Source organism: Peromyscus maniculatus, chromosome 7, assembly GCF_049852395.1.
Source record: "Peromyscus maniculatus bairdii isolate BWxNUB_F1_BW_parent chromosome 7, HU_Pman_BW_mat_3.1, whole genome shotgun sequence".
In the NCBI taxonomy this organism is placed as follows: domain Eukaryota; kingdom Metazoa; phylum Chordata; class Mammalia; order Rodentia; family Cricetidae; genus Peromyscus; species Peromyscus maniculatus.
In genome coordinates this window covers 89714938-89787026 of record NC_134858.1, presented here as the reverse complement: position 1 = coordinate 89787026, position 72089 = coordinate 89714938, and the positions used below count along the sequence as shown (strand labels likewise).

The 72089-nt window shown below is 37.8% G+C and overlaps 1 protein-coding gene across 1 annotated transcript; it reads right to left on the bottom strand.

Moving 5' to 3' along the window:
• Positions 1 to 24032: 24032 nt before the first annotated feature.
• On the bottom strand, positions 24033 to 45215 carry Plscr5 (phospholipid scramblase family member 5). Its single transcript, XM_042281430.2, has 8 exons — positions 45154 to 45215; positions 40060 to 40244; positions 33410 to 33452; positions 32317 to 32537; positions 30470 to 30631; positions 27918 to 28079; positions 25994 to 26076; positions 24033 to 25907 (listed from the first exon to the last, which is right to left on the bottom strand). The coding sequence occupies exons 1-7, from the start codon at positions 45164 to 45166 to the stop codon at positions 26038 to 26040; spliced, it is 825 nt and encodes a 274-aa protein (XP_042137364.1). The 5' UTR covers positions 45167 to 45215; the 3' UTR covers positions 24033 to 25907; positions 25994 to 26037.
• Positions 45216 to 72089: the final 26874 nt, after the last annotated feature.

Sequence of the window (72089 nt, the reverse complement as noted above, 5' to 3'; positions counted from 1 at the left end):
GCTGTGACACCTGTTTTTTTTTTTTTTTTATCGTGGATGCTAATGATTCAGACTTAAGTTTATATGCTTTCATAGGAAGTGCTTTTCTGATTGTGCCATCTCCCAAGCAACTGGGTAGTGATTTTAGTTAGATACATCCCTAGCCCCCAGCAGCCACCCCAGTTGGTGTCTGGGTGATTGAAGTCCTCTACACAGAGATTTACATGTTGGCATTTTTCTTAGTTAGGGTTTCTGCTGTCGTGATGAGACAGGAGGACCACAGCAAGCCTTATAAAGGAAAACATGTAGTGGGGTGGCTCACTTACAGTTCAGAGGTTCAGTTCATTATTGTCATGGCAGAAGCAAGGCACCATGCAGGTAAACATGGTGCTGGAGAGGTAGCTCAGAGTTCTTACATCTTACACAGGCAACAGGAAGTGGTTTCAGACACAGGGTGTGGCTTGAGCATATATGAGACCTCAAAGCCCCCTCCCACAGTGACACACTTCCTCGAATAAGGCCACACCCACTCCAGCACAGCCAGACCTCCTAATAGTGCCATTCCCTTTGGGAGCCATTTTCTTTCAAACCATCACATTCCACTACCTGACCCCCAAAGGCTTGTAGCCATATCATAATGGAAAAATGCATTCAATCGAACTTCAAAAGTCCCATAGTCTATCACAGCCTCAAACTTATTTAAAGTCCAAAGTCTCTTCTGAGATTCTTGCAATCTCTTAACTGTAATCCCCTATAAAATCAAAACTGAAAAACAGATCACATACTTCCAACATATAATGGCACAGGATACAAATTACCATTCCAAAACATAGGGAAGAGAGCATTGTGAGGAAATACTGGAACAAAGTATTTGTTCTTAAAAATCAGCTGGGCAAGCTCAAAACTCTGCATCACCTTGTCTGATGTCAAAATACTACAGATTTCTCCAACTTCTTTCAGCTTTGTTGACTGAAACACACTTTTTTTCTCTTGGTCTGGTATCACTCCTGGTTAGCAGCTGTCCTCACAGGTATGCCATGGCTCTGGGATCTCCAGCATCTTGGGGTCTCCAAGGTAATTCAGGCTTCAACTTCACAGCTTCATAAAATGGCCTCTTTAGACCTCTATTCAGGCACAGCGCTGACACTTGCCTGGCCTCAGCAGCTTTGTTTAGTTGTGAAGGAAGATTCCATAACACCTTTCTTCTATCATTGATTCTAAAGCCATATGACTGAAGTTCTGCTGCATGCTGGGGCTGGAACATGGGCCCCTCGTTCAATTACATCTTCACATGTCTTCCATTTTCCTAGTTTCCTTTTGATTTTTAAGGTTAGCTGTCCTTGAACTTACTTTGAGACCAGGCTGATCTTGAATTCAGAGATATTTCAATTACATCTTCACTGGCTTTCTATTTTCAATAATTTCTTTCACTGACAAAGCTTGGGTGTTCTGGAACTCATTCTGTAGTCTAGGCTGGCCACCAGCCTCTGCCTTCCAGGTGCAGGGATTAAAGGCATTCACCACCACACCAGGCTCTTAGCTTTTCTTGAATTCCTTTTAACAAGTTGGAAACTTACCTGGTTGGGATCTTGCCCTGAAGTCATCACTCATTTTATTCTATTTATTAATCGGTTTACCTCCTTGAATAGAGGATTTAGCACCATTTTACCTCTTGGTGCTCCGTTTCTCTTCAAATATTTTTCTGTGCTCAGCTCGATCCTTTTCATTATATATCTTCATTAGAGTTAACACTAGTAACCGCACAACAGAGTTTTGAGATGTCCTGTCAAGGAAACTAATCCAAATCTTTTCACTTTAGCATCAGACAAATCTTTCAGACAAGGGCAAATAGCAGCCAAATTCTTCAGCAAAATATCACAAGATTGGTCTCTAGGCCACAAACTAACATTCTTCTCCTCTGAAACCTCTTGAGCTCCCCCACCCCACAGTTCAAATCACCCTCATCACTACTGCCTTCCATGATTCTAAAGTATGACCCATTAAGCATGCTTAAAACTTGCCACTGCTTTTCTAACTCAAGGTACCAAAGTCCAAGTTCCTCCAAACAAAAACATGATCAGGCCTATCACAGCAATTCTCCAATCCCTGGTACCAACTTCTGTCCTAGTTAGGGTTTCTATTGCTGTGAAGAGACACCATGACCACAACAAGTTTATAAAGGAAAACATTTAGTGGGGTGGCTTACATTTTCAGAGGTTTAGTCCATGATCATCATGGTGGGACATGGCAGGGTTCAGGCAGACATGGTGTTGGAGAAGTAGCTGAGAGTCCTACTGTTGCAGGTAACAGGAAGTGAACTGAGACACTAGGCATGGCTTGAGCATATCTGAGACCTCAAAGCTCTTCTCCACAGTGACACACTTCCTCCAACAAAGCCACACCTCCCAGTAATGCCACTCCTTGTGAGTTTATGAGAGTCAATTATTTTCAAACTACCACAGCCTTCTTTGGAGGCTGCAACCAGTCATAGAACAGTGAGTAGTTTGCCCATGAAGGGGGTTTGTGTATTAGTAAATTCACATAGTGAGTCCCATTGTATGGAACAAAAGGATAGAATTATAAAATGCATATCACTTTGTTAACAGAAATATATTTTACTTCCCATGTAGCACAGTTTATTTGCAGAATATACCAAGTATATCTTTTTACAATTATTGCCTACATGTTTTTGTCTGTTACACTTTATTTTTGGTATTCACTCTGTAAAATATATTTTAATTGTATTACAAAGCAATAACATGCTTCGCATATTTGATTCTTGTATCCTTTCATTGTTTGTAAAGGTTCTTGACAAGGAATGAACCTTATATTCCGATAGACTAAATATTAATTTTTGAAAAAATGTCATTTATTTCAAAGTATAACACAAAGTTGTATTTGTTTAGAAATGCTTTGATCTTAAGACTTTGCTAGGTGTATTGCAGCTCACATTTAAAAATAAACCTGCTTATAAAAAATAATATATACTTCAGGTACAAAAGGCACAGCAAACACTCATTATCTTAACCGAATGTTTTTCTATTCACTGAATATTCTGAGGTCTATTAACTGTAGGAGAAAATTCAATCATAACCTGGCAGTCAGCCTACCTGGCATACTGTACTTCTAAATAAGAAGCATGGCACACCACGCTCCTGAGTATTACCAGAAGTCAGAACACTGAGTTCTGAAGTAACTTGAGTTGCTGGCAGCTGGCAGCTAGCCTGCTAAGGTATCTGCACTCCAGTCTCCTTTTATGTGCTTCTTCTGATAGAGACCCCTGGTGGTATGAGCGATCACTGTCCAATCTGAGGAAATGTGCTAAGCAGTCCTAGTGGACAGGCTTCCACTATCTAAGTGGTTGCTCATGTGCAATAAAACAGATGCTGTTCCATGACACTGTCTCTAGAGGGGCTCACCTCTGTACCCTTTACCAACCCACAGGCATTGTGGTCCTGTGAGGGGGACTCCCTGATAATGATGGCAGTTAATATTCCTGTGATCTGTTTAACATTCAATAATTTTACTTTTTAAAAATATCTATTGGGAGCATAAGGCCCTCAAAATATTTTTAAATTCTTAACAACAAAGCTTGGCAATTTAATAAAAATGTTACATGCCAAAAGTTCTGAATCAAAGCAAATTAATTTCTTAATTGTAATGGCAAATTTGTATACATACAGGAGAGGAGACATGGAAAAAGACACTTTGTGGCAATGTTAAACAATGTTTGGAAGTCAGACCAAACCAGAGTTTGTAGATGAGTTCAGATGCTTCTCTGAATGTATAGAATCAAATATAGTGTTATTATAGCTACAAAGAACATCTAAGAGAAATATTTTCAGATCTTCCCTTTGTGCCTCTGGTTTGCAAAGATAAGGCAGTTAGGGAACAGAAAGCAACACTGAAATATGTCTCAAGACTTCTCCGTATCCCCACTCCCCACTTTTTACTTTCATGAGGGAATTATGAAAGGGATGCATGCAAGGCTATTTTCTTCCAGTTGTGATGTTCCAAATCTACCAGGGGTTTCAGGTCTGCCCTATGTTGGCAGCTAGATCTCAGTGGAAGAAGAGTCAGATAACGGAGAAATTTCTGTGGCGTCAGGTCAATACTTTATGTCACATTTCCCGGGAGTGGTTGTGGACAAAACTGAGTCACTGAATGGAATGGTGGACTACAAAGTCCATAAGAGCCAAGAACTGGAGACAGCTTTGTTAGTTAGTTGGAGAGACTTGTCCAGTTTTGAAGGGCTAAGGTTTATCCCTGAAATGTCTCAGATGTAAAAGATCCCTATTTTCAGCCCCTCTGTGAAGGGTCATTACACGATTTAGATAACCCTACTGAAGCGTGATCCTAATTTGTCTTAATAATAAAAACCTGGACTCAGATATCGAGGGTGAAAGCTGAAAGATCAGAAAAGCAGAGCAGCAGCCACTTGAAACTTACCTCTGCCAATGCTCAGACCAAATGGGGGAGATCCTGTCTTTACAAATCCTCAGACTGAATGGGCAAGATCCTGTCTCCACTTGCCTTATATTCCTGTTTCCGCCTCCCTAGTGCTGGGAATAAAGGTGTGAGCCATCACTGCCTAGCCTCTGCAGTTAACTAGTGGCTAACTCTGTCCTCTGATCTCCAGGCAAGCTTTATTTGTCAGAACACACACAAAAAAGTTACACAACACCCTAGTTTGCTGAGAGCATTACCAACTAGACAGTAGAAATTCCAAAGGCCCAGAACAAACTGATGCGGGTAAAGTCAGTGTTGCTTGGGTTGGTGGGTCTAAATCATAAGCCGTCTGAGCCATGATAGTGGAAGGGAGTGTGAAAAATGATAGCTACCTGAATAGTCGATTTGTTAGTGAATTCAATCCTGCCAGGCTTCTGGGTAACCAACTCTGATTGTCGCCACGGTGGGATCACCACGCTTGCCAGGGAACCAGTCTGTGTTTTTCAATCTGGCCTTGATTTCTTGGATTTGTCTGAGCGTTACTCCCGGAGCTGCTATGGCTATCTATGTCGCCGATGCTACGGGACTGTCCAGGGACTCTGCAAGGGCAGAAGAGGGGCATGGATAATGAGAAGTCTGAAGTCCAGCATTGTACTAAGACAATACCTGCCTTGAAAGTTTACAGAGAAAGCTTTTAAACTTCAACAGTGAGTCGGAGGTCTGCAAAGTTGCAGTGCCCCACGAGTGTGGGGTTTCTTCCTCCTCTTACCTTCCAGTGTGATCTAGTTCTTGTTGGCTTTCCTGGAGTTTTTGATAGGACAGTGGACCTAGTTCCATTTGTGTGTGCATATAGTTTCACTTTTCTGGAACTTTGGGGTTGGGGATCCACTTAGCAATGGAGTTTAAGAGAACTTTTGGTTGGGAGAGGCCTATGGGGTTTGTTTTCTGTTGCAGGACGTGTGATGTTCTACAAGAATTGGTGTTCAATCCACTGATATCTCCCTTAACATTCATTTAAAAGTCTTTTGCTTTTTGCTTTACTTCAAAATTAGAAAGAAATGGGAATATTGTTAGAATCAAAATGCAATCAATGCTGTCAACCTCTTTAAAAAATGACCAGGTAAGAAAAGAATTGAAGGTTTGAAAAGAGAGTTCATAGTCACAACTGTCTGATGGCAGCTGCCACAAAGAGTGCTCGAATCACCGATTTGCAGAGAGGCTGCTTCAGCCTTATATAAAATCTTAGACAAGGGCACCTGCAGGAAACTGTCAGTTCAACCTTGGATTTATTCTACGTTTCCTAACCTCTGTGGCCAAGATATCGTTTCAAAATATCTGATGTTATCTTCTTCCTTTTTGTTTTCAGAACCTTCCTCAGGCTTGACTTCTTCAAACACACCACAGTTCACTAAGACACGCTTCTTCCCACTGTGATGCTATTCCCAAATACGGGAGACTCTGTATGTTTGTTCTGTAATGGTTTGACGAGATAGTTGCTTTATAAACTCTTAATCAAGATTGTTGCTCCTTTTGTATATCTGTGGCCTGGCAACGGAGTGGCCCTGTGCCTGTGTTCCTGGAGGTCCTGTGGTGTCACTGGAATACCATCTTCAGTCTCCGCATTTCATCTTAACTCCTGGGGTTTCCCTCTTCTCTTCTTGCTAAGCTTACGTTGAAAGAAGCTTCTCATTCCTGGTGAAGGCCTCATGGCAGAAGGTCACAAGGTGAGACAGGAAGCCAGCCCTCCAAGATAAATTATTATTTTTTGGCATCATTCTTACTGCTGGATTCCATATAGACAATTGTTTCCAGCATACCTTGACCATATGCTTCCTTTCTGTTTTCTGTCTTTACCATGCTTTTCTCTTTTCATTTTCCCACTGTCTCCCATTCCTTTTAGTCTCTCTTCTGCATTTATGTCAAATTGTGTGTGTGTGTGTGTGTGTGTCTTATGTATATAAAGAATTATAGGACCCACAAATAAGAGAAAACACGGAATATTTGCCTGTCTGTGTCTTACTCATTTTGATTGAATTACCCATTGCAGGGATGGAGTGATGACCCATAGTTCAGCATTCTTCTGTTTTCCCAATACCTCCCTTCCCAGAACACGTATAGTCCTCCTTGCCACAACACCTGTCACTGCAGCTCCAGGGAAGCCAAGGATGCCCTCTTCTGGCCTCTGTGGGGAACTACATACATGTGGCACACACACACACACACACACACACACACACACACACGTGCTGTGGGATGTTCTGTAGGTCCTGTGGGAGCCCTTCTTGGGTTCTTTGTGGCGTTACCCAGCAGGTCCGTATAGAGGATGATTAGGACCATGGGCCTGAGTGCAGGTGTTTGAGATGGTCTGCACTTGGCTGTGCTGGGGGATGGTCTGTATGTCAAGTTGCTTTGATTGGTTAATAAATAAAACCTGATCGGCCGTGGCTAGGCAGGATAAAAGGACAGAAAGGCAGAAGGAGACGCTGCAGCCGCCGCAATGACCAGAGAGGCTGCAGCAGCCGCAATGACCAGAGAGGCTGCAGCCGCTGCCATGACCAGAGACACTGCAGCCGCCGCCATGACCAGCAGCATGTGAAGACGCCAGTAAGCCACCAGCCACATGGCAAGGTATAGATGTATGGAAATGGATCAATTTAAGATAAAAGCACAGTTAGCAAGATAAGGACAGTTAGCAGGAAGCCTGCCACGGCCATGCGGTTTGCAAGCAATATAAGTGTCTGTGTTTACTTGGTTGGGTCTGAGCGGCTGTGGGACTGGCGGGTGACAGAGGTTTGTCCTGACACACACACACACACACACACACACACACACACACACACACACAAACACACACAAATTCCCCCTCCCTGTGTGCTACACACACACACACACACACACACACACACACACACACACACACAAACAAACACACATACCACAAACAAGAAAAAAAATATTTTGAATGTTTCCATTTGCATTAATTTCCTAGCAAGCAATAGCATTTTGGTTATATTTTTTGCCTCAGTAAAATTTTATTATGAAGGCTGGAGAGATGGTTCAGAGTTTAAGAGCACTGGCTGGTCTTCCAGAGGTCCTGAGTTCAATTCTCAGCAACCACATGGTGGCTCATGACCGTCTATAATGAGATCTGATGCCCTCTTCTGGCCTGTACACTGTATACATAAAAAATAAATAAATAAAACCATTTTTAAAAAAATCTATCATGAATATATACCATCTTTTCTTTATCCATTCTTCTGTTTATGACATTTTCAAAGAATATACATGTTACCATATTTTCATTTGTTTCAGATATAGTAAAATTGCTAATTAAAAGAATTAATAGTTTTTGTCAAATTTTCTGATACTTTTGAATTGTTTATATGGATTACACATTTAAAAGTTTTATAGTTTCATAAATAAAATGGGAAAAGCACAGCCTCTGACTTCTCTTTTTCTAGTATACAAATCTGGCTTGCTTTTGGCACATTTATTAAGCAAACACATCAGCAAGGAATAATGTAAAAGACGTCTAATCTACATACCTTCGCACAATCTCTCCTTTCTTTTTTTATTATTGTTATCTTTGTTGCTAATATTTACCTCTGTTTAAGAACTAGAAGATTGGAGATTGAGAGGGGTAAATAATACTTAGGATGTTTGTAAAAGAAAGAAGGACTCATTCTTTTATATTTACCTAAAATTATATGTATGTGTGTGTGTGTGTGTGTGTGTGTGTGTGTGTGTGTGTGTGTGTATGCACACAGGGAGGGGGAATGATAAAATGTACCCTGAGTGTCATATACTATCTAACAAAAATACCAATATTAGGCCTGAGAAACCTTCTTTTGAGGTTGTTCAAGGTAATCCAAGAGACTTACAAGACAATATAGGCTATTCCTGTTGCCCTTGCATGCCTCCCGGAAGATGAAGGCAAGTCTCCATGCACTTTAGACATGGGGCTTTGAACAATTCAGCTGAATCTGACCCCAATGTCTCCTCCATGAGGACTATCTTTAATAGTACTGGAAGGTTGCTATGTAAGTTGGCAAAGGAAGAAACCATTAAATAGTCCTACCCAGCTTTGATGCCTATAAACCACGGTTATGATCAGCATGGCAAGATATTCCTAAGGAATTCCAAGGAATTGTACTTAAAGTTTGCTTAACCGGAGGCAAATCATACCTGGTCCTGTAAACCTAATCAACTGTGTGTAGCTATTAAGGTCATGGAACTTAGAAGACAACCTCTTACTGACACTTTCCTTAATCATTGAAATTCCTAAGTATATTATAATCTTTATTCTTAGAGATAAGTGTAGGTCTTATTCTTCATCAACAAAGCTTCTTTCTATAGCAGAAGGAGAACATTACAGACAGCATAACTGGACAAATTACAGAGAAAAACTGACTGTGGGGTGCCCAGCCCCAACTGCTACGTCTACAACTCAAACTCTATTACCTAAGGCTCAGGGAACATTGCAAAAAAGAGGGCAGAAATGTAAGAGCCAGAGGATGGGAAGTCTGCTGTGAAATAGTCTTTGGTATATGACAGGAAGACACACCCATGAAATCTCAGCAATATGGCTGCCTGAGCAAGACCTGAACAAGGACAACACCAGCTGATGTGCCACTGTGGATGTGGGAAATCTCATGGGGTTCACCCCAAAACAATGAGCTACAAACATTTACAACTGCTGAGAGAGGGAAAAATTAGCCTTCCACAGGGATGAGCCCCCTACGTGGTTATCCATTACCAGGTGGTTAACCATAAAGACATATACATTTAAGCAACACTAAAAGGACTCAGAGGTTGTGCAGATATATGTATGTATGTATGTATGTATGTATATATGTATGTATGTATATATACATATGAAAATGCTATAATTTTGAGAGGGAGATGGAGAGGTATAGGAGAGGTTGGTGAGAGAAGAGGTAGGGAGAAAATTCTGTAGTTATTTTTAAGTAAATCCCACACAATTTGGAAAATTGTTCTGGAGAAACAGCTCAGCATAAAGACTATGTACTACTTTTTCAGAGAACCGGAGTTCAGTTTTCAGCATCCACTTTGGGTGGCTCACAACAGCCTGCTAACTGGGTTCTAGAGGATCCACATCTCTGGCTATCTCAAGGACTGTAATCATATGCACACACCCACAGACAGACAGATAGACAGACAGATACCCCCCAACACTAATTAAAAATAAACCTAATATTAGAAATATAATTGAAAGAGTAATATGTAGACTTTGCTCATTGTGTTACTTATTAGACCATTTCTTAGAAATTGAGCCCAAGCTATATATTAAAAACAAATATTTAAACTTCCTTTGAATTTTGATCCTAGATTATCAGTCATAGCTGTATATATAGTGTTTGTTTTCATGAGTTCTTCCTTTTCTTTCATTTTACAGCCTCCTGTTCTCCCTTAATGAATATAAAAATGTCTCCATTTTTTCATTGTTCAGCAGAATGTTGTTTTCAATGTTTTATTCTCTTCCTTTTCCCAGCTTATATTTGTTTCTTCTTTGGAACAACAACTGAGAGATAAAGATTTAGTTGTGCAAGATCTTGATCTCTGTTTTCTCTTTCATACATATATATGCATACACACACATATGTATACATATATATGTAATGTGTATGTCTCTGTGTGTGTGAATGTGTACATGTATGTATGGATACATGTGTGTATGTGTGTTTATATGTATGTATGTATGTGTATTAGTCAGTGTTCTCTAAAGGAGCAAAACTGATAGAATGAACTAATATACATATGTATATAAATGGCATATATATCTGTATATATATGCAGAAAAAGGATTTATTAGAGTGGATTGTAGGCTGTGGTCCAAGTGGGCCAACAATGGCTGTCTCCTGATGAATAGGCCAAGGGTCTTATGTCTCAGCAGCCACAGTCTGGCACTGATGTCCCAGGGAAGTCCTAGACAGCTACCTGTTTTCCATATATGGTGGAATCCCAAAGACATAGGTTCTAATACCAGCAAAGGGGAGTCTCAGGAACAGGATAGATGGACTTTCCAGCCAGAGTTGGGGCAAGCAGGCAAAAAACAAAGTCTTTCTTCTTTCATGTCCTTTGATGTGGGCTGCTACCCAGAGGGTGTGGCCCAGATTTAGGGTGGGTCTTCTGATCTCACATAATCTAGGTTTAGGGCAGATCTTATACTTCAAGTAATCCAAAGAAGAAAAGTCCCTCACAGGTGGGCCCAGATGTTTGAGTTTTTTTTTTTTTTTTTAAAGATTTATTTATTTATTATGTATACAGAAGAGGGCGCCAGATCTCATTACAGATGGTTGTGAGCCACCATGTGGGTGCTGGGAATTGAACTCAGGACCTCTGGAAGAGCAGTCGGTGCTCTTAACCTCTGAGCCATCTCTCCAGCCCCAGATGTTTGAGTTTTAATTAATTCCAGATACAGTCAGGTTGACAACAAAATTAGTCACCATCATAGGTATATAAGTGTTTTTTTTTTTTTGTGTGTGTGTGTGTGTGTGTGTGCATGTATGTACATGTACATGCATGTGAATGTATATATGTAAATGCGTATGTGTTTGTACAGGTGTATATGTGTATATATGTGTGTACATAGATATTATAATAGTACTTAGTATTTAAGAATAGAAGGCTGGCAGTGGTGGCCCATGCCTTTAATTCCAGAACTTAGGAGGCAGAGGCAGTATCTCTATTCATTCGAGGCCAGCCTGGACTACAGAGAGACTTCCAGGACAGCCAGAAACACAGAAAAACCCTGTCACAAAAACAAAACAAAACAAACAAACAAACAAAAAACCACCCAACAAACAAAAAGCAAGAAAAGAAGACTATTGATGTCATTTTCTATAATGCGTGTTTGTTTTTCTTTTTGATGGAGCTAAGCTGAAGTTGCAATTGTTTTAGAGTAGTTTTAGGCCTGGAGAGTAGAGGTATTTGGGCTGTCATCCTTTAATCACAGTACACACATTTTATGTGGCTTGCAGATGAATGTGTAGCTGTGTTTCTGCTATTGCAAACAGGAAATTTGACCTTTTCATGTTATTAATTCACTTCATTTCTCTCTGTATGTAATGTATACAAAGACTACAGCTAGCTTTTTTAGTTAATTTTGACAAGATGCAGTCTGAAAATGCATTAGCCAACCAAAATACACAACATTTGTTCTTAGCCAGAGGGCCAAGAAACAATTGCAAAGTTTGTGTTCTGAAATTGTCTAAATTCTCAGTTCTCCTACAAGTGTTCTGAGAGACTGTGAGGGCCATTAGCTCTCTTGTGGCATTGAGACTCATGCCAAGAATCCATCCCCAAGACATGTCTTCCTATCTGTGACCTGTGTCTATTTTTTCTTCCAAGTTTAGTGGACAAGACTCTCCCTGGGTAGAATGGGCTAGCTTTACTCTTTGGCCTCATTTTGCCAACTCAAATTCAGAAAGTTAGCTCCAGGAATTTCCCCCGAAAACAAACAAACAAACAAACACCCAAAACAACAAAACCCAAACTCCATAAACTTTTTTCTGAAATTAGAAATGGGATCTTAAAGCCGGGTGGTGGTGGTGCACCCCTTTAATGTAGCGCAAAGCTACACAGAGAAACCCTGTCTCGAAAAACAAAAACAAAAACAAAAAAAACAAACAAACAAAAAAAAATGGGATCTTAATATTTGTGTGAGATCTTTCCAGCCGCAGTGTTACAAGATCTAATCTATGCCTGCTCAAGTGTAAATTACACATTTAAATACTTTGTAGAAGCAGACCTGGGTCTTGCCTGTGGTTCTGGTAAATGTGTAGCTGAAGAAATTGAATATCTCCTTGATATGATTTACTTCTACAACAAGGAATTTAGATCCCATCCCCAGCACTTTTCTTTCTTTTTTTTTCTTAATTTAATTTTATTTTATTTTACAATACCATTCAGTTCTACATAACAGCCACAGATTCCCTTGTTCTCCCCCTTCCTGCCCCCCTCCCCTTCCCTCCAGCCCACTTCCCATTCCCACCTCCTCCAGGGCAAAACCTCCCCTGAGGACTGAGATCGACCTGGTAGACTCAGTCCAGGCAGGTCCAGTCCCCTCCTCCCAGATTGAGCCAAGCGTCCCTGCATAAGTCCCAGGTTTCAAACAGCTAACTCATGCAATGAGCCCAGGATCTGGTACCACTGCCTGGATGCCTCCCAAACAGATCAAGCCAATCGACTGTCTCACCTATTCAGAGGGCCTGATCCAGTTGGGGCCCCCTCAGTCTTTGGTTCATAGTTCATGTGTTTCCATTTGTTTGGCTATTTGTCCCTGTGCTTTATCCAACCTTGGTTTCAACAATTCTCGCTTATATAAACCCTCCTCTTTCTCGATAATTAGACTCCCGGTGCTCCACTCGGGCCTAGGCATGGATGTCTGCATCCAGATTCCTCAGTCCTTGGATGGGGTTTCTGGCACAACTATTAGGGTGTTTGGCCATCCCATCACCAGAGTAGGTCAGTCCCGGCTGTCTCTCGACCATTGCCAGCAGTCTTTTGTGGGGGTATCTTTGTGGATTTCTGTGGGCCTCTTTAGCACTTTGTTTCTTTCTTTTCTCTTGTGGTCTTCATTTACCATGGTCTCCTATTCCTTGTTCTCCCTCTCTGTTCTTGATCCAGCTGGGATCTCCCGCTCTCTTTCCCTCGACCCTCGCCCTTCATTGCTCCCACTCATGTCCAGGTTGTTCATGAAGATCTCAGCCATTTCTCTGTCATTGGGCGATCCTTGTGTCTTTCTTGGGGTCCTGTTTTCCAGTTTTGTATCTGTTGAGATTTGCTTTGTGGCCAAGTATGTGGATAATTTTAGAGAAAGTTCCATGGGGTGCTGAGAAGAAGGTATATTCTTTTTTGTTAGGATGGAATGTTCTGTAGATATCTATTGGGTCCAATTGGGTCATGACATCAGTTAAGTCCTTTATTTCTCTGTTAAGTTTCGATTTGGGAGATCTGTCCAGTGGTGAAAGTAGGGTGTTGAGATCTCCCACTATTAATGTGTGGGGTTTTATATGTGGTTTAAGCTTTAGTAATGTTTCTTTTACATATGTGGGTGCCCTTGTGTTTGGGGCATAAATGTTGAGAATTGAAACTTCATCTTGGTGGATCTTTCCTGTGATGAGTATGTAATGCCCTTCTTGATCTCTTTTGATTAATTTTAGTTTGATGTCTATTTTGTTGGATATCAGGATGGCTACACCCACTTGTTTCTTAAGACAATTTGATTGGAAAGTCTTTTCCCAGCCTTTTATTCTTAGGTAGTATCTGTCTTTGAATTTGAGATGTGTTTCTTGTATGCAGCAGAAGATGGGTCCTGCTTTCGTATCCACTCTGTAAGCCTATGTCTTTTTATAGGTGAATTAAGTCCATTGATATTAAGGGATATTAATGACCAGTGATTGTTCATCCCTGTTATTTTTGGTGGTAGTGTGTGTGTACTTCTCTTCTTTGGGGTTTACTGCTGTGGCTTTATCTATTGCCTGTGTTTTCGAGGGTGTACCTGACTTCCTTCTGTTGGAATTTTCCTTCTAGTGCTTTCTGTAGGGCTGGGTTTGTGGATAAGTATTGTTTAAATCTGGCTTTGTCTTGGAATGTCTTGTTCATTCCGTCTATGATGATTGAAAGTTTTGCTGGGTATATTAGTCTGGGCTGACATCCATGATCTCTTAGTGTCTGCATTACATCTGTCCAGGTCTTCCTGGCTTTCAAAGTCTCCATTGAGAAATCGGGTGTTATTCTGATGGGTTTGCCTTTTTTTATAGGTCACTTGGCCTTTTTCCATTGCTGCTCTTAATATTCTTTCTTTATTCTGTACGTTTAGTTGTTTATTATGTGGCTAGGGGACTTTTTGGGGGGGTCTAGTCTGTTTGGTGTTCTATAGGCTTCTTGTATCTTCATAGGCATTTCCTTCTTTAAGTTGGGAAAGTTTTCTTCTATGATTTTGTTGAATATATTTTCTGTGCCTTTGAGTTGGTATTCTTCACCTTCTTCTATCCCTATTATTCGTAGGTTTGGTCTTTTCATGGTGTTCCAAATTTCTTTGACATTTTGGTTCATGACTTTGTTGGCTTTAGTGTTTTCTTTGACTGATGAAACTATTTCTTCTACTGTATCTTCAATGCCAGAGATCCTCTCTTCCATCTCTTGCATTCTGTTGGTTATACTTGCATCTGAAGTTCCCGATCTTTTACTCAGATTTTCTATTTCCAGCATTCCCTCTGTTTGTGTCTTCTTCATTTTTTCTATTTCCCTTTTCAGGTCTTGGACTGTTTCTTTTATTTGTTCGATTGCTTTTTCATGATTTTCTTTCAGTACTTTATTGTTTTCTTCTAATTTGTTTGCCCTTTCCTCTAGTTGTTTATAGCGTTCTTCCCATTTTTTTTTGTCTTTTCTTCTACACAAGCCTCTACCTTCTTCATGATGTTATTCATAAGGCTGTTTTCTTCTGCTTCTTCCAATTTTTGATGTTCAGGTCTGGATGTTGGAGGCGGGCTAGGTTCTGGTGATGCTGTATTGCTCTTCATTTTATTGTATGTACTTCTGCCTTGATGTCTGCCCATCTCCTTGTGGTTCGTTCTTGGTCTTATCAGCGCACTTGGTTCAGACAGAGCTGACAGATTGAGGAAGTCTCTCTCTCTTGTCCAGATGGGAGCTCTCTTGTCCAAATGGGAACTCAGGGGCAGGATGGAAGCTCTTATCTAGACGGGAGGTCTGGGGCAGGATGGGAGCTTCTGTCCAGAAGGGAAGTCCGGGGCAGGATCCCCCAGCACTTTTTTACTCTATCTTCTCTCTGTTTCCACCTCTCCCTCCCTTCTTCTATGTAATTTTTTAAATATAGTTTTGCAAGCAAATCATGGTTCTGAACATTTATACAAATCAGTTTGCTTTAGTCTCTTATGTGTTGTAGATTCTTCCCATCCTTTATATTTATGTGTACGTTCATTTTTTTTCTTTTCTTTCTAGAAAGTTTGTGTCTGTGTAGCTCTGGCTGTCCTGGAACTTTCTCTGTAAACAAGGCTATCTTTGCACTCAGAGATCTGCTTGTTCTGCCTCCCAAGTGCTAGCAATAAATGTGCACATCACCACTATCTTTATGTTTTATCACTTTACAACCTAACATAAACCAGAATAAAATTGCTTAACTTCCTGTTAATTCTTAATTTCTAAGTTTTCTATGTATAAGGGAGGGCTCTACCTGTTCGCCTCCAGTGTCACAGGTGGCTGAAACCCTCTGAGTTCCTGTGAGATCCAGTTCAGGACATTAGTGTCTGCAGAAATGCTTTGAAATATAGGAAGGTTTCTAGGTCAAGAGATGATATCACTACTAGTATTATTAATTTGCAACTACTTGCTTATCTGAAATGCAAGTAAAGGAAATAAACCAGGAATCTTCACATGGATCCCAGTGTCATGAATCTACTAAAACCCTATTCACTGATGTTTTAGAAAGAAAAACGTGGAGTGTGGACTCAAACTAAATGTACATTTTTCTTAACATTGCATAGGTAGCTGCTATTGCTCATTATAGAATTTTCAAATGGACTTTTCTTTTAAAAGTATACAGTGACCAAGAAAACAGGTGCACAAATTGAAATTCAACTAGTCTGCACCAAGGCTTGGACACTGGTATTTAAGAAAACATTTAACCATGTGATTAAATACACTCTGGGTTGAAAATCACCTGTCCAGGATAGAGTGATTTCTGTCTACTTTAGTTCCCTTTTCCCTTCTGACACTACAGCCAGTTCTGCAAGGTGCATACATCATGGTTTGTGCTTATTTTAATATCTATTCACAGCAGACCTCCTAATGCTGGCTTGATGATTGAATCACAGTAGGGGAGAGATCTGACCTGATATAGGAGTCACCCCATTATGATGCCTAGCAATGGCCATTCTGCATAGGCTTCCTGCAAAATTTTCAGGCACTTTAGATTTTTGTTTGAGGCTGTTTAAGTCTTTGTGACAAACAGAAATCAGATTTTGGAACCTGCTTCTAGTTTTATGCTTGAATCTTTTTTATTTATTTATTTATTTTTTATTATTATTTTTTAACATAGAGTCTTGCTGCTGTGTTCAGGCTGCCTTGGTATTTATTCACTGTGTGTAAGAGGCTGGCCTTGAACTTGCTGCAGTTTTCCTGCCTCACCCTCTCTAGTCCTAGGATCACAGGAGTAAGTCATCACACCCAGCTCCTAAGCTTGATCTTTACGCTTGTTCTCACTTCACTTGTTGGACTAACGCTCGTCAGTTTTCAAGGCAGAATGAGGAATATATGCGGTTATGAAGTCGATTGAAATTGCATTCTGTCTAGTCCCTGAAAGCAGAAAGTATAAAACCTTTGTGGTATGCATCATGCAGCTAGAAACATAGTCTGGTTCTCTGTTGATAAGGAAATGAACATCAAAGTTCACCCTCTTCCAGGCGAAACCTGCATGCTTTCCCAGATTACAGAAAGCACAAAGTGAATTGCTAATAGAAATGTGCTTTTCCCAGATTCCTCTTGCTTTGCTACATTGTGTCCATGATAATGTGAACTGTTGCTGCCATCTGCAGCATGGAAGAATTATTAAAAACATTCCCTGTACCTACCTTACGTTATTGCATTTTAAATACATGGTGCTGTTTTAAAAGTAAGAACCTTCTAATTCGTTTTACTCTTTCTCTGTGTTTTCTATTGCTGCCATTCATGGTGTTTAAAGACAGCCTAAAATACACGAAGTACTTGAGAATGAGGCATTGGTAGTGAAATACTCAGCTTATATTTACTGATTATTTAGTTATGCTAAATTAATTTTGAAAGGCAATGAGCTCATAAACAAAAGGGGCAGTCATAACTTACTGACATCAGGAATGATTCTTCAAGTCTACCACCATCGGCTAAATATAAATATTAATCTTGTCTAAAGTTTTTCATCAGGAGGGCTTTTCCAGTTTATGCACAGGCTGCTTCCTCCAGTTTATGGGGGAGTCATGTCAAAGCCCACTGCTCGTGCAACACTGAGAGCGCACTGTTGGCAGAGGGGAACGTCTAAGTTCATTGTTCCTGTTGCTTTTCCAGATAAGAACGGACGCCGTGAGACACCGCGTATTTCAAGGAAATGAAGACGCTCTTTCCCTGCACGTCCGGATTCTCGTTCTGTGTGTTTAAAAGCCCCTCCCTCCTCCATTTTCCGTCCTCTCATAGTCTCATCCTGGAAAGCAGGCACAAGCTGATCAGGTCTGTAAAATCGAGCAGGTTACTTTACATCCACTTCTGAGACTCATTTCATCACTCAAACCTGTGAGCTTATAATAATTATTTTTTGTTTTAAATCAAAATTGGATGAGAAATGTGTAAAATCCCAGTCTTTTATTCTAAAATATTCATTAATGCAAGCTTTTATACATTAAAAAAATATTTGTTTATTATGTATACGGTGTTCTGCCTGCAAGGATCCCTGCAGGCCAGAAGAGGGCACCATATCTGGCCAGAAGAAGAGGACACCAGATCTTATTACAGATGGTTGTGGACCACCATGTGTTTGCTGGGAATTGAACTCAAGATCTCTGGGAGAGCAGCTAACGTTCTTAAGCTCTGAACTATCTCTCCAGCCCGCTTTTATACATTTATGAAACATTTTCATCATGCTTTAATTTTGTTTCAGGCAAGGTACCAAATTTTAAAGTTTTTAAATCTCTTATAATTCCAGTGTAGGTGATCTTTTAAAAGCAGATATTTATAAATAGAAACTATATTTATAAATAGAAGTGAATTTTGATATTATTATGGCACCACTAATAAAGGTCAGCTACAAAGCAATGGCTCAGTACACAAAACCCACTGTATTTTCCTCCTTTTCTTTAAAGGGATTTCAATCAATTTAATTTTTATTTATATCTGCAATATCTAGATGTCTAAATGCAACTTCTAGTGGGTTAAGGACTGACAACCTGTCAGAGGCAGTGACTCCCAGTGGTTTGTTCCCCTCATTTTGTTCCTCACACCTTGTCTTTGTGATGTGCTTTTGAGCTGAAGTGTAATTCCACACATCATCTGCAGTTAAAAGGAGCCATGATATACAATATACATGATTGAGTACAGTCTTGATTTGATTTCAGTGGAAAAAAATAAATGTCATATAATGAGAAACACACCAAATTTATGTATTTTTTAAGATAATTTTTATTTAAAAACATTATTTTTTTTTTCTTCCAAGAAATGCCATAGGTTCTGAAAACAAGTTGTGAAGCTCCTCGACCTTACCCTAGGACCTTGCACGCACACACACACACACACACACACACACACACACACACACACAGGTAAAATTATTGACCCTGCTCTGCTTAGCCACCTGCTTCCTGAACTTTGACTAAGCATCCACACAGACAACAACTCCTGATAAGAATAAGACCCTTTGTCTCTCCTTACACCCATACCACTGCCCTGGAGAGGAGCCAAGCAACCACAAATGTAGCTCCAAGTAGAAAGATGTCCTTGGACTCACCCAGCCCTATCCTTATTAAGACTTAGTCTAAGCACCTGCACACAAAGTCAATAGTGGTCAGATACCTCAGTCCTTCCAACTGCTTGTCCTAGGGCTTGTACAAGGAACTCTAATGTGTCCACCAATGATATCAAACAGAACCATACATTATCTGGCCCCAAGTTTTTGCCCAAACAGGTTTACATGAAGCCAGTGAGACCCCAGGGACTCTATTAGCCTCTGCAGTCAAATCACCCTAGCCTCTCCACTTACAAATAAAATTGAAGGACCAAAAGACTGAATTTCAAGCACCCCCTACATTCTCTAAAACAAGCCAAGTAAAGGTAACAGCAAAAAGAGAATGAACCCACCATCCAGCACAGGTAGGCAAGAAACTTATCAATAACCCAATTCTCATTTCCCAGGCCCCTCTATAAAGACACAAATAATATATCAGTGCTGTGGATATCCTTCTGTATATATAAAACACTGATTGGCCAGTGGCCAGGCAGGAAGTATAGGCAGGACAAGGAGAGAGGAGAATTCTGGGAAGTGGAAGGCTAAGAAAAGGAGACATTGCCAGTCACCTCCATGACAAGCAGCATGTGAAGATGCTGGTAAGCCACAAGCCACGTGGCTAGGTATAGATTTATAGAAATGTATTAATTTAAGATGTAAGAAATAGATAGCTAGAAGGCTGAGCCATTAGGCCAAACAGTTTAAATAATATAAGCGTCTGTGTGTTTATTTTATATGTGGGCTGTCGGACTGCTGGAGCTTGGCGGGACCCGGAGAAAAAACTCTCCAGCTACATATCAGTGGTTGAAAAACCAAGACAATATATCCCCTAAAAGATGATCAATCCCAGAGCAATATACCTCAACATGATAATGTAGATCAATCCCAAGATGCAGGTTTTAGAGAATAATTATAAACATGTTCAAAGAATTCAAGTTCAATGAGGACATAGGTAAACACCTGATTGAATCTAAAAAGACAGGATAAACTCTGATTAAGTCCAAAAAAAAAACACAAACAAATGGCTGGCTGTACAATAAAGACAATTCAGGATATGAAGAGTGAATCTAATTAACAGAAATACAGAAGAAAACCTAAATTGAAATGTACTTGATATGAAACATTCAGTAAGTTAATTAAAAAAAAATACCAGTGGAAAACCTCACCAACAGAATGGGTTATGTAGAATGCAAAAGAATATGATCATGCAATTAAAAGGGGATAATTTTTAAGAAGAACTTCACCAATGTAATATGCAGCATCATTCGGATGATACCAATTATAGGGTTAGAAGATGAGGGAAAAGTCCTGGTCAACACATACAACATATCTTCAAAAAGTTAATGGAATAAAATTCTCTAAATCTGGGGAAATAGATGCCCTTATAGGTAGAAGAAGCCCACAGAACACCAAATAGGACCAGGGAAAAAAAACTTCCTATACCATATTATAATGAAAACATTAAATATAGAGAACAAATGAAGAGTAGTGAAAGCTACAAGAGAGAAGAGGCAAGTCACATATAGGGGCAAATCTATCATAATAACAGGTATTTTTTTCCCAATGGAAACTTTAAAAGTCAGAAGAACTTATAGCAATGTCCTTCAAGTCTTAAGATCACATAAGTCAACTAGACTGTTACACTTGGCAAAACTATCTGTCATACTGAAGGGAAAAGAAGAACTTACTGAAATTAAAAAGCAGCCAAAGGAATTCAACTCTACAAAACATCCCTGTAGAGAATACTGAAAGGGATTCTTCAGACTGAAGGGAAGGGTAACCATATCCAAGAGGTTACAGGAAGAAAACTAAAAATGCTACAATATCAAGTGTGCAAATTAGGACTAAGGAAACTAACACCACAAAAGCAATAAAATGACAGCATTCAATGTCAAACTGTCAATAATAACTTTTAATATCAATGGCCTTAACTCCCCTATCAAAAGATATAGGCTAACCTATTGGATTTAAAAACATTAGCCACCTTTTTGTTGTCTACAGGAAACATATTTTACCTTGAAGTATAGACACTACTTTAGATAAAAAGGATGGGAAAAAATATTCCAAAACAAACAGAACAAAGAAACAAACAGGCATTACAATGCTAGAATCTTATAAAGTAGAGGTAAAACAAAAATTAATCAGTAGAGATAAAGAAGGTCATTTCACTCAGATCAAAGGAATAATCCACCAAGAGGACATTACATTCTTAAACATACATGCACCAAAATCAAGTGTAACCAGTTACATAAAATACTACTTACTAGGCAGAATGCTACATATTAATCTCAATACAGCATTAAATAACATCAGCACTTCTCACTAATTGATAGGTCATCCAGACAGATTTAAAAAGAGAAATCTTATAATAAATGACATCAGAAATTGAATGTATCCAATGAATACCTCTAGAATATTTTATCCAAATACTATAGAGTACACATTCTTCTAAGTAGTTCATGGAAATTTCTCTAAAATGGAACATACATTGGGACACAATGTAAATCTCAACAAATGGAGGAAAATTTTAATAATTCTTTGTATCCTATCTGTCCACAATGGAATACATTTTGAAGTCAACAGAAAAAATAAGCTTTAAAAAGACACAAGCTCATGGAGATTAAACAGTACCCTATTGAAAGAGGAATGAGTCATTAAAGAAATAAAGGCAAAGAGAAACTAATCTGGAACTGAGATGAAAGATTTCTCCCTGGTGGTTAAGTTTCATACATCTAGAAGTTGTCATGCAGGGGGTTGAAAAGACACGAGTAATTGTAAACTCTACAAATTAGTTGTAAACTTTACAAACTACAGTACCTGTCTGCCAGGCAAGATGTGCCTAATTATGCAATAGTGGCATGGCTCTTATGGGAGTAACCAACTGCTCTCTGATTGGAGTCCACTGAACAGACTCTGTCTTTGTTATTACAAATTCTAGTAAAAAATAAAAATTCCGTGCCTGAGAATAATTGACTAATGTTGCTTAGTTAAATAGACCATTGTCAAATTGCCTTCTAATTATTCATGTTTATAGACATAGATTAATGTTACTTTCAGCCTTAATCAGGGAAGCCTCTCTGTGGTGAAAGGCAGTGAATGCAAAGACACACATGACTGATCAAGAAGCTGAGAATGAGTGAAAGTTGAATGCTTAGCCATAAACAAGACATTTATATCACCTTCTCAGGAAGATATGGAAAGAATGTAGGAGCTGGAAGACAGTTCTGAAGGAAGACTAGAATGTGTCATGATGCAGCCCTTTTAATAAAGAACTCAATGTAACTGTGCTTGCTTATCTTATATCTGCCCAAAAGTGGACCTGTCAACAATCAATCATGGATGAAGGAGGGGCATAGGGTCCTATTCACTCTACTGAATTAGTGTTCATTGATAGATTGTAGTAGTAATTGCCATCAGTTGTGTAACTACAGTGATCCAAACAGGCTCTAATATACAGTGCCAAACACAGTCACACAGGGAATCCTGGTTATAAACACATCAGATCTCAAGACAAATCATAAACACAGAATATGGTAAAGGGATCTGTAAAGAGAAGATGAGATTGATGGGGGAGACAAGTGAGGGTAAGCCTAGAGAGTAATCAATGCATTGTGCCCATGTACAGAATGGTTGAAATATAAATTTAATAAATTAAAAGTGTAATAAGAAAGGATTAAAAATCAAATTTTAGGGGCTGAAGACAGCTCAGTTTTTGCTGTGCAAACATGAAGACCTGAATCCAATTTCTAGCATTCCACATTAAAAAAAAACAAACCTATACACAGTGGAAGGCAATTGTAAAGCTATCGCTAAGGGAGCTGAGAGAGCTGTGACCCGGGGCTCACGGGACAGCAAGCATAGTCTAATTCATGAGCTCCACGTTCACAATTGTGAGAGACCCTGTGTCAAAAACCAAGCTGGACAGCTTCTAAAAAAGCATCCCAAGGTTGGCCTTTGGCCTCCTTTATGCATACAGAAAAACAACAAAAACAAAACAAAAGAAAATCTCACAGAACCAAACAAAAATTCAAATTTTATGGAAAGGAAAAAAAAATATGTAACTTGAAAAGTTAAATACTATAAATAAAAATTCAAGACCCTCCAATTTTAACAGAGGCATAATGACATAGAACTCCTGAAATAGAAATGTCGATGGACTGGAGAGATGTCTCAGAGGTTAAGAGCATTTGCTGCTCTTCCGGAGGACCTGAGTTCAACTCCAAGCACCCACATGGTAACTTCACAACAATATGTAACTTCAATTCCATGGAATCTGATGCTCTCTTCTGGCCTCCACAGGCATCAGGCACTTAAGCGGTGCACAGATATACATACAGGAAAAAGACCAATACACAAAAAGTAATAAAGTAAATAAAAATAGTAATGCTGTCAAGTTATAAAAGCATTAAAAGTTTGTTATTTTGGTAGTAAAAATTACAAATATAAAAACCTGTATGTGTACTAACTGAGACTCAAGTGAGTCAGAATTTTAGTGAGCTGTTCATATGTCACCTGGATTTTCACATTGTTGAGCAAATACTCTCCCTTCTCTTTTTAGTTTTATTTTTCATCTTCAGTCCTCGTGATCAAACCCAGATCCCTGCATAAGCTAGCGGAGTGCTTTATCACCTTTAGTATCCTGTGACTGTATCTCCCTATCCATCATGGTAACTGTTTTGGTGATCGACCTGGCTCCTCTTGAGTGTTCTGTAATACACTGACTTCAAACTTCAGATTCTCTTCTTTTCCAAGTACCATGATAATAGGCACACATCACTGTACCAATTAAAACTTCTCTTTCATAGAGACATACTGGTGATTCATGGGAAGCTTTTAGTATTTTGTTTCAGGATTTTATGGTTCACAAAGAATGCTTTGTTAAAACCTATTGCCCTTGTATCTCCTCTTTATAATGACACTCCTGTCACAGTTTTCCTGTTTATCAAGCTTGCCCATTATGTTTGACTCAGAGACTTTGCATTTTTTTTCAATTGCCAAGAATTCTCTTTTCTGAATGCTCTTATCTCTCGCTGACTTCTTTTCCCTTTTATTCAAATTAACAGCTCTGTGTATGTCTGTTGATTTATCCTGAATAACTTTTCTTTCTGGGTCTAGAAATAACAAAACTCTTGTGCTTTTAAGAGAGAACTGATTAATAACTTATCATTGTGGTGATATTTCATTTGTGCTGTAACAAATAAAGCTTGCCTGGAGATCACAGGACAAAGCCAGCCACTATATTAAACATAGATGCCAGGCAGTGATAGCACATGCCTTTAATCCTAGCATTCGGGAGGCAGAGATTCATCAGGATCTCTGTGAGTTCAAGGCCACACTGGGAACAGAGCCAGGCATGGTGGCACAGGCCTTTAATCCCAGCACTAGTTAACCATAGAGGTCTGGAGGGCTGTATAGATAGAAAGTGATAGAGCTGGGCAGAAAGAGGAAGCGATAGAGTTGAGCAGAGAGAGGAAGTAAGATGGCAGGGCACAGAAAGGTGTATAAGGTGTGAGTAAACAGAAAGTAGCTCTCTTGAGGCTTAGGATTTCATAGAGGTAAGAACGTGGCTGGCTTGTTCTGTTTCTCTGATATTTCAGCTTTATTCCCAATAGCTGGCTCTGAGTTTTTTTTTTATTAATAAGACCGTTTATCAATTCCTGTTACATATCATCCCAATGGGTAACAATTAAAACTAGCATTAAACTTACTGAATCAAACAAAGACTGATTTTTGCAAAAGTATGTACATCTGCAAGACAATGTGAGATGTCTTTCATAAAACCACTGAGCATCAGATACTGCACACCAGCTTCAGTTCAATTAAGACGTTTCTTTTAATGTCTTTTGTTTTTATTTTGGGGTATGTGAGGTTGAGATGGGGCATGATTTTGCAGCCCAGGATGGCCTTGACCTCAGGTGGCGGTTTGGATGAGAATGTCTCCCACAGGCTCATGTATGCCAACGCTTGGTTCCCAACTGAGGCCCTGTTTGGTAATGTTCAGGAGGCGGAGGCTGGCTGGAGCACTTTGGAAACATATAGACAAGTAAGGGATAGGAATCAGAAGGGCTGCCCAGTATCATGTGAATTCTGAATCAGTGGCCAATGCCTTCTTCCCTCTGCACTGCTGCATGGATTTCAGGTCGGACTCTTTTGGTTTTGTGTGTTTGTTTTCAATTCCAGAGTTGTCCATTTTTCATTTTGAAGTCTCAGGTCTTTTAACTGGCAGAAACTTCATAGCAGTTAGATAAAATCCTGATTGATAAGACTGCTTTTGCTCATTTAGAGTCTATCTGTACAGCTATTTAAATCTTTGGAACAATTCTGCTCAGTGCTTTAGTTAATTGCCTTACAGAATATAACTGTGCCTCTGCTACTTTAAGAAATAGAAGCTATCTATCTTTCTCCAGATCTTTACACATATTATTTATCAATCTCCATCTTTCCCAATATAAATAAAATACGTTTACTACAATAAGAAAATTAACATAGTCTGGGATGCATGAGATTCTCTCCCAAAAATGTGAAAAATGCATTATAAAATAATGCTTATAATGTAATTTGTTAAGACTACATGAGAAAATTAAAAAAATAAAATTAAGAAAGTCAAAAGGAACTACTTTTGAAAAGATGTTTTAGAAATTCAAGCCTTTTGATTAGTAACCACCCTTAGTACCAGAAACACTTCAAAGTGTTCTCTAAACATTGAATTCCCATCAGTGATGCTGCAAGCCTTAGCTCTCATCTTTCATGCTTACCATTGCAGTAACTTCAAAAGGATGAAAAGAGAATGATAATCTCTCAAAGTAACCTTGTACTCACGCTTAGTAATTGCGTATTTAGCTTTCATGCATTCACAACCAGGTAATGGTCTCATTACACTGTGTTTTAATAAATATAATAATTAACATTTAGTTATAAAAATTCAAATACTCAAGCCATTCAGAAATTAAATTCAGAGCCCAAGGGACATCTAGAAGAAAATGAAAAAGAATTAGATAGTGTCAAACATAGATATCTTCAAAGGAAGGAGGCCATTTAAACTTGTCTTTTACTTACTGAAATGTGCTCTGCATATTTTATTGTTTTCGTCATCATGCTTGTTATAATCCAGCAAGTGAGTGTTCAAAGAACATAAAATCCTACAAATAAATAAACTGAATATGAATGTATGTATAAAAGAGGCAACAATTAGGATCAAGAGCTTGATGTGCCAGCTTTGATTATGTGAAGCAAAGATGTTCCTTAGTGGTGTTTCAGCAATGCATGATTTATTGGAAGATTAAAAACTACAATGTTTTAAGGTTCGTGATTCTTACATGTTGATTTTTCATCATGTAAGGAACTTAAACCCTTATCTAAGTAATCCCAATATCACCAATCAAAATTTTGGGGGCGATCAAGGTTGTAAAATTCAATTGTAAACATAAGGCAAAAGAAGAAATGATAGCAGGCATCACCTTTGAAGTGCTTGTAATCTATCTTAGAGACACACGTGAGAAACTGTCTCAAAACATATATTGGCAAACTTGCAAAGGTATCATAAGGTTATGATTTAACAAGAAGTGGATGAGAGTTCTTCCTGTTGTCACTTAAGTATATGTCTCTCTTAGTCACTGGAGTATTACCCACTCATATAACTGGGGGACTATCTAGATTAGTCTTCATTTGAGTTTATTGAGCACAGAGGACTCATTAGATGTCATGCTCAAGTGCTGGCCCTGATGCACCCAGGGGAAAGCTAAGTCTACAAGCTTTCACACCATGAAGAGATTGTACGATGTAGTACATATTGAACGGGATCTAAGCAGCCTGCCCATATCACATTAATCTCTAAAAGAATGTGAGCCAAGGACGGGAAATATACTTGCCAAGGCACAAATATTTAGAAGGCTTCAGGAAATGAACAAAAAGAAAAATCAGTGAGGTTTAAGATCCAGAAAACATCTCTTGTTTACCAGGACTATTTTGTCACCAGCCTGTCTGCAAAGTAGGTTAATAGAAAACATAACAGATGGACTGTGTTTAATATGAAAATTAACTAATCAGTTTTATCAGGAAGATCTAAGGAACAAGCAAGAGAAAGAGTATGTGAATGTGTGTTTGTATGAGAGTGTGTTTTTCTGTGAGAGTGTGTTTTTCTATGTGTGTAAATGTACATCTCTATATGTGCTTGTTTGTGTGTGTGTGTGTGTTGAAAAGTTAATGCTGAAGTGTAGAATGACCAAAAAAGGGAAGAGTAAACAGGAAGCAATGAGGTACTATGAATGAAAATTTGGGTGACAGGCAAAATTAACTAGAATTACTTTGATTTGTAAATAAAAATAGGGACTGACTACTAATGATAGGATGATAATAATAATCAGTTAAGCTGATTTCTCAAAAGATTTTGAAGACATAATTCTGATATACAACTCTCTCTATTTACCTATTTTATATGTAATTCTCTGTGTTCATCAAAGATATAACTATGGAATTACTTTAATGTAATTAATGTGGTCAATGTGTTTTATAAGTATCTTTAGCAGAGACACAATAAATGGGTTGAGTTTATTCAACAGCAGCATAGATCGATGTAATCATTAGATTTGAGATCTTAAATTCTAAGCAACAACAAAAGGAAAAGGAAAATGTTGGTTTATGAGAGAGAGAGAGAGAGAGAGAGAGAGAGAGAGAGAGAGAGAGAGAGAGAGAGAGAGAGACCCATAGGCTTCTGTGAGTTCAAAATGCTCATAATGGGGGAGACCTGAGGCAGGAGCTAGTCAAGCATTTTGGCAAAGGTGTTACTTGCCTACTGTGTTATCAGCCTTAGTGAAATGTAAACCTCTAAATTCCGATTTCCAAAGGACGATGATCCTATCTTAAACTGCCTTCTTTGTATAAAGCATGTTCTGTAGGTCAAGATTGTGTGGAGGAGGATTAGCGCTATACAGTTCTGGTATGTAAGGACAACATCCATCCATGCAGCTTAGACCAGACTTACAAAGAGAAAGCAAGCGCCAATCAATGCTGCTTTGAGTGTCACATCGAGATCTGCAGGAACATGTACCCCAAAGTTGTCAGCATTTGTGAACACATCATTGACAAATCCAGACCAGTACTTGGAAATCTTCCCAATCGTAAGCTTTTCGTCCACAGTTTTCACCTTTGAAAAGAAAAATAAGAGGTAGGAGCTTTGCAGATAAACAGAGATAGTTGACATTTCTCAGCATGTTTCTTTCAGGATGAATTTGAGCTGCTGTATTATTTGCCATATCCAAAAGGCAGCTCTATGGTGTTTGTTCCTGTGTGGACATTTACCTCCACGGTGCTCAAGAGTTTCAGACTGCCACAGTTTGTAGACCATTATAAATTGTTTTCCTTTTAGTTTTCTATGCAGATGGAGTAAATAATTAAGGCTAGACAACCACAAGATGGCAGCAGGTACATCTTTTAGTTATGTAGCTAAGCCTGAAGGTACCTGTTTTTTAAACCTGAATTTACTATCATAAAATATGTGGATGAACAACATATATACTCTGTGTGTGCATGTGTATGTACACACACATATTAAAAATATTATTTGGATGAATTAAAGCATTTTATAGGTATAGTTCATAAACTTTAAACATTTATTAACTATGTAATTATTAAAGCTTTTAAACATAATACATTGTCAAGCTACACTTCTATGTTACAATCAGTCAAATGTCAACACATTCCCTTCTAACTAACCATAAGCATTAGAAATCACTTTGAGCTAGTGTATAAACAGGAGATTGAGATGAGTCTGACCTTGAAGTCTACTAAGCCCATTGAGTGAAAGATCTACATCTGATTCCATCAACTATGTATTTATTTATCCTGTTTATCATTATAACACTTATTTAATATAGTTTCTTTTTCCATGTGGTGATAGAAAATAGAAAATAGAGAAGGTTTCTTAGGACATAGCTATAGCATGGAAACTAAACCCAGATGTTCAAATCTCATCAGTCATATTAAGAAGCCATGTAGCTAGGTGGTGGTGGCGCACCCCTTTGATCCTAGCACTCAGGAGTCAGAGGCACTAGGATCTGAGTTCGAGACCAAATCCAGCCTGGTCTATAGAGCAAGTTCCAGGACAGCCGGGGCTACACAGAGAAACCCTGTCTTGAAAAACTAAAAACAAAAATCAAAACCAAAAGAACCCAAAAAAAAAGGCTATGTCACACGCTTTCTCAATTCTAGGCCTAGGACAAATCACTTAACAAAGTCTGTGTTCTCAGTGTGTATAGGCTCCTCCAGAAGTCTGGAAAACATATCTGGGTGGGATGCATACAAATAAAAAAAAGCAGATGCTTTAAAAGCTAATGGTTTTATTAAACGCTGCCTATAATGTATGTTTACAATAATCTGTTCAGAGAGCATATTGTTGCTGCAGGTTAAATTTGCAATGGCCCATTTTAATATTCAGGTCCAGAAACCTAAGAGTACATGATTGTACAATCTTACAAATGCAGTTTTATATAGTGACACTCTAGTGGAGTATGTTCTGAAATGAGACCTGAATGGGGTTAAATGTCCATCAAGCAGATCCACAAGAAAGGGCATAGATAATTTTGGTGATCAAAAAACATATTCACTCTGTCCCATTTGTGCTTTTAATTTCCTATGAATCAACCTCATCAAACATAGGGTTACTATGATTTTTAATAATCACAACATATTGGTTATCTAAAAATCACAATTCTATCTCTCTCTTTCTATATATAAAGCTTGATGTTCAAAGGTTCAGAGGCTGAAGTTAAAAACAACAAGACATTCACTCCTTTAGGTAATGATGTATAATAGTTTATCTACTGTATTTAGCAAATATGTCAAGAAGTTTAATTGTATATCTCTCATTTTCATTTATTAAAGTTTCTTTGAAGAGCATGTGCGGTGATCTATGACAGATAAAATGGCTAAGGCCAGTACATTGTCAGAGCATTATTTTGGCTAGAAACCCAGGGATTTAGAATCTCTGGAGTAATGGCTATTATTATTGACATGGAAACAAGATTTATGAGAATATTACACTAACATGCAATTCTTTTCTTTTTTCTTTTTTGGTTTTTCGAGACAAAGTTTCTCTGTGTAGTTTTGGTGCCTGTCCTGGATCTCACTCTGTAGACCAAGCTGGCCTTGAACTCATAGAGATCCACCTGGCTCTGCCTCCTGATTTCTGGGATTAAAGGTGTGTGCCACCACTGCCCGGCCTAATATGCAATTCTTAAAATATATTTAAGGGATACATCATGATTTTTTTTAATTAAAGATTTTTTTAAAATGTACATTGGGGTTTTGCCTGCATGTATTTCTGGGTAAGGATGCCTGATCCCCTAGAAACATAGTTTCAGACAGTTGTGAACTGCCTTGTGGGTACTGGGAATTGAACCCCAGTCCTTTGGGAGAGCACCCAGTGCTTTTAATCACTGAGTCATCTCTCCAGCCCCATGATTTGGATATTTTATAAACTGAATTATGATTCAAGAAATCAGGACCTAAGCATAACTCTCTTTGTCATTTTCATACCTCGAAGTCCACATCACCGAAACAGCCACAGGTTGCACAAGGACCAACAATTTTCAAAACATCTTCTTTGTTTGCATTTTGGATTGTGAATCTGGGTTGAAAGGGGTCCCACTTCTGTGCAACGTAACCAACTGTAGTGCCAGGAGGGGCTTGGATTTCCAGCTGTAAGAGAAAACAGTAAAAAATGAGATTTTTCCAAGGTTATTGTGTATTAATCACATAAGAATGTCAACTTATATTTATACAATATTTTTTGTGAAATAACTGATATATTATAAGAGTCATTATAAATATATATTGTTTGGCTGGGCAGTGGTGGCACACGCCTTTAATCCCAGCAATCAGGAGGCAGAGCCAGGTGGATCTCTGTGAGTTCGAGGCCAGCCTGGTCTACAGAGCGAGTTTCAGGACAGGCACCAAAACTACACAGAGAAACCCTGTCTTGAAAAACCTATATAATATATATGTATGATTAAAATTGGTGTTTTCTTTTGACATTTTGTATTTTGTCATGGGAATGGTAAGAGTTCATTACACTGATCTGTTTAGCAATCTCCTCTAAACACCTTGGTTTCCTTGGCATGGTTACCATTTCATATTATCTGTAACAGTGAGGGAATTATAACTTTTTAGCATGGACAAACTCAGTAATCACTTCTCAGTAGTTATGTAGCCATAACACATAACTATTTTAGACATTATTTTAGCATTTGTGTGTAAGCCAAATAAAATCCTTTTGTAAGATATTTTGGGGAGGGGGCAAATAGAAAATGTTTCTTTTGAAGTAAACAAGTTTTCTACCTATTTATATCATTTTTTACCTCATACTAAATTTATCATCTTGTGTATATGTCTGCAATGTTCTTGGATAGACTATATATATATGTGTATATATATATATATATGAATATATAGTGTATTATATAAAGTGTATTTTGGATATATATGACTTATTTAAAATGAAAAGTGGTGTTTTCTTTTGACACTTTGTATTTTATCATGGAAATGATAAGGATTCATTGCACTGATATGCTTAGCACTTCCCCATATTTTTTATATATATGTATATATTCATATATATGTGACATACATATATAGTCATGTATGGCCTATGTCTACATATGGCATATGTAGTAAAAATACAGAAATTCACTCTTTCCCACATGTGCTTTTAACTCCATATGAATCAACGTTGTGAAATCTATATAATGATATAAATATATATAATGTCTTAGATATTAGAACACACACACACATATATGTATATACTTCTAATCCACAGAATAGAAAGTGAAACAATATTCTAGTTCACAGAGACATCATATCAAATTGAGTAGAAAATTATTATTATAGCTCTAATAACAATGATAACCAATTATGGTTTAAAATAAAATAGTTGCATAACATCACTCTTTTTCATACCATGAGTTTATTGAATGTGCAAATGGTGTTATTCTGAGCAGAATAACATCCAGGGAAGATAACACATTAGAAGAGGCTAAGTGTCATGGCACCTCCTGGGCATTGCTATTGTCAGAGAAGATGACAGTATTTGTGTAACAGGAACCTGTAGATATTACAATTACTTGGCTAATATACTGTTTCAGGAGGCTATATCTCATTTGTAGGATGCAACGGGTTCCCTTTACTATTTAATCCAAAGCAAGCTACCATAATTATGGGTTACAAATGGAAAAGGTGCCTAACCAAATCTTCATGTTTTCCTTATCCTGAAAGGGAAGATATAAATTCAAACAACCGTTAGGTTGACTCTCTCATAGCTCCAGATGAATGCCACTTAAAGGAATAATCTTAAAAAGGAAAGATGCTCAGAGGCAGTGACCAACCTCTTGTAGGTAGCAAGGGCACCAGCAGCTGTTACACCTTAGGGGCCTGTTCACTGTAATCACCTCTCGACCCGAGTTGTCTGTGATCCTCAGGGTGCAGGCTCTCAGCGTGGAACATACATTACGGTTAAAACAGATGCTTTCCTCCACTGCAAAGTAAATTCTTTGTCCCAAGCTGTTTTTGATCTCATATTTGTTGGAAGTCTCAGTGCCGAGTATCACTATCAGAAAACACATCTTATAAAGACATGGAATCACCACTTGTCAAAAGTAAAAGAGTATGAGGAGAACGTAGAGTTGCTGCAGATTTGCTGATAGTCTCATCTCCATACACATCTATTTCCAGGCTCTAAACTGAGAAGACTCAGCCTCAGAAGTCAAAGCAAGATCTGAGAACAAAACTAACAACTTAACTCGTTTTTATTCTAGAACTATGAACAAGTATGTTGTGACATCTTTCAACCAATGAACAGATTGTGTAAAGAAGAATTCATTACTCAAATAATAACCCTATTATTCTTCTGCAACTAATTGGGACAATTTACAGTGGTATTTTCCCCTGTATTTAAAATGTCCTTTAACATCCACAGTAGTGGTACAGGCCAACTTCTTCAGTTCTGACATATTTTGACATAACATAGGATCTTATAAACAGGAAACACTCAAGCAGTTTGAAATTATTAATCATGCTTACACACATTTATCTACTGATAAGTTGTGTGCCTATTTTATTGAGTCAGTTGTGAAGCAATAAAACAGTAGCATTTGTGTTGATGAAATTTTAATATGCTCTCAACTGTGATTCCTCTTCTCAGAATGTTAAGAAATTTCAATGATTAATATCCATGGGATATTAATTACTTTGTCACTTTCAGATTAATTTTATTGCAGTTTGGATGTCACTGTTATGAAAGACTTGCTTTTATACTTATAGTTGTGCTTAAACTAATAAATTTAATTTTGGTTTAAAAAATAGGTCAAGCAATCATTTGATCTTTCCATCCATTGTTTATAAGATTTTAAATGTAAAGAAACTTCTGAACAGTAAAGCCTTTTCAGTAGTTTTAATAAATGCAGAATCTGATGTACTTACTCCCGAGAAGTTCCACCTGCTGATGGATGATTATCAGGTCCAACTGCAATAGGATCATACAAAGGAAGTGAAAACCATTCTGCCACAGCCCTTGCTATTCAACAGGAAATCTGTCATTTTCATTAAAAAGTTTCGAACATTCACAATTTATAAGGCAAGACTTAGCCATAGGAATGAAAGCAAACTCTGAGAAGAAAATTATTTAATTTTTATTCAGGATCTATGAACAAACATGTACTGTATTTCAACTAGAGGACAAATTTGGTAAGGAAGAATTTATTACTCAAATAATTACCCTATAATTCCTCTCTGAGGCTATGTCTCGCTTACAGGATGCATGACCTCTCTTCACAAAATGTTATTGTTCAACTAATAATTTATAGAACTCTTAAAATTCCAAGTCAGAATTGCCAAGAACAAGAAAAGCAACAGTATTTACGCCAACTCTGTGATAATGAAAAAAATAGGTGATACGTCAAACAGTACATTTAGGATATTTTTAAATAACCTGTGAATAATAACATAGACGACATTTTAAAATGTCCCCAGATTTCTTGTGAGGAAATGAACCCAGATGAGCATTGGGCATCCAGCTTCTCCCAGTGCCTGTATATTCACGACTCTGTCAGTTGGCACCATGCTCCTCTCAGGGAGGAAATATCTGTAAGCTGGAAAATGACATTTTATAAATAGTTCTTATTCTTCTTCAGGCCAGGGAAAACAAAACTTTCAGACACCCACAGAACGTCAACTGAAGCAGAATAAGTGTTCCGTTACCAAATATCTGCCACAGCATTTGGGCTAGGTAATTAAAAAGAAATTATGCAAGTCAAATTGCAGTTTACAAATTTATTTGATACAGTGTGTGTTTGGGTGCATGATATATGCTGCACATACCACAGTGCCCATCTAATAGTGAGAGGATATATTTTAGCGTTGTTTCTCTTCTTCTCCCTTTATGTAGATGCTGGGAATGGAGCTCATGTTCCCAGGCTTGCAGAACCCTTACCCCCTAGCCATCTTAGCAGCCCATATATTACCTTTGCAAAGGAAATATAAAATACGAGATTTAGAACAGCTTCTTTTTTTTGTTGTTGTTGTTTAATCAGCACTCATAGACCTACTAAAGCTAAATCTTGAGCCTTGACTGAGCTGCTGATCACCGCATTTCTAATGCTTCATTTTTAAACCCGTCTTGACGTTGTTTTCACTGTATTCTCTATTCATATATGCAAACAACGCAGGAATCTTTAAACCAAGGCAATTTTTCATAAACTTTGGTATTGATTGTAAATCTACAACTCCAGGAAATTTGAAGCTGTATTCTTTCATTTTCCTTGTATATCCTCAGGTGAGGTAAACCTTTTCTCTTATTGTCTTAACACTGATAGAGAACTACAATGTGGCCTCTTTTTAAAATCGCCAATACTTTTTACAGAAGTCATTTTATGACTCGAGATATTCTAAAATCATATTAGCACTCAAAGCAAAGCATCTTGAAGTGGAGTAAGTTTTTGAGGGTATCACATTACTTCTGTCATCTTGCAGAAAATGGAGGTTTTCTTTGTGGGCAAAGAAGTGGGAAACTTCAGAAAGAATGTGGTTATTAGCTCTGAGAAGAGTTAAATTAGAGATGAGCACTGAGGTCAGGGATAAGGTGTCTGATGGAGCTGATTTTTTTTTTCTGTGTCCCACCTGGCCCGTGGTCAGGACAAATCTTTTTCACTTGCGTCCCCCAAGTAAACACACAAAGGCTTATATTAATTAAACCTGTATGGCCTAATGGCTCAGGCTTCTTGCTAGCTAGATCTTACATTTTAAATTAACCATTTCTATAAATCTATACTTTGCCATATGGCTCGTGGCTTACCAGTAGCTTTACATCTTGCTTCCTCTGTGTCAGGCTCATGACTTGTGACTCAGCCTTCCTGTTCCCAGAATACTCCTCTCTCTTTGTCTCGCCTATACTTCCTGCCTGGCTACTGGCCAATTAGCACTGTATTTATTAACCAATCAGAGCAATACATTCACAGCATACAGAGTGATATCCACAGCAGTCTGAGTTTAAGGTCTTTGAACATTGGTGTCATGGATCCAGTTTTAGTCCTAAAATTTGAAGCTATATAGATCTACTCCACAGAGAAAAGGGAAGCTGTGTCTCTAATTTCCAACAACAACAGATATTAGCTGAATGATGCCCATAAAGTATTTGTTGTTCTATAGATTTTAGTATATTGTCTTACTGTATAGTCAAAAAAATAAATAAAACCCCCAACTATATCTAGATGGATACCCCAGGAAATTAGGGACCTGCACTAGTCACAGAGCATGCAGATGGCCACCCATCCTATTCCACTGGTGTGGCTAACCTAACTTTAGGAACAAGGGAAGCAATTCCCAAATGACACCATGACTTACAACACCTGTGCTCCCTGCTTTCCTCTCTCTCACACTTTTGTCATCCTCTGTAAGAAAAAGTGTGTGGTGGTATTGTGTTCCCCAAAACATTGTGCACCCTAATAAACTTTTCTGGGGTCAGAGACAGGACAGCCACTAGATACAAAGGCCAGAAAATAGTGGCACACACACCTTTAATCCTAGCATTCTAGAGGCAGAAATCCATGTGTTCAAGGATACAGCCAAGCATGGTGACTCACGCCTTTAATCCCAGGGAGTGATGGTAGAAAGGAAAGATATATAAGGCATGAAGACCAGAAACTAGAAGCATTTGGCTGGTTAAGCATTTGGCTGGTTAAGCTTTTAGGTTTGAGCAGCACAGTTCAGCTGACAGCCATTTGGATATGAGGACACAGAGGCTTCCAGTCTGAGGAAACAAGATCAGCTGAGAAGTTGGCCAGGTGAGGTTAGCTGTGGCTTGTTCTGTCTCTCTGATATTCCAGTGTACACCCCAATACCTGGCTTAGGTTTGATTTATTAATAAGAACTTTTAAGATTCCTGCTACAAAAGTGAACTGATCTCTGTCTGTGGGCAAGTCCCCTGCTTTTGACAGTGCTGATTTGACTACTGCAATTTCCTTTCCTTAGTCCCGAGCCCACTAATAACCTGTCTTAAATGGACCCTTTCCATTGTTTCCTGCTGGCTGATGGACTAGGAGTCAGTAGAAATTTTAAATAGACTAAAATATACATTCAGATTTCAGGACAAATAAAGTGATTTCCAAATACTGGGACAATGAAAACATTGTGGCAGTTTTGAATATATAACTTCAAAATAAATTAAAAAAGAAGATTACAAGTATTGATTTCATTGAATGCATTTAAAAACAAATGGAATGTTTATATGTGATTTTATCACCGTGTTGATAACTAAGTTTTAATATTTATACTCTGATGCTACAGGATTAAATATTAGTCACTATTGTGAATGTGTAAATTTAATCTAGAAGGTATCTACTAGCTTCCCCTTAGATTTATCCTACTATATATACATATGTTTATTTTCAAATTGTTTGACATAGTTTTCTTGAGAGTGAGTGGATAGAATTTATTTACAAATAATATTGTACGAGTTTATATAACCATCTCATTTTTAACATAGAAATATTTTTCTTATATTTTCTGATTTATTTCTTGAATTATGCAGTATTTCCAAATATTCATAGTTTTAACTAGTTCTTATGTCTTTCAGTTGAAAAGTTATCACACACAAAGTCTTTTAACAGAAATTCTCTTACAGACTTAAGTGAAATACATAGAGCCTTCACATCTACATGCTAGTGTCTTTGATACAGAAGGGTACTCTGCACTCTATCAAAGGGGAAATATAAACACCAGTCCAACCACAAACCCTTTGATCTACAAAGGTGTCCTGCCTTTAAAATATGCTAGTAATGGTGGCACATAGCCTGTGGAAGTAACCAGCCAATATGTGATTTGACTTAAGGCTCATTCCATGAGTTGGACTGAACCTGACACTACCTGGGTGACCAAAAACCTGAGACTAGATATCCCAGGGATCTACAGTAAAAATAAATACTATTGTTCTTAAAAAAAAAGTGTAGCAATAAAGTGACTCATAAAGGCATTCAACTATACTCATAGATCAGTTCCTTACTCAATCATTAGAAGATCTTCCTCCTGCAGCAGATGGGAACAAATACAGAAAAGACCCACAGCCAGACATGCAGAGAGGGAGAGATCTTGGAACACTCAACCCTAAATGGATGTCTCCATCAAATCCCTCCCTTCAGGCCTCAGGGAACCCTCCTGAAGAGGAGGCAGAAAGAGTTTAAGAGCAAAAGGGGATGGAGGACACCAAGAAAACAAGGCCCTCTAAACCAACATGCTTAAAATCATATGAACTCACAGAGACTAAGGCGGCATACACAGGGCCTGCATGGGTCTGCACCAGATGGTGCCCTAGAGCTGAAAAGAGAGCTAGACACATGTCTCCATCCCTAACCCAGAAGCAATCACCAACTGATAATCACTTGCAAATGAAAATCTAATTTTGTCCAAGGGAGTCTCACTGGGGAAACAAACTACTCTTAAAGGTAGGCTGCATGCCCAGCAGTAGACGGCCAACAGAAAATGAATTCAATGGCATCTTCGGAGGTTACTTGACACACAATGTAGTGTCAGGGCTTTTCCTTTAAAAAAAAGTTATATATTTTTAATTTATGTGTGTGTGTGTGTGTGTGTGTGTGTGTGTGTGTGTGTGTGTGTGTGTGATTTTCCTTCTCTCTTTTTAACCTTACAAGTCCTTGGCATACGTATTATGGCTTCCACTTTAATGTTTTTATGAAATTCCTGAGTGTGTGAATGAGTGGATCTTTGTTTCTTGTGCCATCTCTTGGGCTCTTTTCCTTTTGTTTGTTTGTTTTGTCCAATTCCTATGTGATAGTTTTGTTTTATCTTATGATATTATATTTATTTTATTGTTATCCCTTAGAATCCTGTTTATTTTCTAATGAAAGACAGAAAGAAGTGGATTGAGAATAGAGGGGAAGGGGAGTGGGATTTGGAGGAGAAGAAGATGGGGAAACTGTTTTCAGGATATATCATTTGAAGAAAAAGTATATTTTCAATAAAAGAAAAAACAGTTAACACATACAAAGTCATTTAACAGACGTGCTCTTACAGACTTACATGAAATACTTTTGAAATCCCTGCTTATCTTTCTATATGTATACAGCCTAAAGTAAACCCATAGTCTTTTGATACAAAATGAGTAAGTTATTGCCTTTAGAAGTAAAATGTAAACAATTTATGGCATATTTTGTTTTCTGGAAAAATATTAGCAAAGATGTGTTTTTAGAATATGTACTGCATTTAAAACTGAAGCTCATGAGTCCTTCTGTCTATTTATTGAAGGTTAGAACATGCATTCACGTCAAGCATCTGGCCACGGTGTGTCATCATTCATGGGTGGAAGAAGAATATGTGATGACCATATGTGATCATCAAACCTCAGCCCTCTGGCGCTGGTATATCACTTTTATATTTGGCAAAACCTTGTCTGACAACGCTCCCAAACAGCTTGCAGCAGTTAATCAACTCTAGCCAGCTATTACAGCTGATCCTTTTTGCAGATGGAAGATGGGAGGTTAGCTTCTCCAGCTCCTTTTCGTAGCTCCCTGAGCCCGCCGGTCTCTATAGAACATTTGTCTGCCAGTGGGCTTCTGGGGAAGGCATCTGCAATTATAAACATTTTCCCAGGAACATATGCTACAGGCAGCTTAGGCCCTATCAGGCATAGCAGAAATCTCTTGTACCTTAAGGGAATTAACACAGAGATTTGATTTTGATAAAAGAGATAGACTTTATGTTTGAAGGAATGCCAAACAAGTGAGCATGGCAGCAGATGTGCTGACATCTCAATATTAGTGTTAGAGTCTTTCTAATCTTGGGTAGGATAATGTGCTAAAATAACAGTAATACATCCACATCTGAAGAGCGATTTCTATTTGTTTGCCACTGGACAAAGTTATTACAAGGCTTGAAGTGCTGTCCGTCCTGCCATGAACAGCAATGGTACCTAATAGTATGCTATGATCATCCAAGCAGGTTGGCCTGGGGACCCAGGAACATCGGAAGACAGTACTGTGGCCTTGGTAACTTGTTTTCCCTTGGTCTTTCACGTTGCTTTTGAGATCTGTTGAAAAGTCTCAACACCTTGCAGAAGTCTCCATGACTGCCTTCTCCCTTAAAGATGAGTGTTTTCTTGGCTTTTGGGCCATGCTTTGCACTTTTTAGTCAACATTTTTTTTGTTTGACCATTAACTAATAAAATGTTTGAGTGACAGGGCTAGGTTTTATGCTTCTTCTGCACCTTGAATATACAAGTGCTCAATAAATGTTTAATTAATAGCTATAGGTGGCCTGGTCTGATAATTCCTGGAGAATTTCTGTCTCCCCACCTTGAGCAATGAGCAGAAGGTAGAATAACATGCTAAATGGCAAAGTCAAAACTATTTAGTCTCATTACTCTGTCAAGTAAATAAGGACAGATAGCAATAGCATAGAATAAAATTCTATCTAAATAACAAAAGTAAATAAAGTCAGTACCTTATAACTTCACGATTTGTAATGCATTCTGTACTGCATTAAATTATTGGTTTAAAGACAAGAAACTGAGTTTAATTGTTTTTAAAGGGAACACACTAGTGGAAATGGAAAGACGTGCAAACCTGGCTTAAATATTCTAGCCCAGGGGGAAGACTGGTTGTTGGCAGGAAACTGCTTGGCTGAGGGGCATCCGACTGCTGCCTTGCTTGTTTCCTGGGATGGGAAGAAGCTGCTCGAGAGTGTTGATCTGGATTTGTGACTTCAGGAAGAAAACCAGGCAGACCTCCAGGCTTTTGATTCTGTGAATCTGCAAGACAATGGATATCTTATTTTTTTTTAATGAAATGTAATTTATTTTTTTTATTTCTGAAGGAATGCAGCATTCTCTCTCCCCCCCCTCTCTTTTTTTTTTTTAGATTTATTTATTTATTTTATGTACAAGTGCTCTACTTGCAATGTACACCTTTATGCCAGAAGAGGGCATCCGATCCCACTAGAGATGGTTGTGAGCCACCATGTGGTTGCTGGGAATTGAACTCAGAACCTCTGAAAGAGGAGCCAGTGCTCTAAACTGCTGAGCCATTCCTCCAGCCCAAGAATGGATATCTTTATGTGTGTTACAATTTAGGTTTTGTTTACTTTTATTTAATCTTTCTTTTTTTTTCTTTTTGATTTAGATGGAAGTTTGTTCCTTGATTGATGCGTCTCTCATTTTAGTGCATTTCCTTTGTTTTCACTACTCCGTATCACCACTACTTGACTTCTCAGCCAGAGAAAAAGGAATGTAGAAGAATGCTGGTAGTTGTGAGAAAAAGTTGAATAACTTGGCTTAAATAATTGGCCTGGAGATACATTTCGTGTGTAAATATGTTTGTGTATAAGTGCAATGAACACCTGTTCAAAAAGATGAGAAAGCATAGATCACAAAAGCAAAATAAATGGTAATAGACCTTAGATAGTCTGTACTCATAAAAGGATAGCCTTAGACTTGAATTTTTTCCTTGGGATTTTGACCACCTTTTAAGTCATGGTCTCCTTTCTTTGAATATTATGGGGCTACCTTGTACTTTACGAAGACGCTTTGTCTAATTTATTAGTCATAGTATTATAGCCCAGTTTAATTGAATGGATCTCATATTTCAGCCTTCATCAGAACCACCTGGGGTGGGGACCTATCAAAATGGGTGTTGGGCCTCTATCCAGTGACTGATTCAGAAACTGGGATGGGAGGCTTGCAAATTTGCATTTGATAAGATCTCAGGTAAAGCTAATAGTCCTAGTGGTATGAGGATATGCTCTGCAAACTCACTGTTAAACTGAGTAAGCTTAAAGAAGCTCACAATTTATCTGTGAGTGTCGTAGCATAATTTTGGAACTGTATAAAGGTCACTCTGTTAGTTTAGAGATATCAACTAATATCAATATTACTGCCAAGTAAATACGCTTCTATTTCAGTCATCTCACACTGAACTCTGGAGGCTTCCTATTTATTGTGTATTAGTCTATGGATGTTATGCATAAGCCCCAAGCAGGAATATCTTTAAAATTATAAATGATAGCTTTCTACTAGTTTCCCCATTCCATTCTCAGAAATATCCTGTGTTGTTTCCTTCATTAGATGCTAAATTTTTCCCATAGACTATCAGTGTTCATGCTTTTCATCCTCATAGAGTACCAAGGTTCTTTTTTTTAATGTGAATAAATTTACGTGGTTTATCAAAGTTGTGTTGCTTTAGCTTAGCTGTTGATTCACAAGAAAGTGAATGACCAAGTTTTTTTTTTTCTTTTTAAAACTATAGCAGGGTTCATTATGAAAGCAAGCACAGTTAAGCATCACATTGTTTAACAACATTAGTATTTTCTGAGAATATGTCAATCATTAGGTGATTCACTGATGTGTAAAGGTCATGGAGTATGTTTAAAAGCTAAACAGACTCTAGCATTATTAGGAAACAGCATTTTATAGACCATGGTCTTTTTGGCTCATCACAGACTGAAATGTTGTTAAATAACATGTACATGAATGAAACAAAAGAATTGGTTCTGGATTGATACAAAGAATAAATTTATAACAGCTGCATAAGATTTGAGCAATTGCTCTCACTGATCATATAGTAAAATTGGGATGCTATATAAATACTTAATATAAATTACAGTCATCTTATTTCTACAAGAATAGCCAGATTTATGAAAGTTTTTGTGTGTTTGAGGTATTTTTCTGTATCTTGAAATCACAAATACAGTTTAAAAATGTACTGGGATTCTTTCTAAGATAATAAACTCCCATCATTAAGAAAACCCAAGCACAGTCGAACAGGGATGAAGGAACACAGATGAATGGCCCTTCGGACAAAGGAATAAATTGATTCTAGTAATGACAAGCTTGTTAAGCTTGTGCATACAGTAAGTGTTAATGAGGGGCAATTGCCAGATGACTCATTTATTTATTTACCCCTAAGGTTGTAGGAACTGGCTGGGTTTATATTAATATTGATGTCAGTTACTAAGTTTGCATTTGTCTGTGGCATTTGAGATCTGTCCAGGACTTGCTTGAGGATTAAACGAATGAAGAAACGTGTCCTTTGGCCCCTCTGTAAGAGAACTTGTAAGTGATAAGGCTACAGCAGTTGCCTTCCCACAAAGACTCCCCCAGAACTGCTGTGACCTCGGGAGCAGACCCAAAAAAGGGAAAGGGATAACTCCTTTTCTTCTTAGGAAAAGACACTGGAAGGGAATTCCAAGAGGGAGCCCCAAGATCAGGAAGACAAAGTAAAACTGTCTTAAAATCAGAGGGGCGCTACCACCAGAGAAACAGCTGGAAAACAGTTAATGCAACAAACACCTCTTCCAAACTCAGTGCCCAAAACAGCTGTCATCCTCATTTTTCAGAAAACAAAACCAAAAGCAAAGTAGTGGCAAAATCATGATCTAGAAAATATTACGTCATAAACAAAGTGTGTGATGGTAGCTCATGTCACCATAGAGAGGTATGGTTATTGGCCAGAAAGGGAACATTGTCAGCTGCTGGAAGCATTCCATATCTTGCTCTTGGTGGTGGTTACATGAGTATATCTTTGTTTAAGAAAATCATGAGACCTGTGTTTGGTGTTTGTTATGAACATGCAAAATTCCACAATAAAAGTGTGGTTAATTAATAACAAAGGTTGTTAGACTATTACATTATCTCTATTGTCATTTTCTTTTTTAAAACATTGGTAAATTACTCCAAGTTTATCTTGTAAACTACGCTGCATTAACACACCACAATAGGTTATTAAACGTCTGGAAAGGGGCTACATATATCCCTGACCAGGGCTACTAGGTTTCTGACCTAACAGCAGGTCCAGAGAATGCCTTTCCATGCATTTATTTTTACCAAGTGAAGAGGTTCCAGATGATATCCATTTCTTTGATCTATAGCATCCAGTTCAGGCTGTCTTGGACTTGTCTATAAAATGCCCCATTAACCTGGCGTCTCTGAGGAGATAGTATCTGACAACACAGTTTCATAGGCCAAAGACCACTATGAAGTTATGGTCATATCTTTAAATATTTCTGAAAAATGTATCCTCAAACATATTTTAGGCAAAAATGAGATAAGGCGATTGCTCAAACAAGATTTCCTATTTAAATGATACCTTCCTGTCACTTTGATTTTATAATAAATGTTCTATCTGAGCCATAGGCTTAATGCTTTTAGCTGGTCATAGGGATGCCCGTTTTTATCTTAAAGTTTGTCTCTAGGTTTCATGTATGTTTAAGTCACAAATACAGTCCTTTTCATTACTGAACATTATATCTTTTTGGAAGATTAATCATAATATTGCTTTCCAGTCACATTTTCTTCAAAGACCCATACCACCAGATGAATAAGAAACTCCTTTGAATTGCTATCTGGCTTTGAATTTCTATCTACTCTTTTAAAAATGTATAACTAAACCATCAATATTTTACACACTCTGCAACTCTTCCCCTTCCAGGCCACTCTGTTGCTGCTCTTAATTTACAAAACGAGAGGCATTTGGACCGTGGTTGTGCCAGTCTTCCAGAAACATTTCTCAAGGTTTGTGTTTGTTTGTCTTCAAGTAGAGACTGTTACGCACACATACAGTAAAATTCAATAGTTTTCTCTTCCTGATGTATTTTATAATCTGTCTCTAAGCTTTCCCAAGGATTCTCAGACCTATACTAAATAAGAATGAGAAACACAAAGACTGCTTAATTTGTTTAATAGGTGTCAAAGATGTGTTTATGAAGCAAACAAGATTATATTCACAGTATTTGTATTAAATCATCTATTTAGATAATTTAGGAGAGTTTACATTTGTAGAGTCATCTCATTTGTGAAGAGTTTTAAATGCTTCCCTAAATTCCACAAATCAAACTTCTTCATTTTGAAACTTTTCATTATAGTGTAGAGTTTAATAGTGTTTTATTTTGATAATTGAATAAAATGGATTATAATTTGATTTTTAGAAATATTTTTTCTGTGATTGTGTCTTATTATCCCTGACAAGACCTTATCCTTCATCTTTTGACATCTGTCTTAATTAAAACAGATGATTCAACAGTTTTAGGGTTCTGAGTGAAACTGTATACCCTTTTCTCCTACTGTTCCTAATAGATCTGCTTGCTTAAATTGGACGATTTGATCCCTTTGATTGATTTTTTATGAGGAATTTACTACCAAAGTATTCTTAAAATATTTTAAGCTTATAAAGTAAAATATTTAGTTTGACTGCATCAAGTTGAGGCTTCACTGACTTTCCGTTCTTCACTGGGTTGTATGCCACATGGCTTTGAACAACAGATGAGCAATTACAAATGTTGGAATAACATTTTTAGCTGTCTATGTAGAATCTTTCCTTTGGATTCATTTAAATTTGGAATTTCATTCCATTACTGGGTTTAAATTAAATATTTCCATTCTCAATTTTGCTTTACAGCGTCTCTAATTTGCTAAGTTTGCATTCACAGCAGTGAAAACACATTTTTACATCAGAACTTTTTACATTCTTTTGACTAAAATGTGTGTGTATTTTAAGTTAGAACAAAGTAAACCTTGGAGTAAAATACTTCAAATTCCAGTGCTTAAGAGCAATAAATAACAGCATTTAAAGTAACGACCTCACTGGTTATAATACTTCAAGAGCCATGCACGTGTAGTTATAATGTGTATAAGGGCCTATTTAGTTGCTGACTAGGTTTTCTCTTACCTTTAGAGGCCATGGCAGTCTGAGTACTTCTTCAAAGGCAGCCAGGTGAAAAGGCTTTTCCTGTTTCAACACGCAGAGAACAGAATGAATAAAACTCCTGACACTCGCTGTCTGCCTCATGTCAGCTTACAGACAACAGAAACACAGTGCCTCGCTGGTTCTAGAGTGTTTGATTTTATCTTTTGGACAATAGGGGGAGATGAAGCCATTACCCAAGGTGAAAAAAAGGCCTACTTGGAAAAAGTCATATAACTCGGTGGCTAAAAGAGCTACTTAAAAATAACAAAGAGAAAGGAAAACACATTCATGTCATTGTGCTGCCGCTTAGGTGTGTGGTATGTTTTGAAATCGGATGTGGTCTGTTACGTTCTCAGAGTCAGAGGCTGTGTAACTCATCCTATCACCTGGGAGGCTGTCACAGATGGAAGCACAATTCTTTTTATGTTCAAATGTTTGAGCCACATTCTTTCTTATTTTGTTGTGTGATTTCTGTCCAACTCACACCCCACAAACAAACAAAACAAACACAAAAGGATGCATTTCCCACCTCTCATGCAGATACATAATTTTTTTATTTTCAGGTGTAAATTAAATGTGATTAATCATGAGGATCAGGAAACACGATGTTTCAGTAGCTTCACACAGCTAAGCAAAGCCTACACATAGTTCACTCATCATGTACTGAAAATGAAATTTCGACCCTAAAGAGTCAGCTTGTGGTTGTGAGTGCCGCTTCCTAGGAGGATACCGGGCTTTGCTCACCCAGCCAGCCTGGATGCTATAGCACAGGATACAACACAGCAGTGTCGACTCTAAAATTAGTGCAGTTGCCTCAGGAGGAAGAGGGGCAAAAACCTGACACTTTAATAGGATACATATTAAAAGTCTGGATTTCTTCCTTGATAGGTAACTTTTTGTTGTTGTCTTATTTTGCTTATTATGTCTGGGGCTGAACATAAATATCTTATTTAAGTTTTTGTTCCAAAGAAAAGCTATATTTACATTAAAAAAATAAACTTCATACATTTTATTGGCATTTGCAAAAAAAAAAAAGATAATCTAAAGAAGATAAGTTACACTATCTAACAAAGTGTTTTAAATTGTGATCATAATTGGACAATAATTTTGACTCTTCTACCGAGCACCAACTTTGAAATTAAAAGAGCATGATTAAACATTTGACCTGTAGAGGGCACACCACCCCTGCAATTGCATATGGTCATGTGACAGACGGCTGCGCTCTTTATACCATGTTCTGCAACCTGGCATTTCTGCATGCTCTAATGTGGTGTGGCTACCTTTGAAGTGTGTCACTGCTTGTTTCTTCTCTTGTGCGTTCTCTCTGCATGGCCAATCACAGGGCCAATGCTGTTTTTCTCTTTTCAGGTGCCTCTCACCTGCCTCAGGGCTCCCTTCTCTGTTCTTCCTGTTTCATATTCTTTCTCAAGGAGAGGCACTGGCTCCTCTTTCGTGAAATTCAGCTGTTTCAATCATGTGAACGGTTCCAGGTATCCCAATAAATAACTGTTGCTTTGAGCTTTGCAGCTAGTCTCTTTCTGTAGAAACTGCTGTCCAACGTCACCTTCAATGCTATCTGTCCTAACAGTGCTGTGTTCATAGTAGAACCAAGGTCCCCAATATTGTTCAAGATAGCCACACCCTCCCCAGGGACAGCGGCTTCTCTTGCTATGGAGATGTTTTTTTCCTCTCCAATTTTGATTCCATTAAGCAGAGATATTACAAGGTGAGCCTACAACAACAAAAAACCCAATAATATTAAAAAAAAATAGTTCCAAATAGGAAAATCAAATAATGATCTTGCAGGAAAACAAGCAAACAAAACAATAACAACAGCAACAATACCCAAACAACCTTGAAAACAAATACCAGAAAGCATAGGGTTGTGGTCTTGCCCGTTCCTTGTTAACTCTTGACTGGCTATTTTGAGGCAAGCAAGTGTACAGAATAGCTTAGCCATCTTAAACTCCACTTGGCTTAGACTGTACTCATACCCTCTAATCATAATGTACTTACCTGCACAGACTATGAACACGATTCCCATTCCTGTATACCTGTTAGAAACAAAAGATTCCCACTTGCATTAAGACACACACACACACACACACACACACACACACACACACACACACACACACACACACCACTATAAAAAATGGAGTCAGTTTCTCTTTCTCTCAGTGACCACCACACTTGGACAGTTTCCCTTCAAAGGTTATTTCCAATACTTCCTAGAAGGGCCAGTCCTGCCTGAACAGGTTTTTGATGTAGACAATGAGGCAAAACTATGAGTCTTCGGGTGTCTATTTGGTGAGAATCCTCTACCATGTTATGCATAATTGAATGTGAATATGATTAAAATCAGATTCATTATGGGAAAAGACACATACAATGGGCAAAGGCTTACATAATTTCCTATCAGTAAAAATGAGGACCCACACAAACTATACTGCTTAGTAACCAGCCATTCTTTCTCTCAAATCCCCAAAAAGGAAGCTCTAAACAATAACTGGGCCCCTTATATACCCTCACTGTCAATAGCCTGCTGTCAATCATTAGATTTATTCATTTTATTGACTTGTTTATTTATAGTGTGTGTGTGTGTGTGTGTGTGTGTGTGTGTGTGTGTGTGTGTATACTATGTCACAAATAAAGGTTAAAGGGCAACTTGTGGGAGGGGTGGCAAGCACCTTTATCTACTGAGCCATCTTCCCAGGCCTATCATTTTGTCTTTGAATAGTTTTCTTGCTACCTACTTATGGAAATCTGTGTGAATGCTTATTTCATTTATTTAAATAAGAATCCCAGACCAGGAAACAGGTAGCCCAGACTCTGACTGCCCACTAGGGTTTCTCCCTTGAGCTTTTGGTTTGCAATTTCCTTGTGTGAAATTGTTCTCCATTCATGACACCCAGCCTTGTTTGTTCTTTGTCTGTTCCCATGTCCTCTGTTCCAGCCACAAGAAAACAAGACAAATTTACAGTATATCCCCAGCACCATTATGTTCTGCCCATGGCCTTTTCACAGAAAATATCATGGATGTTTTGTTATGCTATCCATCAAAAATAAATCCCTGTTTAAAACATTGCATGTTATTTAATGGTCAGATATTTGAAATCTATTTCCAGTGGAAAGACTCATCAAAATAGTCTCTTCTGATACCAAGGGAGAGAATTTATTTAAATCTACATAGTAACAGAGAAAAATACTATGCATTACAGCACAAAACAGCATGAAAAATGCCACTAATGTTCTCCAAATCACATAGTGGCAAGAAGATGGGGAGAAGAGTTATCCATAAGATGACAGATTTGCCAGAAACTGAGAGAAGACTGGGAGGAGCTCGCCTTTGTAATTCTTCACTAGGTTGGCTTTCTGTCTCTGGTTTTACTATGAAATGCACAAGCATTTAAAAATCATGTTTATACACTTAAACACATGTATATTTGTATACATCTATTCAACATACGTGTATAAACACAAACACATACTACAATCTAAGTTTATATAAAGGTCACTTATTTTTCTTGACTTAAAAATATTATTTTCTATGTAATTATTTGACTTATTAAGTTTTGGCTATTGTCCTTTTCATAGGCAGTGATGTCTCCATTGTGCAAGCAGTGGTTCTATACACCTGTCATTCTTCTGTACTATACTATGCATAAATGAAATTTCTTGTATGGGATATGAAAATACGGATTTTTTTCCTAAGTACTAAGTACAAATTGCCATCCCCAAAATAGTGACTAAGAGTTCTTATTTCCACACATTCTTTCAATACATGCTTGGTCAGTGTAATGGGGGATTAACTAGGGACTTATAAATGTTAATCTATGAGCAGGTAGCACTCAAAAGACTTAATTATATAATCTAATGTAGCACAAGTCTTAAAAGGTCTTATTAATAAAAATAAACCTGAAGCCAGGTATGAGGGTGAATGCTGGAAGATCAGAGAAGCAGAACAAGCCACAGCCTCGCCAATTCCTCAGCTGATTCTGTTTCCTCAGACTAGAAGCCTCTGAGTCCTCAGATGGAGTGAATCTCAGCTGAACTGCTACTCAAAAGCCTAAAAGCTTAACCAGGCTCTAGTTCCTGGTCCTTACACCTTAAATACCTTTCTGCCTCCTGCTATCTCTTCCTGGGATTAAAGGCATGTGTCACCATGTCTGGCTGTTTTCAGTGTGGCTTTGAACTCACAGAGATCCAGATGGATCTCTGCCTCCGGAATGCTAGGATTAAAGGCGTGTGTGCTACCATTTCCTAACCTCTATGTTTAATATTGTGGCTGTTCTGTTCTCTGACCCCAGATAAGTTTATTAAGGTGCACAATTTATTGGGGGACACAATATCATCACAATCTAAGAAAAGTAAATAACTTCATGTGCATTTCTTTTTTCATCTGCTCTGACTTCATTGTCATGAAATAATAGTGACAAGTTTTATGACTTTCTGATTATAAAATTGATGACTAGACATAGAAATCTAGGTGTAAAAGGACTGTGAGTTAGCAGTATAAAGATTCCTTTCAATTTTGCTTATAGCAATATTTCCTATAATATGAAGCCATGTGAGCATCCCATCAACAGCACCTGCATCATGCATTTCTACTCATAAGTCTAATCTTCAATTTTTCCCCTATCAACAAATACATTATGGAACCAAGCAGGATATAAGTAAATAAATGAGTAAGAGAAAGAAAAAAAAAACAAATATGAGGAAATATTGTTGGTATTATCCAGAACATAGCTATCCATGAAATGTGAAAAAAAAACCCAACCTTTTAACGTGAACTGATATTCCTTATTGTTAACACTACTATTTATTTACACAATTGTGAATAAACATCACACCTGAGTGCATTTACTTACTGTTTACTCAAACCTGCTCTTTTAACACAGCATTTTATTAACGTACACATTTAAAAACACTTATTAGCTTTTCACTGTGTTCATGGCATCATGAAGAATCTAATGACATGGCTCCACCCTGGGGAATGTGTACCTTAGTGCGATATCACAACAGAATTCAATAATCTACCAATTTCTGACAATTAAAAGTCAATTTCTACCTTCTTAAAATAAAATGACAGAACTCATTCTCTTTCTGAAAAACCATTTAATTAGTATCAATAGCATCTTCAAATGAGATCGACAATTAATTGTTTCACACATGCATGTTAAATTCCCTCCTTTTCTGTTACTTTCCGACACGAGAGTAATAGTTATTGCAATATTCATTTGTGAGTAATGAGAGTAATAAATTGCATCATGCTTCTTTTCTGGCAGTAAGAAATGTTTCAATCTGCTTTTTTTCTAACAGAAGAAGAAACGATAACATTTTAAAGGACCAGAAAGGAAAGAAAAGAATCCTAGGCATTCAAAAGAACAGATCTGACTTGATTTCTCACACATTGATCTAGATCCCCCATTGACTTGGGTAGAGTAGAAATGACAGAATTGGAAGACCTTTGACTCCATTTGTCCACATGTATAAATGGTCTCTGGTCAATAGATTGCAAATCCTACGCAAGAAGCAGATGTTAGCTTATTGCTCTTTACATTGTTTCAGCCTTGTATATTTAGCTCAAAGACTCAGGTGGGATGGTGTTTGGACAGAAATCTGTCTGCATGGCCACTTACCTGTTAAGGCACAATGAAAATTCAATAATCTCTGATGCTATCCTGACAGTGTAAGAGGGAAGAGAACATTTTGAGACCTTCTGGCTTATATGAATTTTTCAGAGAGAGAGAGAGGGAGAGAGAGACAGAGACAGAGAGAGAGAAGGGGGGAGGGCTGGAGATACGAAACAAATGGAAAGATGAACAGATATTACCAATCTTCAGAGACCTCAAAGTACCCCAACAAGAACTCTTCTGCCATTTCTTTTTTTTAGTCATTATTTGAGTTACAGTTACCTTGTGGCTACTTTTTTTTTTCTCTCAACGTCTGTCCGCATCTTCACAAATACCACCAAAATACTGCAACGAGCCCTTCAGTTACTGCAGCCTCCAGCCCAGCATCTCTGTATACCACTGCCTTCACTGGCTGAAGCTGTACCACACAGAGCCAGGGCAGCTGCAGTTCAGAGGCAGCCAGCTAGACCAGTTGTTTTGTGCAGAATATTTTCTTCCCTTTTCTAGCATTAAAAAAAAAAAAAACTTCCCCGAGTTTCAATCCCCCAGGAGCAAACCTCCCATGAAAATGAGGTAATTGTTGTAATAAATATACATTAAATATATAGGCAAAACATGTCAGAATCAATTTATGCTTAACAGTGCATGTTTATTCTTTACTTCTTGTGCTATTTATGGGCTAAGTCATTGAGAAAATAGCACATTTGAAAGGATGCTTTGCTAAGCAATAGCTAAGAGTGAGATGAGACCCTACAAACCACAGTGCTGGGTAGCTTTTATCAACTTGACACAAAACCTAGGCATGACTGTGAAGAGGAACTCTCTGTTCAACTTCCTTCTTCAAACTGTCCTATGAGCATGTCTCTGTGTGTGTGGGGATATCCTTGCTGGCTAATTGATGTAGGAGGGTCCAGTCTACTGCGGGTGGTCCCATCCCTGGGTAGATGGGTGTGGTTTCTATGAGAAAGGTGTCTGAGCAAGCCTGGGAGAGCAAGCCAGTGAGCTGCGCTCCACTCTGGTCTCTACTTCAATTCCAGGTTCTTGCCTTGAATTTCTGTGTTGACTTTCCTAGGTGATGTAGCCAGCCAGCCAAGTAAACTGTTTCCTTACCAAATGGCTTTTGGTGTTTACCACAGTAACAGAAAGCAAACTGGGACAGCCATGCAGAAGGATGCCTCATTAAATAGAAGGCAAAAGTTTTGTAGGAAAACCAAGGTCTATGTTTGCTCTTTGTTTATTTCACTTCTTTTTACCTAATTGATAAAATGCTGATACCTTTATTGGCTTCTCCTTGGCTTTCACAAAGTGTTCACCAAAAACAATGGAGTAATTTCCACAATAATTTTGTTTATAGTTTGGGTCTTCCTTCTTAATCATGAGCAAATTCATGAACCACGAAAATGAATGAGAACTGCAATATTTATCCTTCCTTTAAATCATAATCAGCTATGATCTAAACCAGCTGCAAATGACTGCTACTGTGGGTTTGGTTTTTCTAAAAATATAGGTTACTGTGATTTTTGTAAAATACATTATTGAGGTATTCTTTAAAAAATTAAGAAATTCTTTTAAAATTTTAAAAAATTTAGGCATGGAGGCTTCTAGTTAACTATGTTTTGATTATACTTGCTAACATATCCAATACATATGAATTTTGTGACATGTCACCTTGATCCATAGGCTCTGAAGGAGTAGTCATAGGATGTCAATTCAGATAAAGTTACTGAGTCTCATGTGCACCAATAATAGCCCATGGTCTAAGGCTAAAAGAATGTGGAACCCAAAAATCAGTGTAGTAGAGAAACTGCATGTGCAAAACTCTACAGTATGATATGTGTGAAAAGCAACAAGGAAATGATAGCTCCTTCACGGGTTGTACTCCTACAACTATGCCCTGCTGAACCTTATTTCTTCTAAGACTGTTTTTGTAAGGTGGAATAAGAGGCAATGTATTCTTGATGAATGAGGATATTGCTAAGTGACCATGAAATTGTGGTGGCCTTGGTGTATGAAGTAAACATATCCATAAAGAATGCATCTAAGTTAATTTAAAACAAACTATTATTGACTTTTATTTAAGAAATGATTTACAAATCCTTTCTTCTGTTTCTATGAGTACTGTGTTCAAATTCTGTATTGAAAAGGGTGAATCATATTTCTATTCTCTATAATGTTATTTTTTTCTTTTGAAGGTCCTTAGTTGGTTTTCTCATACAAATTGTAAGCTATATATGTAAATGTAATTAAAAGCCTTCTGGAAAGTTATTTAAAATATTTGTTAAACAGTTGAAATTAATTTAACATGTTTCATCTGTTTTTGTTATAGTACCATGCTATTTATATTACTATAGCTTTGTAATATACCTTGAACTCAGGTATGGTGATTATCTCAAGCAGTGTTTTATTGTTCAGAACAGTTTGTACTTGCCTGGATACTTTGTGCTTTCATGTGAAATTTGAGATGATCTTTTTTCAATTTCATTAGAATTTTTAGGAGAATCAGTAGTGTGCCTTTGATAGAACAGCCACTTGTTTTTACAATATTAATCCTACCAATCCATGATCAAGGGAGGACTTTCATCTAGTACCTTCCTCAATTTCTTTCTTCAGTGTCTCAAGATTTTTATAGTACAAACCTTTTACTTTCTTGGTTTGGTTATTCTAATATTTTATTGAGGCTAATGTGAATTGAATTGCTTTCATGACTTTGTGCTCAATATGTTTTTTGCTGTTGTATAGGAAGCTATTTGATTTGTGTGTATTGATTTTGTATCCTGTTACTTTGATGCAGGGGATTATCAACTTCATATGTGTTTAAACTGGAATATCCATTGGAGGTAGGAAATGAGTAAGGAACTATAGGGTGGGAGCTTCAGTGGAATGGAATAGAATGCAGGTGGTATAAAGGGGAATAGGTAAATAATGGAACAGAAGAGGTTAAATGAAGTAGGGGATGGGAGGGCAGAATAGAGGAGGAAGTATGGAGAGGTATAAACAACACAAAGGACCATTTGAAAGTGTTATATGAAAATCTAGTACTGTAGAAGCTTCATAAAATGTATACATATGTATCTATAAAAGGAATTCAGTTATCCTATAGCAGGAACAATACCTCACCTGAACACCATAGGCTATCACATAAGACCTCCAGTGTCAGGTATGGCTTACCTTTTCTTGAGTAGTGGTCAATGGGGGCAATAGACTCCACAAACACTAAAAGCTACTCCAATTGCCCTAGATTTTCATCCATAACTTGACCACAAGACCATCTTGCAGAAGATATCACATACTTGAACCATAGAACATGGAAAAACCAAGCCAATACCATCCTGGAATCTTCATTTCTACTGGCTAGCTTCATGGTTCTAAAAAGTGTTCTGCATGGTGCTGAGGGACAATAAATAATAGTCTTACTCAGATGTGAACCCTGCAAGTTACAATTACAAGCAACTTGAAAAGATAAATGTGTTTGCTGTGGACATCACTCTGTATGCTGTTAATGTGTTGCTCTGATTGGTTAATAAATAAAATGCTGATTGTCCAGTAGTCAGGCAGGAAGTATAGACAGGATAAGCAGAGAGGAGAATTCTGGGAACAGGAAGGCTGAGTCAGGAGTCACCAGCCAGGCACAGAGGAAGCAAGTTGTAAAGGCAGAACTGGGAAAAGGTACCAAGCCATGTGGCTAAACATAAATAAGAATTATGGGTTAGTTTAAATGTCTGGTATTGCTAACTAGGCCAAAAAATTCATGGTTGGTGTTGTGGTTTGAATGAGAACGGTCCCCACAGTTCACATATTTGAATGCTTGATCTCACAGCTGTGAGATCATAAATATAAAAATGAGGTCAGTAAGTAATACCTCATTGTGCATGCATTGTACATGTTTCTATGCAGACTTGGATGATTAAAAAAAGTCAGTATTAACCTGCTTTTTCTCTTTACTTTCTATTTCATCAAATACTGAAATAATAGGAAATAGGAAATTTGTATACAGAAGAATACTTTATAGCAATCATTCCATAAAATTTAGGGTGGGGGAATATGGTGGTATTCTATTTGTACTGAAATGTGATTTTATTTGTATGTTAATAAATAAAGTTGCTTGGGGGTCAGAGCTAATAGCAAGCCATAGCAGAGCTGGGCATTCATGGCGCACGCCTTTAATCCCAGCACTTGGTAGAAGAGCTAGGTAGATTTCTGTGTGGTCAAGGATACAGCCAGCATTGAAGACACACACCTTAAATCTCAATACCATAGAAGACCTGGAGAGCTGTACAAACAGGCAGTGACGAGGCAGTCATGTGTTTGGTTTACAACCAATGAGAAGGCAGAACAGAAAGACTATATAAAGATAAGCACACAGGAAGTAGGTCTCTTTCGGAGAGGTCTCTTGGCTGAATAGGCTAGCTGCAGCAGGCGCTAAGGCTCTTAGCTCTGATCTCTTGGCTTTCTTCTTTGCATTGGTTCTGTGTTTCTTATTTAATAAGACGGTTGGTTACATCTACAGGGGAATAAGAGACTGAGTGCATTGTGGTGGGATTGAAGGGCTTTGCACATCAGACACCAGATGTGTATCATCAGATGTCTGGAGACACCAGAGAGAGTGATATGGAAATGGAGAAATGGAGAGAGAAGGGAGGGACATGACAAACCTGAAATGACAGGACTGTATAAACTAATCACAAAGGCATCTAAGATATAGACTAACAGATGCAGCTAAGGTATGAAAAAATAGAGAACTGATGTTCTTTTAAAAGTCAGACCAAATTAGAATAGGAAACATGATTGCTGGAAACAAATTAGGGAGTCTGGGATTATTTTGATCATTTTTGGAGTTTTGATTTTCCAGAAACTAAGGTTATATTAGATTTTGTTAAATTTATTTATCTTTTTAAATTTTAATTGAAAAAAAGTACAATATTGCAATCACACTTTTCCCCTTCCCCAGGTCTTCCCTGATCCTTCACAACCACCCAGTCTATACCCTTTCTCTCGCTCTTAGAAAAACAAACAAGAAACACACATACCACAAAAATGAAAGCCAAAATATACAAATAAAATGCCAATTAGACAAAAAAAATGCATTCTAGCTAGCAATAAGCCTGAACCATAGACCAAACAGTTTGTAATTAATATTAAATCTCTGAGTGATTATTTTAAAAGTAGCCAGGGGACTGTGGGACGGGGCAGAACAGAGAAAAGTGTCCAGTTACAAGGTATCTCATTGTCTCATCCACACTCAAAAACATTTGAGCAAGACAACTTTCTGCTTTTCTTCAAATTTCACTGCTAACATTGTCTTATCTGTCAGTTCACACACTAAAATTACTTCTATTGCAAACATTTCTTTTTCTTTATCTGCTCCATTTTCAGCCATGAGTTCTTTTGTGATATTGTGTGTAGTAAATCTCTTCAAAAGAGATTTCTATACTTGCAGCCTCTGGCTTTCTTTCTAACATGTTCTCTGAAGTACTCATTCAAACCCTTATCTATACTATGCTCTAAATGTGCTTTCATAAGGCTAATGATAATATTTCTACTATTAACACCAGTGACTCATAATGATTCTCCTCTTATCTACTGATAACATTTTTATTGTGTCACACACTTTCTTTGCTAGGCTTTTAGCATACCAGATTTGTAGATTCTATTTTGGACTGATTCAGATTTTAAACCCTAGTCACTTTCTCTATTCATTCACTTCCTGGATGATCTTCCTATGTTTAGGTTCTTTAAATATATTATGTATGTTTACTACTCCAAAATATATCTCAAGTTCAAGCTTTTCTTTTGAATTATATACTTGTATGTGATTTCATCAGGATTAAAAACAACTTCTTAATTTTCTTCACTGACTTATGGTGACCCATCCCTGTTAGGTGAAATCCTACATTCCTTCTTAGCTATATATCTCATGTATGAATCATTTGGTTTTATTTCCAATCAACACCCAACTCTTACCATCCCCTTTCCTATACAGCATGAAAACATCATACTTGGATTATTATATTAGCCTCATAAGTGTGTTTGTTGTCTTTGTTCATGCTTCTACTACTTATTCTCAAGGCAAAAAGCAAACATTCACTGAAACTGAAAATCAGTCTTGATTGTTTTATGCAGCCTGAAGTGAGCCAGAAAGGTCTTATATTACCTTGTCACTTAGCCATATTTTTTGTTGTTGTTTTGATTTTGGTTTTTTGAGATAAGGTTTCTCCGTGTGGTATAGCTGTCCTGTAACTTGCTCTTAATCACATCATCTAACTTTGGTCTTCTAACTCCATTTCGCTTGCTCTGGTATCTTTGTTATGGCTTACACCTCCTTGGGATTCTTCCACTTTGGAAGTTTCTGTTCTAAGTGACCCCTCTGTCTAGAAGGCTGTTAAGATATTTGCAGGTGAACTGCCTCACATCAGTGATGGTTTTATCCAAGTACCATCATCTAAACATGGTCTCTCTTAACCACAGCATTTAATACACAGATACATTTTTCTTCCTTTTTTTAATGCTCGATCATCAGTCTGTCTCCTCTTCAAGAATATAACCAAGAAATATATGACTTTATTTTCATATTCATTTTATTTTAAACCCTTTAAGGATCAAAAATGTCAGTTTCATAGATAGGCCCTCTATAAACATAATCTATAGAGAATAACATAAAATTATTATGGGTTATATAAGTCACTATGCACAGCTTAAAATATAATGCATAAAGCATACCTAAATGTTTTTAATGTATATATAAATCCAAAATGTATATCAAATATATTAGTGTAAATATGTACATAAATATAAATAGACATAGTCTAGAAGGTGTTGAATTAAATACATTTGTGATTAACATAATTTATAGACTATGAGTCTAAAGAGAGAGGTGAAGAAAGCAAAATGAGTGTAGCTCATTTAAGAAAACAGTAATGGGTTCAATATGGCTTTTCCTTGAAGTAGAACTGGTCCCATTGTATTCACTTAAGAAGCATCAAGAGAAGGGAAACACATAAGAAAGGAAGAAGTCAGAGTCCTATTGCAGATGATATGATTCTACATATAAAACTCTAGAGACGCTATCAAAAATTCTTAGGGCTGATAAACACTTTCAGCAAAGTAGCAGGTTATAAAATGGGCACACAAGAATTGATAGTCTTCCTAAATACAAATAGCAAAGATGCTGAGAAAGAAACCAGAGAAGTAGCCCCATTCTCAGTTGCTTAAAACAACAAACTAAAAAAAAAAATAAAAAAAAAAACATCTAAATTAAAATTGCACACAAAGTTGCCATGAGATGGAATGTGAATGGGGGTTGTTGGGAGAACTGGAAGTGGGGGTGAAGGGTTGAGGTGATCACAATATATTGTATACTTATATGAAAATTTCAAAGAATAAGTAGCAACGGTAATAATTGAAAAGTCCCACTTCTGTAGAACCAAACCTTATATGTTGAGTATGCTTATACAATAAGCAATAAAGTTATTTTCAAGTTCTAGGGTTGTAGGCAGGTGATAAGAAGACATAAATTCACTTTCACATGATTTCCTAGGTTCTGTATATAAATATTTCAACATGTAGGATTAGTCCTTGAATTATAATTTACTGTATCATGAGTTATTATAATGTGTTTCAAAAGGAGTTTCTATTCCCTTACTTCAGGCATGCCAGATCTGTAAACTTATGCCATCTAAATTATAGGTCACACTGGCTTGGTATAATACTCACAGATTGCATTTTATTTCCTTTAGATCACTGTAGCATCTGTTCTTGTTCATTTTGGATATTTATGTGATACCAACACATAGTAGATATGATGGCTATTCTTGGTTGTCAACTTGATTACATCTGGAATTAACTAAAACCCAAGCAGCTGGGTATAATTGTGAGGGATTTTTTGTCTTAATTAAATCTTTGAAGTGAGAATACCCACTTTTAATCCAGATATTTTGAAGTGGAAAGATCCACCTTTAATCTGGGGCCACACCTTCTGTTGGAAGCTTATACAAAGGACATGGAAGAAGGAAGCTTGTTCTCTTTGCCTGTTTGGTGTCATCTTGCTAGCAAGTTCATTCCTTCACCAGCATTAGAGCCTACTTCTTTAGGATTCTGGCATATACTGAAGACCAGCTGAGACATCCAGCCTTGTGGATTGAAAAATTACTAAAGTATTTGATCTTCTGTTGGTAGACAGTCATTGTTGGACTAGCTGGACTACAGCCCATAATCCATGCTAATAAATTCCCTTTATATACACAAATTCATTTTATAAGTTCTGTTCCTCTAGAGAACCCTGAATAATATAGTAGGCATTGTCCTTCATCAATATCTTAACTTCCTTGCTTATCTGCCAGGAGAAGTGATTCTTTATTACCTGGTTGTTTATAACATTTTTTAAAAGTATATCCATTTTTGATTCATAAAGTCATTTATTCTTTTGAGATGAATCTTCTCTTGACTTTGTCCTCTATTGCTGGTGTTGTGTTTGAGAAACCTTTATTAACATTCACAGATTTATGGCCATTAGTAAATCTCTGCTCTTAGGATTTTTGCCTTTCCAGTTCATTGTCTTCAGCTGTTTTATCTTGTGGGTGGAAACAGTTGTTTCTGGAAAAATATTTCTTTTAAACACCTTTCTTTTTCCTTCTGGAAAAATTATCATGAAAAGACTTAGGCTCTTTCAATATTTTTCACCTCTTCTGAAACTGATGTACTTAAGAGGATCTAGATATCTAGAGTTAATGACTTGAATTTTGCTATCTTGACAACATACTTCTCCAAGTTTGTGTTTCACATAGGGGAAAAGATTTTAAAATAATAGTGCTAAAAGTATAGAAAGAGACCTTAAATATCTCCTGTCAGGATACAGAGGTGGCTCAGCAGATAAGACCACTGACAGCTCTTCCAGAGGACCTGCGTTCAATTCCTAGCACCCACCTGGCAGCTCACAATTGTGTAATTTTAATCCCAGTAATCCAGTGCCCTCTTCTGACCTCTATGAGAAGCAGGCATGAATGTGGCACACAGACATACATGAAGAAAAAAAAACACACATATAAAATAAATGTATTAACAAGTAAAATATAATCGTGTGTTATAGGAATTACTGACTTATACAGGTTGATTCAATTTATGATTTTTTTAAATTTATGTGAAAATGATAAGAAATCAATAGAATTTTTTAACAGTAAAATTCAGGCATCTCCTCCCCTCCTTCAGATAATAGTACAGTGTTTACACTCTGTCATGATGATGATCAAGGGCATATTTCAGGAGCTCCTTGTCAACCACAGATAGTCTGTAATGTACCATGTTACTATCTTTTGTTAGGCTAGGAAATGCAGTTTGAATATATAAAATTTAAAACATCAATCAAGGATCTGCTGTGCAGTAGCTTAGGTAGTTATTTGGAGTTAGTATTATTTTTATACTGAATACCAGAAGTTAATTCTTCAAAAGAAAGCAAAGTAGCAAATAAAATTATGTGGCTACATATATTCAAATAGTTAAGGAAATAGATCCATGGCCCTGGATTTCTTAATATTAATTTTACTGTTTTGGTTTATTTTCACTGACAAATTTCACAAAACAAAATGAAGATATCAAAAATATTTATTTTATACACATTAAATCACTGTCTTGAAAATTTTATTTTAATTTTTATTCATACTTTTAGTCCACTAATAGATTTTAAGCCAATTTTAAAAAGCATGTTATAGACAATAATATACTCTGGCTAGCTAATCAGGAGCAAGGGGTTCAGTCTGCGAATTCACGCTGCTATAGATTGAGATATTCCACCCATTTTTTTTTTTTTATGAAAGAGCAAAAGGAGGTTTCATTAAATTTCAAAGGCCTGTCTTGTGTCCAGCCATCAATGTGCTATTATTACACTTAATGTCTCATTCCTCACAAGGGATTTTTTTTCTCTTTTTAAATCCCTTGTCACTTTCCAAATCATCATTTTCAGAATCTACCAATCAAAGGAAATTGTGATTCTTTGAGCCTCTCAGCTGTACTCTTTGTAACCATGGAAACCAGCCAAACTGTTACCACGGTTACCTTCCTGAAGCTATCATTGCATTCTCATTATCACTGTTTTTCTAAGATTAATAAATCCATTGATGTTTAAAAATAAATAATGCTATATTTTTGTATAATTTATAGGCTATGAGACGATTTTTTAAAATTCTCTACTATTTAAAATTAAACATAACTGTATGTGTGGCTCAATGTGGAGGTGCAGGCACTCATGGGGTGACATTTTGAGCCATTGATCGTCTGATAAGAGAATTAATTAGACCTTGGTGCTGAGAATGGTTTCCTCTTAGTGAACAATTTAGAATTTAAGGTTGTTTGTCCTTTATTTTCTTTTCCGTCATACGACTTCATTCCTCAGTATTATATGTCATCCTATTATAAATCTTTTACAGGTTTTCAATTTTTTTAAATTAATGAGTGGCCAGGACATAGAGGACTTGCTTTGGGTAAACAATAGAAGGTGTATTTATAGAAATCACAAAATCATAAAAGCAACTGTACATTTTTCTATATTTTAAAATGTAGTCAAATAAAGTATACTTCATTAAATATTGAATAGGTAATCTAATATAATTTAGTTAATACATAGTATTTAAGTAAATAAATGATGAATCAGTTAGGATCAAATTATAAATATTTTCAGATATTTATAATACTTAGATATAAAAATTTTGTAACATCTTTGATCTTCTGATCAGGCATATATTCTCAAAATATCTTTAAATATATTTGCTATCTATTCAAAGACAATGACCCAGTGATGGGGTTGAGATATGACTTAGTTTAGCAGTATTTGCATGGTTAGACATTGATGTCTTGAGCATTTGCGACAAACCTTGAATCACTGTTTTTGTTCTTCTTCAACTGGGTGTGATGTTTTTCACAGGAAAGAGAAGGCATAGGTTTGTTTCTCCTAATTTCAGAGGAACAGAGGCACATATGGTGACATTTTGTGAGGGCTTTCTTCCCCATAGATTCCTCCCTTCAGATGGCCCACTTGCTCCCTTTGTCCTATGAAGGAGGCATACATTAATGGACCAGATATTATGAATGTGAAGCATGGGCCCTAGAAAGGATACTTGGTGCCATGCCTGTGTGTACACCGAGAGCCACCTCCGGGAGTCAGGGAAAACTGGGGATGCTTATTACAAAGTGCTTGTTTATAAACATGGAAGTGCTAAACTTAAAAAGATTACCTCTCAGTCCAGAAGTCGGCATCTCAGCAGAGAGCATGTAAATTACCATATGATACAGAAGAAGAGATGACTGGAGGGGGTGAAGGGGGCAAGGGTCTTGGCAGACAGTATACACAGCTCCTGTATCTCACTGTCCTCCAATCCTAGTTCCTCTAAATTGATGTAAGGAGTCCTAGAACATGGAGTAAAGGAGATAACTCATTTGGCACAGAGCTGGATAGGGGTAAGTAGGTTTCAGGGACAAGAGACTACATTTTTCATTTTTCACTTTTTGTCTGTATGGTGTGTGTGTGTGTGTGTGTGTGTGTGTGTGTGTGTGTGTGTGTGTGTGTGTGTATGTGTGTCTGCCCACATGTAGATAGGCACTTGTGTGTGCACACTTTTATGTGTGTAAATGTGGGTAAGAGCATGCCAGCACAAGCTGTAATCAGAGGATGATTTCAACGACTTTGATGTGATGTTGGTCTCCTGGTGTCACTCCTCACTCACCTCCCACCTTTCTTGACACAGTCTTGTTCTCTGGCACTTCTGGGCGTTCTTCTGTTTCTGTGTCTCCTCTGACTGTAGCACTGGGGTGACAGATGTTTGCTCTGCACAGGACCACACAGGCATCTCCATAGGGTCTGATGACTCAAACTCAGGTCCACATGCTTGCCTGCCAAGCATTTTATACACTGAGCCACCTCCCCAAGCCCTGGAAAACTCTTTTCTGATTTTATTAGAACTAGACGTTTTCAGCGAGCCCTCAGAGAGGCTGTTGTAATTAATGTACAAATCTGCCTCACCTTATTCATGACATCACTGGGCACTGCACAGCCTGAAAGGTCCTGCCTCAAGGAAGACCTGGATTCTGAACAAGGAAACTGCCTGGATGTATGCGTGGTCTTAGTGAGATGCTATGTTGAAGAGCAAAATGAAGATTCTGTGAACTTTAATCCCATTGATACAATTCAGCAGATGGGAACTGACCCCAAACTGAGCTGCAGGTTTCAAACTCCAACTCTGTGAATTATTTAGTCTTTTTTAAAGCTCCAATTTGGGATTTGTATGCCTGGTTGGGAATGTGCAGCAGACATAGTCTTGCAGCAAGACTAAGGCTTTTAAATAATAATAATTTTTTTTTTCTGTGAAACAAGCTTGGAAGTAGCTGTCAGGTGTTGTGTTTGGAGGAGGAAATGGAAAAGGAGAACATTAACAGGCCTGAATATTTTGCATCAGATTTTGCCTCATTAAGATAAAAGATTAGAAGCCAGGCGACTGTAGCGCACACTTTTAATCCCAGCACTCGGGAGGCAGAGCCAGGTGGATCTCTGTGAGTTCGAGGCCAGCCTGGACTACAGAGTGAGATCTAGGACAGACACCCCAACTACACAGAGAAACCCTGTCTCAAAAGACCAAAAATAAATAAATAAATAAATAAATAATAAATAAATAAAATACGAGAGAGACTATATCTATTTATCTTGATTTAGCCAATCATAGCAAAATAAGGTAAATGTCCCTCTCTTTTATTGATACTACGTATTATTTTCCTCAAAATTTGATATCAACCATGTCTGTTGATGGTTACTCAATAGAAAGTAGGCCATAACATAACACAAGTTAGGAGAGGAAACAAAACATGATCAAGACTCAGTATATGGGTTTCCAAATGTGTCCTATTAAATTCTCATTTTCCAAGAAAAATCTCTGAGCTCTGTGGACAAGAGCGAGAGCAAAGGTCCTAGTGGGGCTCAGCAGCTGAAACTGGGGATTCTGTGTTTTTCAGATCGTTATGGCTGATATCATTGGCTTTATGTGTGTTCTTAAGACAAACGCCCAGAAAGACAAAGTCATATGCTCCATTTCTCAGTATTCATTCAGAATTTCTCCAAAAGTGTCAATGGCACAAAGCTTTCTAATCTTAGAGTTAGGTAGACATGACAAAGCAATCAATTTGTTCCTTATGGAAGACCTAGAGTTATCTATTAATATGTTTACAGCCAGAAAGTTGAGCACATAGGTGACCAGACGCAAGCTATTCTTTCGGAGAGCAGAAGGGAGAAATAGTGGCTTGTGAGCTCCTAGGCCAAAGATCATGTTCATGGTACTTCTTGAGGTTTGCCATTTCTGTCTCCTGAACACTCTTGTTGGCTGCTCTACTATGCATATTGACAGACCAGCATTGAGGAATTTATAGACAATTATAATCCCCACGAACGAACACTACATTTGAATGCAGATGCTGGGTCTACAAGCAATCTGTGATTCTGCAAGAGCATGACAATGAGAAACCTGACTATTCATTTCCATGAAAAGCCCGGGTCACTCTGCCACCCAAACCTTGAAAGAGTGAGGGCAATACAAGACAGAACAGCTTCGGCTTTTGTTTGTAACTGAAGTGTGGTTATGAAAGTAGGTCCCAGTGCATCTGATAGAGCCCACCATACTCCTTAGTCTGCTGGTTTGAGGAGAGAAAAAAATACTATACTTGAGACTTCTCAGTTTTAAAAATCGTTCTACATAACAAATACATGGGTTTTTATACGGGGTTTCCTCTGTGACTTTAATGTACTTTTCGTAACATGGATTAGTGGACAAAAGAATGTATAGAAGGAAACCAATGACTTAGGTAGGAACAAACATGTAATAGTAAGGAAGAAAAAGTGAATGAATATTGAAGTAGAATTTGGCTGTGAGTGTTTCTTTTTTTTTTTTTTTTGGTTTTTTTTTTCGAGACAGGGTTTCTCTGTGTAGCTTTGCGCCTTTCCTGGAGCTCACTTGGTAGCCCAGGCTGGCCTCGAACTCACAAAGATCCGCCTGCCTCTGCCTCCCAAGTGCTGGGATTAAAGGCGTGCGCCACCACGCCCTGGAATGGGGGCTTATATATGAACGGTGTTTAATTTTTTCCTTCTTGTATTATTTTTCTGTCCAAGAAAGATTTTTAAAATAGCTCACAACCCCCCCCCCCATATGCTTCTCAGGAAGGTAGTTTAAGTAAAAATCAACAAATGATGGCGGCTGTGGGATCGAAAGGGGCACTTTGATTTATCTCTTCACCTTCGAGCGTCTTTAGCAGATCATTTGATGAATGGAGCTGGGAGGAGAGTCTACAAAGAGCATGTAGTAATCCATTGTAATGTTTAATTGACTTCCCCTTCTTGAGAGGAAGTTCTTAAATCTACGTGAAATGCTTTGTGCAGGAATTTTAGTATCACTTGAAAGAAAACCTGAAGCACGGTCTCTCTCCTTTGTGTCCCTGTCAGAGGCAATGCCAACCCCTTTGTCTCTTTCATTTCAAAAGCAGCTTCCTAAAATATATGTCAATATTTGCCTTTTCTGCTTCCTATCCCCACCTGCCACCCATTCACTCAGTAGAGAAGTGACCTCAGGCTTCCACTCAGCAATTCAGAGGCCTCTCCTTCTCACTTGGCTGTTTCCAAGGTAACAAGACCCTCTGGTTGCCAAAACCGAATGTGCTTTGAAATCCCGATTCATGTGGCCTCTCCCCGCCCTTGACTGTTGACAAGTCCTTTGTTTTCAAACAGTTTCTTTCTCTGGCAGATTTGACATTGTTTTTTTTCTGGTTTGCCTTTCTTGTCTTCTAATTGTGATGTTACTCGGGCTGTATCTTTGATGTTCTTTTTAATTCTATCAGTAAATATCCTCTCCCTGAAGAACCTAATCTACATGCTGGCTTTAATTTTGATCCACCTCCAAATCGTAATATGAATTCCTAACCCCTGTTTTGAGATTTGTATAAAATGTTTATTAAAATGAATAATTAGCCATATTAATCATTGATAGTTTATACATTTTAAGCATTGAAAACACCCCCTCAGTGTACATTAGCATCACCAACAGCAGCAACAATTTCTCGATAAATTGTGTTTCCAAGTAATCTGAATCTCTGTCTTGTGCCTGTCTGAGGTTCAGCTGTGAATCTGGTCAGTGTTTAGGCTTAAAGCAATACACTCATGGGCATCTAAGAACTGCTTAGAGAGCCTCAGTTCTCACAGAGAACCCCATTTCGTGTGTGTGGATGTAAGGTCTGTAGTGTGTATGTGTAATGGTGTGTATGTGTGGTGTGTGTACTTGAGTGTGTGTGGTATGTATATGTGTGTATGTGGCATGTGTGGTATATGTATGTATATGTGTGTGGAGTATGAAGTATGTGTGTGTCTGTAGTATGTGAATGGTGTATGTGTATATGTATGTGATGTGTGGTATGTTTGTGTGTGTGGTGTGTCTGTATGTGTGTATATGTGTAGTGAGTAGTATGAGTGTGTGTGTGATACATGGTATGTATGTGTGTGTGTGTGTGTGTGAGAGAGAGAGAGAGAGTGTGTGTGTGTGTGTGTGTGTGTGTGTGTGTGTGTGATGGGTGTGTGGTATGCATAATATGCTTGTGTGGGTCCTGTGTATATGTATGTGTGTGTATATGTGTGTGTGTGGTGTGTGTGGTGTATATGTGTATGTGTGGAGGTGTGTGGGCTTGGTGTGCTATACACCATTCCTTTCAGGATATGAAAGAAGTGATGTAGAGTTTATTGAAGGCCAGAAATTCTCACCATGTATACTTTTACTAGGTTTAGTATAATAATAAAACATTTGTCTGATAATATTACCCTATGTAGGTATGACAGTTAAGTTACTGATCATATTTAATATAATTTTTTGTGCCAAGATGTTTTTGTGTCTCGATATTTTTTGCAAGATAAATTTAAGGCAGAAGCCTGTAGTTTTTAATCAGACTTCCTGAAGGGCCTGTCTGCTAAAAATGTTGAGAACTACCAAGTCAGTTTTCCTTGATCTGCATTACATTATATAATATGAATTAAAAAGGAAAAAAATGACTTAAATATCTCAAGTGAAAAGGAAAAATTTGCTTCTGAGATTCACATTGCACAGAAAGGCAAATTTCCCAGCACTGACCTTCAAGGGCATTTCTATTTGTGTTTGAATAGACTTTTCCAGCTTTGGAGGACAGCTATGGCCCATGACAATGCAGCCCACAACGCGTGTTTGATATTGCTAATTAGGGTGCAAATTGTGGTGGTATTTCTGGTGACCTGGACATGTGCTCAATAGATGCAGAAATGAGCACCTAACTCTTTTCACAGAGGCCAGGAAACATCTGCCAGATGGTTACAGCTTTCAGCAACGATTAAACTGGATCACAGTTGAACAAATGACTTACATACATAATATCTGAAAACACATTCGGAATTCTCTGCCATACCCACGGAGATTAATCTTAACGAAAAACTACACTAATCCGCCTCATGCATTGGAACTGGTCTAAAATGGGAAATTCCTTTTCACTGTTAAAAAATGGCTTTATCTATTTCCACACAATGCTGACAAAACATCTGGGAAATTTATTGATATAAGGCGGTCTGGTAGGACACCAAATTAATTTCAGTTCCCTGAGGTATCTTATTTTAATTAAGAAATCTATGCTTCTGTTCTATTAATTAGTATGCTGAAAGAGTAAGCAAGAGATGAGTTTATTTCTAACAAAGCATTTATCTTCTACAATATAAAAAAACAGCATTAACAGTTCCAATCAAATTTTCTTTATACATTTAATAACAGTCTTGAAATTCTAACCAGGAATGCAGGGTAAGCACTGTCGTTTTAATGAAAAGCTTCATTCTGAGTGTGCTGTATTCCAAATGCTTCATTATTAGGGTGCCATACATCTAATGTTGAATTTTTAAAGATTATTAATGAGCACAAGTTCTTTTACTATGTTACAATTATAAACTTTCTGTTGGTTATAAATCTCATATTTATTCCACATTCCTATTTTTTCCTCTGACAGCTGTGAGACATGTGTATATGCATGCACTCATGCATACAATAAACAAATATAATAAATGGTGTTTAAAATATTTTAAGCAACAACATAATTAGCAGACTAGATTAACTATGAATCTGATATATTGAAAGTACTATAATAGTGGAAAATGTCAAGCAATTTCAAATAATGTTATCTTGTGTCTAGCCACAAAAGATACTCAGGTGGGTTGAGGTTAGAGAAACTGGCCTTTGAAAACTTAACTAGCATCACTCTAAAACTCCCCATACGAATTTTGCGATTGTCTATTTGCTACCAGCATGCTTATGATTAAAAGCACTGTAGAACTATCCTTAAACAAAACACTGTTAGACAGTTGATATCAAGGTAAAAATATTGCAAGTTTGTAAATGGCTACTTGCTTTCAGTCTACCATATGGATGATCTATACTGTTACCTGGTGATAGACAGAGAAGCAGAGTTAGTATTTTAGTTTTTTTTGTGTCTATTTGCAATAAAAATTCTAAAAGAGAAAGTTCTAGGTGCTGTGGATTTCATTCCTTAGTAAAGCACTGAGCTATCATATAGAAGACCCTGGGTTCAAATGCAACACCACACACAAATGCTACACACACACACACACACACACGCACGCACGCACGCACGCACGCACGCACGCACGCACACACACACCTCTAAAATATTCTGCCAAGAAAATGTTCAAATATGTTAGAGACATGGGAGACTGTTTTCCAATAGTCAGTCAACCATGTATCCTGTTGTTAAACAAGGATTTCCAGACACAGAACAGCACACACAACTTGGGAATGGGAGACGCTGGTTATGGGTCCATATGGAGCTCTGACCTCTGTCTTGTGACCACTTCTTAATTGGGCCTTTGATGATGATTATAGAGATGTTGACAAAGACATTTGCTGCTGTTCATTGCTTAGCTTGTCCGCTACCTAGGATTCATAATTTTTGGTGGCTACTAAAATGTATTTAAAACTATGCACACTTTCTCCCCACAAGAACTGTGACTTGACTGCACACTTGTTTGTCTTTAAATTCTTTCCATTCTTGTCCCCTGACCAGAGGAAAGGCCGTTATCTACTGCCAACGAACCTGCACATATTTTCCTTCTAGGTACTTCTACACAAGTAGATGAACTTGTTCCACTGGGGAGAATTCAATTCTTTTCAAGGGCACTGATGAATGGGCCAGCAATGTAGTCACTCATTGCTGTCAGTTTACACTGAAATCCTGGACTGCTCATTTATCAGCTAAATTCTTGTTTTATCTTCTCCGCCAGAGGGTCATAGAGATGCACTTTGCACAACTAGAGTACATTCATGGACATATGCACAGGCCTTGTGCACAACAGAACTCATCAGAGGGACTGTTGGCCAGTAGTGGAAAGATGATATGGCCTTAGTTAATCTTAGAGGATCAGAGAATGCCATGGGTGTCGGGCAAGTTGTATGGAACCTGAGCTGTCTCAGATCTGGTTGTTTTTCCATGTGCTATAGTAGTACTTTCTCCTTCAGAATGGAAATTTCAGATAAAACTATCAGAATTTATACTCCTCAGCCTGGATATACTTTTTAATTTGAACTCTTGCTATCTGTCAAATAAAGATGACGCAGGATCTCATGAGAAAAGCTAACAAGGGAAATAGTAACTACTAGTTATTACTAGTCATGTTTTCATGTCTTCAAACTGGTATAAATGAGTATGTAAACTACAAAGTACTGCTTGCTTATAGCTAGCCAATAGCTAGGCAGGAGATATAGGTGGGACTTCCAGGCAGAGAGAGGAAATAGGAGGCACAGAGGCACAGAGGAGATGCCATGGAGACATGGACCGAATTGGACAGAATTGAACAGAAAGGGAGAGAGGTAAAAGCTATGTGGTAGAATGTAGATTAATAAAAATATGGGTTAATTTAAGTTATAAGAGCTAATGGGACAAGCCTAAGTGAAGGCCAAGCCTTCATAATTAATAAGAAGTCTCTGTGCTATCATTTGTGAGCTGGTGGCCAATTGAATAATCCAACTACACAAGCCCACACTTAGATAGTGATGTCCTATATGTTAATGGTCTTCAAAGCAGAATGCATGGGTGATGGTGTCACACAGCGGCATGAGTGGGCTGCGAGCACTGACATGTGAGTGTGAGCCAGGCATGCACCATGCATGGGCATGAATAAAAAGGAGTGAGTGATTTGGGCTGGCCTCGAGAGCGCAACAGAGCAGACAGCAAAAAGCAGTGGACTACAACTTTAGTGTTCTAGACACACAGTGGCACATGGTGTTCCTCAGGGGATGTCACTCCAAGTGTTTGTGGACAAAGGAGATCATAGTCTACAAATACCAATCTTTGAATCTTTAAGAGAAGGCAGAAATAAGTTTTCATATAATAATCACAACAGCAAGAGAAATTATACCTGGGTATTGCATACTATCATAGGCTGCTCATTTCCGACTTTCTCAGAGCTAGCCAACCTTGAGATCCAATCTTATTTTAAAGGATTTGTATTTCCCGGGCAAGTTCTTCCACATTCAAACATTTGTTCTCAAACCTTTAAAGTGTTGGTAATGATAGATCCTTCTTCACAGAGCTGCTGTAAAGATAATGCAAACCCCTTAGAAGAATGAAAACCACTCATGAGCAGTGGTATGGGCTCAGTGTTCACACTTGTTAGCAACACTGGACACATACCTGTAACCTCAGCACTTGGATTTCTGTCAGGAAGACTGGAGATCCAGGAAAGCCTGGCTTATCTAGAGAAGCCTTACAGTAAGGAAAAACATCTCACGTCTGCTAAGACAGGGGGCTTGTATAGCTTGTATATACAAGGATTTCACCACCAATGAATTTCAATAGACATAAAGTTAGTAAAAATTGGAACAAGCAAATCCCTAGAAACCAATGTCAAACACAGTAAGTCAGTGTTTCTCAACCTTCCTAATACTGTGACCCTTTAATACAGTTCCTCATGTTGTGGGGACCCCCAACCATAAAACTATTTTGTTGCTACTTCATAACTTTAATTTTGCTACTGTTATGAATAGTAATGTAAATAGCTGATATTTTACAGGGATCATAAATCACCCCTGTGAAGAGGTCCTTTGACCCCCAAAGGGCTGTGACCCATAGGCTAAGAACCACTGGAATACATGAATCTGTATATTTTTGTGGCAAATCTACACAGAGCAAAAAAGCATGATAGCTCAGACTTCTCTAGAGTTCTTATCTGTTAGAATATTTCAAGTATATTTCTTGCTGAGATTTTTGGGCATAAGGTATGACAACTTCCCCATGCCTGACATTGCCCAGAGAAACACACAAGATTGCCCACCACACCCAGAATTCACACATCAGGGTATTTTCTACAGGAATCTGTATTTCCACACATCTCCCATTGAGAAATAGGCACGAGCTCCAGAAACATACTCAGTCCAGGAATCCCAGGCTAAATCTTCCAAGTGGCTAGGGTGAAGCCATCATACACGTTTTGAGCAAAGTAAGAAGTACATTGGCCTTGTCTAAAAGGCTGGAAGAAAAGATGGTGCTCTGACAACTCTTAAAAAAAAATCACCCTTGCTCCCCTCTCATCACTGGCTCTCACATGTCGTGTGGTGGGTAATGGGCTATGATACCTGACAATTTGGGGGTTATTTCCTAATAAGATTAGCACATCTTTTCCAGTTTCTCTTTCAAAGGTGGGGATAATTATTCTGCTCTTCTTGTTGTATTTACCTGTGAGCCTTTGCCTGGAAGCAAATACCTAGCAATTACGTGCACAGCGATTCAATTGCCCTGAACAAATTTCTGCAAACATCTGAGCAGACTAATCCACATATATTCTAAATATTTATTTTTTATTACATTTAGGACTTTTTTTTATAGATTTGTTTATTTTATGTCTATGAGTAGTTTTGCTTGTATGAATGTACGTGTGTGCCTACAGGATTCTGAAAAAGGCATCGAATTCTCTGGAACTTGGGTTATGGATGGTTGAAATCCACCATGTGGGAGTTGGAAACTTAACTTGGGTACTCTCTAACAGCAATCAATTCTCTTTATCACTGAGTCATTTCCTCAATTAGTTTTATTATATTTTATTGGTTTATTTTGTGTGCGTATGTCTCTGTGTGGGTGTGGGCGTGTAAGCTTCACCTGTGAAGGTTATAGTGCAATTCTGGAGGAGCAGCCAGTGAATTTAACTGTCGAGCCATACCCCCAGACTCCTATAATAATTCTGAATTAGCTTGCATT

What these genes read in the sequence shown, in the direction of transcription:
- Plscr5 (XM_042281430.2), bottom strand. An exon ending in GCCCTTGCTACCTACAAGAG is followed by an intron (nt 30,632 to 32,316) that starts GTTGGTCACTGC and finishes TTTCTCTTACAG; the next exon opens with CTGGAAATCCAAGCCCCTCC. An exon ending in TTGGCGCTTGCTTTCTCTTT is followed by an intron (nt 26,077 to 27,917) that starts GTAAGTCTGGTC and finishes ATTTATTTGTAG; the next exon opens with GATTTTATGTTCTTTGAACA.